General features: G+C 38.8%; 3 protein-coding genes, 5 long non-coding RNA genes and 1 pseudogene across 8 annotated transcripts in view; 4 read left to right on the forward strand and 5 right to left on the reverse strand.

Annotated features, from left to right (window-relative positions):
- The first annotated feature begins 14878 nt into the window (after positions 1-14878).
- Positions 14879-18736, forward strand: LOC112188521 (probable WRKY transcription factor 13). Its single transcript, XM_024327649.2, has 3 exons — positions 14879-15591; positions 15699-15941; positions 18310-18736. Exons 1-3 carry the CDS (start codon positions 15266-15268, stop codon positions 18479-18481), a joined length of 741 nt encoding a protein of 246 aa, XP_024183417.1. The 5' UTR covers positions 14879-15265; the 3' UTR covers positions 18482-18736.
- Positions 18737-19476: 740 nt separating this feature from the next.
- LOC112184090 (protein BOBBER 1) lies at positions 19477-20232 on the reverse strand. The gene has a single exon (XM_024322377.2). It carries the CDS (start codon positions 20188-20190, stop codon positions 19528-19530), a length of 663 nt encoding a protein of 220 aa, XP_024178145.1. The 5' UTR covers positions 20191-20232; the 3' UTR covers positions 19477-19527.
- A 4478-nt stretch (positions 20233-24710) lies between these two features.
- On the forward strand, positions 24711-26892 carry LOC112189751. Its single transcript, XR_002932082.2, has 3 exons — positions 24711-25131; positions 25207-26043; positions 26542-26892. It is a non-coding gene; the product is annotated as an uncharacterized LOC112189751 (long non-coding RNA).
- Positions 26893-30329: 3437 nt separating this feature from the next.
- Positions 30330-31354, reverse strand: LOC112188726. Its single transcript, XR_002931533.2, has 2 exons — positions 31191-31354; positions 30330-31081 (listed from the first exon to the last, which is right to left on the reverse strand). It is a non-coding gene; the product is annotated as an uncharacterized LOC112188726 (long non-coding RNA).
- A 2001-nt stretch (positions 31355-33355) lies between these two features.
- Positions 33356-33857, reverse strand: LOC121051660. The gene is made up of 3 exons (XR_005806408.1): positions 33786-33857; positions 33616-33660; positions 33356-33524 (listed from the first exon to the last, which is right to left on the reverse strand). It is a non-coding gene; the product is annotated as an uncharacterized LOC121051660 (long non-coding RNA).
- Positions 33858-33859: 2 nt separating this feature from the next.
- LOC112184091 lies at positions 33860-35201 on the reverse strand (annotated as a pseudogene).
- Positions 35202-41530: 6329 nt separating this feature from the next.
- LOC112190441 lies at positions 41531-43607 on the reverse strand. Its single transcript, XR_002932407.2, has 3 exons — positions 43450-43607; positions 42650-42835; positions 41531-41886 (listed from the first exon to the last, which is right to left on the reverse strand). It is a non-coding gene; the product is annotated as an uncharacterized LOC112190441 (long non-coding RNA).
- Positions 43608-60891: 17284 nt separating this feature from the next.
- On the forward strand, positions 60892-62379 carry LOC112184092 (putative F-box/FBD/LRR-repeat protein At4g03220). Its single transcript, XM_024322378.1, has one exon. The coding sequence runs from the start codon at positions 60892-60894 to the stop codon at positions 62377-62379; it is 1488 nt and encodes a 495-aa protein (XP_024178146.1).
- A 132-nt stretch (positions 62380-62511) lies between these two features.
- The window catches only part of LOC121051240, a 10122-nt gene continuing 544 nt past the window's right edge, over positions 62512-72089 (forward strand). The window contains exons 1-3 of the long non-coding RNA XR_005805387.1: positions 62512-62692; positions 63002-63049; positions 64438-64441. This is a non-coding gene — a long non-coding RNA (uncharacterized LOC121051240). The remainder of the gene's footprint in view (positions 62693-63001; positions 63050-64437; positions 64442-72089) is intronic.

Below are 72089 nucleotides of genomic sequence, written 5' to 3' on the forward strand. Positions count from 1 at the left end.
TTGATTAGTTGTTTGAGAATAATTTTTATATTATTGAATGATCTTGTCATAACATTTTTTTTATTGTACCCATTTAAAAAAAAAAAATCATTATGCAACGAACATATGGCCTCTGTCAAATTTTCGCACTAGGTCTCTGAATTCTCAGGACCGGCCCTGAAAGGGACCCCTATTATCAATGAAAGTACGAGTCAATTCTCTCCCAATTTTAGTTTTCCTTAAACACGTTATCAGCACGAAGCCCTAACCCTGAACTAAATAGCCAAACTCTGATTCAAGAAGCTAAATCCCTAAATTTGAATACAATACCTTGAAGCCTTTTCTGCCTCCACCTCACACCTTAAAGAGCTTGATCTCAAGAGTCCAGAACCGGCCGAAAACCTATCGAATTGGCCACCTAAAGCTCCAAATCACCCACAGCAAATACTCCACCGGTTCACCACCTTTCGGACCTCTTATTGATACCAAAATTTTCCAGCAGAAGCTTCTCTATCCAGCGATTCACAAACAGGAAGAAGAAACCCAAAAACCAGTCTAGAAGTTATTGAACTGGCAGCCAAAACCTCATGCAGAAAAACGGGCAGAAGAAGGAAACAAAAAAAAAAGGGAGGAGGTGCCCCAAGCCACAGACGTCACTGGCCCTCTGCCCGTCGACACATCGGCCCCCCACGTCAGCTCCTGCGACCGACCAGTTTCTGGCCACTTTCCTGCCAAATTCTGACGACTTTCCGATCACTATTTGAGGTATTTTTTACTAAAAGTTCCCCTTTTTGAAGTTTTTTTTAAAAAAAATTATTATTCTCTTCTTTTCCTCGAGGACTTGCAAACTCTTTTCTTCTACCTCCCTTTCTTCTTCATAGGGGAGACCAAAAGTCGAACTGTGGGGGTTCGTGCTCACTCCAAGCTTGGAGCTTGTTGAGATCTCCAAATTCTCGACCACTTACATCATTGTTTCAATCTAATCTAATACCTCTTGGAATCAGATTTCTTGGAAGCGACTACGCTCAGAAATCCCTAATTTCTTGGAAGCGATTACGCTCAAAAATTCATAATTTCGTGGGAGCGACTATGCTAAGAAATTTTATATGTTTTTCGTGGTAGCCTTTTAAGCTCCAAAACTAACCCTAATTTCTTGTTCTATTTCAGGATGAGTAACCTGAACAAACTGGACTTCGCTGCATTGGGAACAACTAGCTCTGGATATCACAAGTGGGTTCGTGATGTCCGCCAGCATCTCAAAGCCGATGGAATCCTGGATACGATTCTCAAGCCTAGCCAAAACATGCTAACTGTTGAGAAAGCTCAAGCTTTGGAAGCAATTAGAGTAGTCTTAGAGGCAAATAAGGCGAAAGACATCATCCTAATGACTCGTCATATGGATGATTCTCTCCAGTACGAGTATATGAATGAAGAAGACCCCAGAAGGCTATGGGTCTCACTCGAAGAAAGATTTGGCAATTTCCGTGACTCCCTGCTTCCTGAACTAGAAGTGAGATGGCATAACCTCCGCTTCTGTGATTTCAAGTCAGTTATTGACTACAACTCGGAAGTACTTCTCATTAAATCCTTTATGAAATTTTGTGGAACAGATATCACAGATGCGATGTTGATTGAGAGGACTCTCTCTACCTTCCTCGTCTCTACTTTGATGGTTGCAAAGAACTATCGAATCGATGTTACTGCAGGACAGATCACAAGGTTTCATGAGCTCATTGGAGCTATGAATGTAGCTGAAAAGCATGACAACATCCTTGTGAAGAACTATAATTCGAGACCCGTGGGAACATAGCATATTCCGGAGTCCAATTATAGTCGTGCCCCTGAGTAAGGGGGCCAATAGTGAAACCCTAAATCTAGGGGCAATTCTGGACGTTCTGGTCTATATTTTCACTCTAATGTGGAAGGTAACTGCCAAAATAGGAGAACACGGAACCGAAGAGATCAACGTGGAAAGAGAGAGCGAGGCAATACCTCTGGCCATGTTGGTGGCTCCACCAACACTAAAAGCCATCCAAATGATGATTTCAAAGTGTCTCAATCAATGCAGTCTAAGCACAGAGATGTATGTTCTCGATGTGGATTGTCCGGTCATTAGGCACACATTTGTAGAGTTCGTGAAGAAATTGTCACCGCCTACAAAGCATATTATCAAGCAAGAGAAGCTCACTATGTGGAACAAAAAGATTAAGAAGATGATCTAGAGTGAAGGGTTGAAGACTACAAATCTGGCTGGGATCAATAGATTGTCAATTCTGTTTAAGTCTTTATTTTTCCAAGAGATGTTATAGGCAATTGCCATATACTTTGTAGTAAATGCCATTGGTTTAGTTTTTCTTCACATAGGCTCATCCAAAATGAGTATGATGTCTAGGAATGTTTTGAGATAAGTGGTACTTAAGCGATTTTTGCTCTACCGACATCTCTCTACTCACTTAGTCATATTTATTTTGGAGTTACCGAAAGAAGTTAAATGACTACCATTGTTTTGCATTAGCTAGTAATTGGCTTATATTCTGTTAATGGTTAAGAGACAATGATGTACTCCATTGGTTTATGAATAAAATTTTGAGTCCCTGTCATTATGACTTCATTTTGATTATGAGCATATTACTTTGTGACAACGATGGCTGGGCCATCAGTATTAATTCAAGGATATGGAATAGCCCAAGTTCCCCTTGCCAAATGGCACCTTGATTACTATCACAGAAACTCTCTACGCTCCTAGGGCAAATCGCACCTATGAATAGCCAACAGATTCCATACAGAAATGCATGTAGAGAACGAAAATGAGTTCCTTTGCAATACCTCTAATGCTTGCGAACAAAGGCACATCTTAGAGAAGTTTATGTGTCTCTCTAGTGGACTCTATGTCACTATTCGAGCTATTAAATCTAATAAAGTTATGAGAGAAGATCTCTTAGATTTAGACACATATTGACTTTGTCACGACAAGATTACGTCATCCTGGTCATGATATGATGATCCGTCTACTAAATACTTCACACGGATATCCATTCACCCAAGCGAAACAAAGGATGAATCAAAAGTTGATTTCTGGCTAAGTGTGACCGTCGTCGTCCACCACCAGCCTAGGGCTGGCACAGTCCCTATCCATGACACTATGGATAGCATCCATCATGGCGATGGCACCCTAGGTGATGCTGCAATCACCGACTTTGCTTCAAATAGCATTTCAGATGCTCAGGCCTAACCAAAATCCTCAGTGGTTGCTTCTAAAGCCTCTTGCTCATTTTACAAAGTCTGTTCCTTAGGGAAATTAGGACTGAGACCGTCCTGTGCAAAGGATATGAAAATACTCATTCTGTTCTTATATAGAGTCCGTGGGGATTCTTTGGACTAGTTCAACCAACTTGCGGACGTTTATATATCTCATGATGTTGGCTGAAAAGCAAACATGTTGGTCACGTGTTGTGCCATTGTCCACTTGTAATGCTACTTATGCTACACTCCTAGCACATATCATATGACAATGGGCTCACTCCGCGGATTATTCCATTCAGTCAATTGGACTTAACAATGCTAGAGAGTTTACATCGAAAACTTTCGATGGTTATTGCAATGAGACTGATGTTGGACATCATATTCCCATTAACACACCCAAATGGTCTCGCAGAAATGACTACAATAGTAGTCCGAAAATTGGTAATGCGCACCAATCTCCTTATATCTGCTTGGGGTGATGCAATATCTCATGCAGCTATGCTAATTTGTCTACGACCCACTGCCACTCAATCTGCCTCTGCGTTACAGCTAGTGACTGGGTACCATATGTACTTATACAAATTTAAGTGTGCCAGTTATGTGTCAATTGCGCCGCCACAGCGCACTATGATGGATCCTTACAGATTAATAGGAAACTACGTTAGATTTGAGATTCCAACAATCGTCTGCCACTTAATGCCCTTGCTAGGCGATCTATTTACCTTATGTCTTGCGGATTGTCACTTTGATGAGACAGTCTTCCCATCGTTAGGGGAGATAAGAACACAAATGTTCAGTAAGAATGACAGGAATTGTCGTGGTCTGTCCCCACTATGTCTCATCTCGATCCCTTCGATCCATGTTAAAGTGAGAAGATAACACATCTGCTGCAAATATGCCTGCAAGGAAGGAAGTCCCTACGAGAGGACGTAGCGCCACCCTACACGGAGGAAGGCATGGCGCCAACGCTGTAAAGAGTGGCACTCTGGCGTTATAGGCATGGTCCCAGCTAGGATGCATGGGAGGCCCGTGGGTTCGAAGGATACTTTGGCACATGCCAATCCTTGGATCATCGACACTCAAAATCCATCTCATGAGTATCTTCCGGATTATGGTTATAGTTAGGGGATGCCTTAACGTCAGAACCTATTCATGAGAATATAGAGCTCTTTGAAAATTACGCTAGTGCACATGGGATGTGGGATAGAAACTCCATCATAATTGATGATGTAGTTGCGCATTTTGTTGCGCATGAATTTGTTAAGTCCGATGATCTCGAACCACGCTCCATTGATGAATGAATCCCAACGTAGAGAAATTTGGCCTAAATGGAAAGATGCGATCCATGTTAAGTTGGATTCTCTAACGAAGAGGAAGGTTTTCGAGCCAGTGATGCCAACACCTCCTAACATAAAATTTGTTGACTAATTAGTCTTCGTTAGAAATCATGATGAGAAAATTATATGGCAATCTCGCCTCGTCTTATGGTGCAAGGCTTCTCACAAAAACGCCCTGGAATCAACTACGATGAGACATATTCTCTCATAATGGATGTCATTGCACTCCACTACCTTGTCAGTTTGGTAGTTTCCGAATAACCGAACATGCAGCTTACAAATGTGGTCACTACGTATCTCTATGGGGATCTAGATACGAAATATATATGAAGGTTCATGGTGAACTTCATTTACCCAAGTTAAGTGGCTCTAGACCACGGAGCGCGTTTTACAATGTAGTTGAAACGCTCAGTAAAGTGAGTACTTGATTGGAAAGGGATATGCCCATGCGGTTCATGTTGGACATGATCATCATTAGAAGTCCTTAAAGAGTTAAGGGAAACCACTGAACACTTGAAATCTGAGTTTGGGATGAAGGATCTTGGGAGAACATGATTATGACTCGGTTTGGAACTTGAGCATCGTGTTGATAGATGCTTAGGAATTTTTGACAAGGTCAAGCCTTCAAGCACCCTATGATCGTCCGTAGTCTTGATCCTGAAAAGGATTCTCTTCATCCAAAGGATGATGATGACGAAGACGTGCTAAAGGCAAAAGTGTCATGCTTAAGTACAATAGGCGCATTATTGTACTTAGCTCAATGTACAAGACCAGACATCTCATTTCCAGTGAACTTGTTAGCGAAGGTATAGCTCTGCGCCAACGTGACGCCATTGGATTGATGTAAAAGATATCTTTTGGTACTTGAGATGTACGATTGATATAAGCTTGTTATATCCCTATAGAGAGACGATGGATTCAGACCCATCACACACCAGGAACGCCGTAAACACCGGCCTGCATCCTCTATCCCCATCCCAAAACTACATGTCGTTTGGAAGGTTTTGCTGATATTGGGTATCTCTCTGACCCAACAAAAGTCATTCCCAAACTAGTTAAGTGTTCACCGTAGGGTAAAGACCGTGATATCTTGAAGGTCTACAGAACAGACCCTAGCTAGTCGCTATATCTTCGAACAATGTAGAGATTATTGCTCTTCACAATGTGGTCGTGAATGTATATGGATTGGATCCATAATTATGCATGTTTGAACAATTGTGGTTTGAAGTCTACCACAGATAAGCCTACGAGCATTTAGGATAATGCTGCTTGTTTTGAACAAATGAAGCAAGGCTACATCAAAAGCGACAACACCAAGCGTAATCAGCAACAACAGACTCTCCTTAAGATAAAAATGAACTAGGTTCGATCTGAGGACCGTGTGACAGACTTGCTCACTAAGTCATTGCCTAAATTCCACTTTTGAGAAACATGTTGGTATCATCGTTTGCGGAAATTATCCGAACTCCCATGACCGTTGTCATAAGGGGGAGATGTCTACATGTATGGTCTCAAAACGTGAAGAGTGTGTTGTGTTCTTTTTCCCCTTCGACCGAGGTTATTTTTGTCCCACTGGGTTTTTGTTACTCGACAAGGTTTTTAATGAGGCAACGAGAGAGTACCACTTTTCAGTGACACAATGGGGAGTGTTTAAGTAAATCCATAATATTTGTCTGGCCCAAACTCTAGGTTACTTGACCTAGTTGTAATAGGGTTTTGAATTAGAGATATTCTCGGAGGTATTCATAGATATCCAATTAATTGTACGATTATCTTCCTTGTACAACTCTGATTTTATGTCTTGTAATCCTCTATATAAAGAGACCCCTATTATTAATGAAAGTACGACTTAATTCTCTCCCAATTTCAGTTTGCCTTAAACAAAATCATAGTTTAGTTTTTTTGCAATATGAATAGTTTTTTTAAAAAAGAGCTTCTATTCATACCTCTTGATTTGGTATTTAGACCTCTTTTTTTAGAATTTTGAAAACCCAAATTTATCCCTAACCAAAAAAAAAAAAAAGAACTTATCCCAACCAAGTTCTTGTTTTTGGCAAAGAAAATAAAAATAAAAACCAGTTCTGGTCGCTACCCAGATTAGAATAACATCCATAAGCTCCTCAAATTGTTCATGGCTTCACCTAGATGGCTAAATTTTGTAGTCAGAAAATTAAGTTTATGATATTTACATGTATATTAGATCAATTAGTTAATTGAAAACTAGCCAATTAATCAATTGTTTGATAAGCTTGTATAAATTCATGATGCTATTGATTTGTGTTTGGTTTATGATAATTGCTATTCGAGTGTGCTCAGTTTCTTTGGTTATAACAACTTCATTGTATTGAGCTCTTCAAGTGTGCTCAGTTATATGATTATGATTATTAATAATTTGTGTTTAGATTATGGCCTCCTGATCCCAAACCCTGATATTATAGCACTCCATGAATTTAATTAGAGAGAGAGAGAGAGAGAGAGAGAGAGAGAGAGAGAGAGAGAGAGAGAGAGAGAGAGAGAGAGAGAGTTGTGGAGAAGATGGAAGACCAGGAGGTGTAGATAGAAAAAGTAAAAATTATTGGGCAAAATTGGAAATCTAGTGTGCCAAAATATGAAAAGAGCTTCAATTAACAATTTAGGAGGTATGAATAGAATCACTCAAAAAAAAAAATTTTGATTCTCAAATAAATAGTATATATTGATTAAATCTAATTAAAAAGAGTTGACGTTAGATCTTAACTAGTATTAAATACACCAATATTTTTAATGAATCCAGTTTAAGGAAATTTCAAATAAGATTTTTTTGAATTTACTTTTATATCAAATGAGGGGGCTATGTATAGAAATAAATTATTTTTATTGAATTATTTTAGGTAACTTATATTAATGCAGGAGGTAAGAAGAGTATTTTTTTTTTCTCGCTTTGTTCATATTTGTCTTTTCATATGAGTTGACAAAACTTAATAACAATTGAAAAAAAATGGAGGTCCAAATATTAAATTTGAAAGTTCAACTAGAACCACTCTATTCTAATCTATTCAAGGTAAACAAATACATATATGATTGTTTCTCGGTTGAAGATAAGTTGAGAAGGGAATGTAAAAAAAGGGGAAAAAAAAGAAAAAAAAGAAGAAGAGAAGAATCGTAGTCGTATATGGCCGACAACAAAATAGCTTGACCATAGAGAGCTCAAGGAGAACCACGTTTATGAAAAACTTGACATTACATACAAGAGCCATAACCATAGAAGCTTTGGTGTTGAAGAAGAAAAATATTATGAAGAAATTGCTTTAGAAAGATTCCTAACTTATAAAAAATATCTTTTAAATTAGAATAATATTAGGAATGCTTTATATTAAATATTGATTTCAATGTCAGATCAATTTCATAATTATATATCGAATCAACAAGACTATTTAAGAAATACATATATATCAAATATGATCTTAAGTTACTAATCATATTTGCTAATTTTACGTCCTATTCATTTTTTGCCTTTTACGTGCAAAGACATACAATATGGGCATATTAGTCAGATAACAAACAAAAATTATTGAGGTTGAGTTAGCAAGATAAAAAAGAAAATAATTCTAAGGTGGCATTTAGGTTATTGGATCGCAATTAACAAGAGAAATCGATGCAGATTGTAACTAATATAGGGTCTAGTTTTTTTTTTTACTAAGATCAAATTATTGCACCGAGTCCCCCATTGGAACATTCAAGATATGGAACCCCCACATCATGCGTTTAAATGCTAGATTATTTTAGTGTTATTTACTGAATTATAAACGTTGCTAGGGGAGGGGCTGCAATGCCCTGTTGGTTGTCCTGGCCCCCAGCAGATTAATCTCTAGTTCTAGAAAGCCTTTAAAATATTCGGGAAAATGATAACTAAGGCTATTTTAACATGTGTTATGTTAGATTAGGTCAAACAAAATGATTTATGTTAATTCAGTTCATCTCTTAGAAACCTGACATTAAAAATAACAGAAATTATAATTTATGCCATTGTTTCTCTCCAATCTGACACCAAAATCTCTCTCTCTCTCTCTCTCTCTCTCTCTCTCTCTCTCTCTCTCTCTAAGAACACCTCGCCAGACAACATGTCCTTCATCACTGATACCGAGAAGGAGAAGGAGGAGTGGATCAGCTTAATCAGATGTAGAAGCATCACTGGAACCAAAGGTGGCTTGCTGTACCTTTCCCCATTCGTAGCAATCGGGTCGCCGGATCCGCTTGACTCGTTTTCCTTTTGACATCGTCGTCTTGGAGCGAGCACATTAAAGATGTGGGTGTTCTACCTGATCTCGCTGCCCTTGACCTTATGGGTGCTATCCAGTGTACTATACTCTTGCAAACATATTCTTTCTCTGCTAGTAGCACAACTCTCTCTTCTTCCAAATTCATTTTATCTTCTCTTAATTCTCTAAGGGCTTTATCTTTTCTCTCTATTTCAGTATGTAATCTCCTTTTCTCTTCTTCTGAACTGAATTTGTCTTCCCTTAGTTTACTAAGTCAGTGACTTAAACTGTGACACGTACTACGACATGCACTGTGACATTTAATGTGACATAAACTATCTCTAGACATGCATTGTAACATGTACTATGACATGCACTGTGCCATGAATTGTCTCCAGACATGTACTATGACATGAACTATCACTTCAAATTACACAATATGAATTCACTGTTCATGTCACAGTTTGTTGTTTCATGTCACAGTACATCGCTAATCATGTCACTTTTCGAAGCCCCAGGTGTCAACTTCATTAAAGAAAGAATTGCTTTCATTCTGTAATTGAATGAAACAAGGCAAGTGCTTGGGCATGGATTTTATGATCGAACCCAAAGAGAAAGATGTGGTCATGGATTCGTTTTCCTAATTGGAGGTAAGGAATAGATTTGAAGAACTGATGGAGGACAGGGAATGGGCGGTTATAGAGCTTGAGGGGAGGAGAGTGATAGTGGTGGTGGTGGGGAGGGCGGAGGGCCTAAACGAGGTCTTTACCAATGGAAGAAACATATACGGTTGGCTAACCACAAACTCCACAACATCTTATGATGACACTTTTCCCTTATTGAGTAAGTTCACAATCTTCTTCACCTCATTGATTGTTCCATTGCATTTTCAGTTGCTGTCGATGAAGAACGTCCTGCCCATTTCTCGTTACTCATGAAATTGAATAATGAATGAACCAGACGATGGTAAACAATGATGACGGTGGGACCTGACGGAGTTTGGGGTAGCCCGTGATGATGGTGGACATGATTGGGCTGTGGCAGAAGTGAAGGAGAGTAGAGGACTAGAGGTGGTTTTGGCTGTGGGAGAAAAAGCGACGGAGAAGAAGAGAGGGATTGATATGAAAAGGGTAAAACTGGAATGAAAATTTTGACAAAAATATTAAAATGGCTTGATTTAACATTATAAATATATTAAAATGGCTTGATTTAACATTATTTTAATGTGTTGTGGAGTATTTTAACATGGAGAAGTTTGGGTGATTAATTTAACATTAGGTGCTCCAAGATAGAGTTTATTTTTTATTCAAAAAAAAGATATAGTTTATTTTTTATTCAAAAAAAATATAGAGTTTTTTTTTTAAATTTTTATTTTTTTTATTTATCCTATAACTTATTTATGCAAAAAATGTAAAGAGTTTTTATATTGGAACCTCCAAATTTACGATCACTTGACCTCTTTGCTTTTTACACCTCCTATTAAATTTTTAAATACTAAAATTACTCACTAAACCTCACTAAGTTCCTCAAATAACCTCACTCATAAACAAATGATTATCTTTAAAATAAAAAACTTAGTCATTTCTATGATTTAATTACTCTATAAATCTTAACTACATATACATACCTTAATCAAACAACATGCATAAATTGTTTTTCCAATAAAATATAAAAAAATCAAACACAAGATTAAGGTATTGAATTTCAAAAATTAATTTCTAATCAATAAGAAAATAACATGAACTATTCTGTGTTTTTTTTTTTTTGTATTTTATTTTTTTTGAAAAAGGATTTGATTTTATTAGATATCAAAGCCATGAAATGAACAGGCCAGAGTCTAACAGAACTTACATAAGAAGAGCCGGAACAAACCGGATGTCCTATCTAAGTCACACCTAAACTCATTAAAGTCTAAATGGTCGCTCGCTGAAACAGCAAGCCAAATTAAGCAAGGATAATCTCACTTCCTAAGGCAAAATCATTCATCTAGTCTAATCTGCCTGCACTCAATTGTGGTACACATATCAACTAGAAACATCTTAAAAAGTCTATAGAAATCATTCCCACTCAAGAAGGCTTGAAGTTCAGAATGTCTTGAGATTTTGATACCTTAAGCAAGCACCTGCTCTTTCCCCTTAGGGTTAGAGCTAGTACTTGCCTCAGCCTCATCAGCAGCCAATAACCTCGGCATCAGGTTGGTCTTCTTGCTCTTTAGCTTGGCAGATTCTCCATCTTTCTTTGCATTCTTCCCTTTTCCTGCTGTCCCATATGGTAGTTTATTTACACTACCAATTGGGCGTCCCCTCTTTCTTGGTGGGTCATTGGCTGAAGGTCCCTCTAGCAAGCCCATAGTCACTGCATCCAAATTCTTCTTTCCAATAGCTAGACTCAAACGGAGTTTTTTGGGAGAGATTGTTACCTCATCATCTTCTCTAATCCTACGCATACCGGTAATTGGATGTTCATCGCCTTTTGGTTCGAGCAGTTCCCGAATTTGTACCTGTCTCTTCTGACGTCGCATGTTCATCACCGATGGAGTGAGAAGAGCTGCTGGTATACTCCGGGGCACCTGAGCCTTGAAGATTAGGGTTTGGTTATTTATCACCACCCTGTTAACATTAGGGTTTGGTACTGTGTGTTCTCGCATGACAGTCAAGGCTGTGGGTGGTGCTACTGCCCCTACCGGTGTATCATTATCTTCAACTAGCGCCGGTCCGGAACAGGGGAGGCCAACATGAGTAACTAGTCCACATGTGCCGCAGCGACCGAAGATCTTGTCATACCTGAATTGCACTACGAACTGGACTTCGTCTTCGACCCAGAAACGACGGCGGAACAACAGAGGTTTCACGTAATCGATCTCAACTCGGATGCGCATAGTCCGATTCCTGAACGCCGGACGATCGATTTCCTTAAAGTCGCCGAGCGTGCTTCCAATGAGGCGCATGATGCGCTCCGATCGGAATGCAGGTGGTATTCCTTGCAGCGTTAGCCAGTACGATGACTTCTTGAGGGGCACCTCCACTGCCGGGCTGACACCGTCGTACGGTGCAAGGGCTATCGGAGCTCGGTTATAGCCCCATGGTCCTCCTTTCCAAACACGGTCAACATCGTTTGGGTCTGTGAATGAGAACAAAACTCTGTCATCTTCTCCAACTTCCTCCACCCTGAGATTGCCATCAATCCTCCATGCAGCCCGGAACATTCCCAGGAATGATCTGCGCGAGTATTCCCTCGCTGTCAGTAATTTGCCAATCATGAAAGCCTCGGGTTGTCTCAAACCCTTGGACGGGCGCAGATCCACCGGGTTCTTCCCATCAGCAAGGGCTAGGGAGGAGGCCAGGCGGGCTGCCATTGCGTCGATCGTTGCCATTGACTTGACAAAGAGAGACAAAAACTACGCAGTCGGCAAAGAAACCCTAACCCTAGGTTAGAGAGCGGCTGCGGCTTGAGAGTTCTTTCGAGAAGCAATTCATTTGTTCCAAGTTTACCTAAAAATGAAATCAAATTGGTATTTTAGCTGTTAAAGAAAATGAAGAAATCATTTTTTCTTAATGTTTATTTATTTTCTCTACTTTTTGTGCCTCATGATTAATTATTAAAATATATATTTTTTTAACTGCTACTTTTTTTTTTTTTTTTTTTTTTTGCAAATATAATGGATAGACTTAGGTTCAGGTAATAGATTATAATAAGATTTATTTTGTTTTTCCTCACCAATATGCGTTCAACATATATATATATATATATATATATCAATATATCATACATTTTTATGTCACATTATCTTAATAATATTTTTAATTCTTATTAAATATATATGAATGCTTTAATGAGTATGTAGTGAAATTGAAAAATGAAAATAGATAAGGACAATAGTAAAGAATACAAAAGATAAGAGGCTTTGTTAGCCAAAATTGAACAATTGTACCAAAATAACCCTGAAATATTAATAAACTTTCATACTCATAAAACATATAGGGATAATAGTCAATTACAAGAGAAACAGAAAAATAAGAAAAGAAAAAAAAAAGGGAAATAAATAAATACGTGGGAGAACTACCAACCCCATGAATAACTATGAACTGAATCCATTTTCTCTGTAGATAACTACCCACTATCTGCAGATAACTTTCTATATATATATATTATTTTTTTTTACAACGAAATTTTTTCTTACACACGTAGAGCATGTGATTGCAGACTAGTATTATTGAATTGGAAAGTCTACATAAAATAAATATAATATTTTTTTGGTATAATTATTGTCCTTAATAGTCATTTTATAGTAGGTTATATATGTCATTTAATAATTTATTATAGAGTGAGGTCAAGTGAGTAGATTTGGAGCTCCCAATAGAAACACTCAAATATAAAAGAAAAGATTATGAAATTTAATTATGAAGATCTAAGTTGAAGTAATGAAATCCTAAGTTATATAAAATGGGTAATTATGTAACCATAATAATATCTTGCATGCTACATAATACATCATTGCCTATTCCTAAAATGTAAGCATTAGTTGTTTGAAACAAATGATATTTGTGGTTATCATATCGGGTATGACGGTGAGCCTATAAACTCGCAATCAATAATATATCTTTACGATTTCATTTCATTATGATGATCATTCTCATACCAAGATACCGACCATGCATGAAATAAGAATGATGAATTTGTATTCACCAAATGAAGTTATAAGTTAATCATCTTATCCGAGTTTAACTGACGCATGAAGTACAAAAACCACATTATTCTTAAATTATAGCAAGGAAATAATAGTGGTAAGACCATTGCTCATAATGTTAATGAACATATAAATTAAAAAGGCCCACAAGAATTTCTCACTTAGGGAAAAAACTGATCGATCGAAAGGTTAATTATCAAACAAAAGATTACCATACCTAATTGAAGAGATGATAGCAACATAATGGGGTGGTTTGGAATTTGGGAAAGAGTGGGGTTGGGTGAAGCAAAGCAAAATGAAAGTTAATATTAGCAAAAAGAAGATTAGAAAGGTCAGAAGCTTTTTCTCTGCCAAAAGTCAAACAGAGAGAGCCTAGCTATTTCACAGACCATAATCATATCTTCACCGTCGATGCACAGAGCGTTAGATTTGCACCCAAGATTCATCATCATTGCCCTAGCTCTAATAATATTTCTTTTTGGTGCCCCAAAAGAAACCCTAGAAATTGATAGATAGATGAATTATTACCCTCTTATTCCTTTCGAAAAGCTTTTGCGGTGAATCATAATTCAGTTATTTATATGCACACTCGATCTTTTTTGACAGTTTTTACTTCTATTATTGTGCCCTCATATAACTGTGTTCACTTTCATAGTCATGTTCTCATGTATACTTGATCAACAAACTGTTGCACAAACTATTCATGCAACTCAGGTCAGTTTTATGACTTTTATCTAAGGGCGAATTTGAGTCGAGGCTCATGTCAGTTATAACAGACCTCATATTTAATTAATAAAATTACGTTGTCAAAAGAGAAAACAACTCTTGGCAGGACAAAAACTCCTATGAGATCAGTTGGGGTCAAATCCACAATGTCTTCAGATCGATTACTCTGACGATACCAAAACATTAGTATCAAATGGGATTTGAGGAAGCATGACAAATCATCATTTAATAGATTATTTGGTCGAGTGATGCAGAAGATAATAGAGGTACTACATTGTTATAATTTTGTAAAATTAAAATGTAATACGTTAAAAATTAAAATGATAAAGAACCGGAGCAATTCCGAAACACAGGATATAAAGATGAAATTTTTGTCAGACAATCTTTTCTAATCGATAGAGAGGGCAATAACCCAGCTATGTTTACCTCACATTTACATTTGTCATTTATTGTTGACCTCTACCAAAAACAGTAAAGACCACTAACACACTTGTGAGACATGGATATTTCATGCTTTTGAGGTCAAATGGCAACATATGTTGCACTCTATATATTACTCCAAAATCCAAACCACACCAGCTTCATCAGTTTGAAGGTCTCTGTCTTAGTACTATATATAAATCACACTTTTCTTCATTTCTACACTTTTATTCGATGAATATGTGTTATATATATATTTTTTCTTTTCATTCAGTGGATCCTGAATTTCATCTTTAAATTTGAAGCGACTTTTACACACACAGACAAAAGGGTGTGAACTGTGAAAGCAGGGAAAAGCAACAAGGGAAAGTGGTAAGGTATTTGGTTATTTTCAAATCTTAAAAATTCCCTTTTTCTATCTATATATCCTAGAAGTTTGAGAGAGACACCCGTAGTCTCATGTGCTTTTAATCTAGACTGCTGCTTAATCGCCTCCCTAGATAGATATGCTTGGATAGTTAAAGACTTCAAGCTACTGTTTTTTTCGTGATCTACACCCTTGAGAGAGAGAGAGAGAGAGAGAGAGAGAGAGGAGGAGGAGGAGGAGGAGGAGATCGAAGAAGAGATCGTCATAGATGACATCCACTACCTCACAGGCCATGCTGAACCAGCAGGGCTTGTTTGATCAGAATCAAGATCAGGCTCCTATACAGATGGGTTTCTTTTCCTACCCACCAAATAACTTGACCTTCTCTTCGTTGGGATGTCAACAATCCCTCAAAGCCTTGAGTTCCTTACCTTCTTCACTTGGTTCTGATGATCACCATGCACCGTCGACCAATCTCTCTGAAACCCTAATCCCATCTCTCAATACTCCTCTAAAGCATAGAGAAGCTCATATCACTTCTGATTTTGGAGGATCCCAACTCCTTTCTTTGCAAAGATCAAGTGCAAATCTCTGGTAAAATCTTACATGCAGTACAATCAATACTAATCATGATCATGTTAGAATAAAAGTATAATATTAACTAATTATTGATCATGGTGACGATGATGATCTTCATCTAGGTCATGGGGGGATCAGGTGAGTGAATGCCTGAGCAGCAAGAGATCATCAGGCGATATTCATGATCATCATCATGTAGGATTAGGTGTTTCAGCAATGAAGATGAAGAAGATAAAGGCGATTAGGAGGAAAGTGAGGGAGCCCAGGTTTTGCTTCAAGACAATGAGCGAAGTTGATGTGCTTGATGATGGTTACAAGTGGAGGAAGTACGGACAGAAAGTGGTAAAGAACACACAGCATCCCAGGTACATAAATTCATATTCCAATTTATAAAATTTCTGTACTACTACATTTTTGTTTTCTGTCTTTCTTTTGCTTTATGAATCGGTTGTATTTTCAAAGAAAAAGTTCAATTGTCACATTGGATTTTAGCTCCGGTTGTACCCCATACACATGATGTGTTTGTTCCTCTCTCTCTCTCTCATTATTGACATTGTTATGATTATGATCGTTAGGCTTTTACAGGCTTTGATGCCGGAGATTTGATGGGTAGATGTGTCTGAATAATTCACAATATTATTGATAAAAGTAATAAACTCCGACCAAAAGAAAAAAGATAACAGATACACTTATAATTACATATTAGAGTCTTTGTCATTGCCAAAAAGAACTAATTATTAGTACTCTTGAATGTTAAAGTTCACAATATTTATAAAGATCATCGCCAATATATATGTTGCAAAGATTGATCAATGATAATGCTGAACTATATGGAATAGAACTTTAATCCACTGCTTTTAAGACAAAAAGAAGATTGAATAATGCACGTTTCTGAGATTATATAGCTTCTGAGTAGGTTCATCACACTAAACTGTGACCATGTATAATCATGAGCACAACACTAAGATTAATATAAGAAAATGATAATGAACATCCAGAATATCTTTTAACAGAAGAAGTGGTGGAAACCATGTATATATCTATATACAGAACTTGCATGGCTCGATTTTCTTCTCTGAATGGCTTTGAAGGTGATCTTCGCTAGTTCTTGCTAAAAGTAATTTCCATTAGAATTTGTTCATTGCAGGTTTATATACGTATATTCATTAGAAGCGTGTGTGTCAATCTATATATATATATATATATACACCCATGTATATCATATATATCAATATATGTACAATTATTATGTATACAGGCAATGGGTAATGAAAGTTATGTCTCAATGAGTGATTACTATATAACAATACTCTAATATTTGTGCATCCTGAGGAAAGTAACATATCTACACTATTAGGTAGTGAACTCAGTTGCCCCCCAATTATGTCTTTTCCTTTGCAGTTCCTCCTTTCCCTTATTGATTTGTGCCAGCTATTAAATCTTTTTTTTTTTTTTGGCAGAGTGCCAGCTATTAAATCTTAGATACTGATTTTTTTTTTGTCTTGTTTTTTGGGTGGGGAAAAATGTGTCAAATGTTTTTAATACATGCAGGCTTCCTCATAACATCTATTTCTGGCTGATATCGTCCTCAAACCTTTTAACAGGTTCTTAATTGAAAATTTAGAGGAAGGTTAAAACTGTGCACGTATGTCTAACATGAAGATAGTGCCATTTGCATTTTTAATAATGATTACTGAACTTGAAATTCTTGTCATAATTTTCCACCAAATGAGTAAGTCCAACAGCAAAATTCTACAGGAATCATTTGAACTTTGAATGTCCGTAAGTCTATATTATATGTCCAGCATAATCATGCATGCCTCATTTGTTGAATTCTACGGGCGCATGTCTTCTCCAACATTTTATGCTGTAAAAAGATAACTCTATACAACAAACTACAAAGTCATAATTACCTCTTCTTAGAAATATTTCTTGCCTGACATTGAAACTTTCCTCCTTTGTCTTCTAGACTAGGATTTTATCTAACCATCAATGATGAATTGACCTTTCAATTCTAGACTAGGATCATGAGTATTGAAGTTCGTATGGCATTCATATAAGACTAGTAGTTAACCCAAGATTAATGGGGACTGAATGAAGACAATGGAGAGACCAAGGTTAATTGAAATGCATGTGGCATTGTATATGCATACATGCATTCCAAATAGTTATATTAGTATTAGAAAAGGGATGTTTATGTTTTTAGCTAGATTGTTAGAGATTTTGCAATAATAACAGTCAAGGATATGAGTCTTCATATGCTAGTCAACAATCTGCATCATTAGAAAACATGTGCAACTTCAGGTGAGTGCTTCTTGTTTCTAACTATATATAGGAAGAAATATATATTTATATATAATATATTGTGCGCAAAAGTAAAGCAGAAAATCTATTTTGAGTTGGAGATTAGAGGATAAGTAAGTCCCATAACTAATCTTCTACATACTGGGATAAATTGATACGACTTCATTTCCTATTTATGATAATTTTGCTAATTTTGCAAGGAAAGCTCTAAACTTTTTTTAGCAGACCTACCATTCTTAAGTCCATAGAAGAGCTATTGACATTTTCCAGGGTGATCTTTTATATAACTCAGTTTGATCCATGAAAGGAACCCTGAAGATATTCCACAAAAAGCATCATGTTCCCTGCTCCCTGCACCATTGTTTCACATGTTCTGTGTGATTTATCATATGCAGAAGGTTACTAAAACTCTTATATTCATGTATGCAGGAGCTATTATCGTTGCACCATGGACAACTGCCGCGTAAAGAAACGTGTAGAGAGATTAGCTGAGGACCCGAGAATGGTGATTACAACATACGAAGGGAGACACGTACATTCTCCATCTCATGATCTCGAAGATTCCCAATCTCCATCTCACCTAAATAACTTCTTTTGGTAGACTCATGTTAATGTATATGTAAAATATTATATGTCAATTAAGCTATTGAATTTGTGAAGACCATGTGATCAACGTTGAACATTAGTTATGGCCTGTGCTTTGGTTTTGTGTTAATTGACAGTGTTGGAGACGAGGATAATAAGGATCGATCTATGTGGTGCTTCAATGCCCCTTTTTGTTGGGGCTCCAGTCTCCTACTGTATGCCTAATGAATAAAACATATTGTAATTTACTCAACTACAGGTACTTCCACATTTTGCGGAGTTCAGCTTTCACACCTGAAAAATGCTTTACTTATATCGACAAGACCTAAATCGTGATGAAGTGTATTGGGTCAAGTGTTTAATCAAATCACTCGAGAAGAAACAACCTGGGGCTACCGTGCTATTAGCTAGTTTAACTATGAATACGAACATCATATACATGTTAACATCTCATAGCACAATGTAATTATGTAAGTACAGTATAGACTTTTTGTATACGTACCTCCTAAAGGATTATTTGGTGTGTTTATGACAATAAGTCCGTAATCTTTCTTTTAAAGTGCAGCAAATAAGTGGAAAAAACACCTTGACTTAGAAGTCTAAAACATGTGATATACTAAATTTAGTGATTGACTTGACCTAAAAAAAATTAAATAAAAAACTAAATTTAGTGAAGAGAAGCAACGAAAAAAAAGCCAATATATAACAAATAGTCAACATAGTCTTCTTGAACATCGACTATGTTAGCTATTTAGAAGTAAAGACTAAATATGATATGATTAAAGTGGTTTAACATGATTGAAAGTTTGAACTACCAAATTTATTAATCATTCGTATTCATGCAGTGTTTGGTTTAGGCTCCAGGGTCTTTCTTGGCCAAGAAAATAACTATATATATTCTTAAGAATTCAAATCATTTATTATTCATTATTGAGCAAGCATGAACAAAGCCAACTCCGTAAAATACTCTACAGCAGTTCAAAAATAACAATAAAAATTTATTAAGCTAGGAAAAGAAAGTCGGATCAAGTAACATCGATCTAAAAGAGCGGGAATTACTGTTTATTGCATCATCTTAACCTTTGAAAAGTCCATGTTCGGATTCTGTTCCATGAACTTCTTCAACAACTCCTGCTGCTGCATCTCATCACTAGTAGGACGCCCCATCTGCTTCTGCCTCTGATCAAACATCATCTTCTCAACCGTCCGGCGCGTCTCGGAATCCAGGTCGGACAGTTTGCTGGGCTCAGGTTCAACCTTTTGAGTGTCAATCTCCGGATCACCTTTCAACAAAGACTTCCACCAGTCCGTTTGGTTTTGCTTTGTCAAGAGAATAGAGACAGCACTCTGATCCTCTATGCTCCACAAACACTCATCGGGCTTGATAGACTGAAACAGATCACCGTCGATAATAGGAGCTGGCTGACCCTTGAGTCCAAACTTGAGATGCTTCGCCTTTGCCTCGTACACAATATCCCTTGATTTAGTTCCGGCAGGCACTGGGATCACTATATTAACCTCTTGCAGGCTCTGTGTCCATGAGTACTTTTCCAGATCAAGCCCATTCCCTTTGTTCGGAACTAATTTCGAGCCTTTCCCTTTGTCCTCCTCCACCTTGACCTTTTTCTCTTCTGCCTTGAGCGATGATGATGACTCAGAGGGTGGTGTGGTGACTTTGGTTTCAGTTTGGTTTTGTTCTTCTTGGAAGTCTGAAATTATAGCCATGGATCAATGAAAATTGAGAAAGAGTTTTTAAGAATCAAGAACGGATGAAGTCTGAAGTATGAGAGAACAACTAATGATCTCAGTTGTCTTTGCTTTTTGTGTGGGCTTATTCTCTACATGCGAAGGTATTTATAGAGAACATTGTTAACCAAACTTGGCTAGGTTCAGGAGAATAACGAAAAGAAACCTAATCACACTAGGACTAGAAAAACATAATCAAACTGGGAAAGGAAACCTGACTACAGTAGGAATAGGAATTATTCTGATTAGCTTAACCCTGATTAACGCTCCAGGAAAAAAAAAAACTGTAATTGGTTAGTTTTTAAACTTTGAATAGAGAAATAAAGTTGAAATATATATCTCCTTCCTCTCATGATGTGGGGGTGGTCAATTGATTTGACCAAGTAATGACTACAGTAAATGCGATTATTATTATAGCTGTAAATGCAACGATTAATGTGACATTCAGTGTGGCAATCATGGCGGCCAATAAGTAACGGTTATTGTAGGAGTAAGTACGGCCTTAATGATGACTTGCCGCCCAAGTTATTAGTAACTTGCCATGCAAGTTTACTTGCAACCCAGGCCGTAAGTCACCTATAAAATAGGGACAAAGTGATCAGGTATGGCATCGAACTCCAATTGAGACTTCTATACTTGACTCAGAAAAATACTGACTTAGGCATCAGAGGGTCTTTTGCAGGTACCCCCTCTCCTCTCTCACACCGACGGCGAAGAGGAGTCTCCGCTTCTTCGTCAAAGCCAAGAAGAGGAGAAAGATTACGGAGAAGAGTTACAAAGGGAGGTTACGTAGGAAGATTACGGAGGGAGGTTACGTAGGGAGATTACATAGAGAGGTGACGAAGCGGAGAGAAATTACGGAGAGAAGCTATGAAGGAAGGTTACAGAGGGAGCTCGCATAAGGAGGCTATGGAGGGAGCTTACGTAGGGAGAATAGGCATCGGAGGGTCTTTTGCAGGTAACCCCCTCCCCCTCCTCTCTCACACCGACGGCGAAGAGGAGTCTCCGCTTCCTCGTTAAATCCAAGAAACGAAGGGAGGTTACGGAGAGTGGCTACGAAGGGAGGTTACGTAGGGAGATTATATAGAGAGGTGACAGAGCGGAGAGAGATTACGAAGAAAAGCTACGAAGGGAGTTTACGGAGGGAGCTCGCATAGGGAGGTTGCGAAGGGAGCTTATGTAGGGAGACTGCAGAGGGAGGCGACGGAGAAAGATTACGGAGTTGAGAGAAATCACAGAGAGGTGACGAGTTACGAAGCCAAGAGGAGTCTTCGCTTCGTCAACATCAAGTCAACGATGAATAAGAAACCTCTCAATTGTCCCCGGTTCAGCTTCCGCTCTAGTCCGCATTAATTGTTGGGTCAAATTCCTAATCAGAATTTTTCACCTCCAACAAATGGCACCGTCTGTGGGAAATACTTTTCCCTAAAACGTGATGGCGGGAGCTGCCCTTGATGAGATTCCATTTCTGTCACTGAGGACTGGTAGTGACTAAATTCCTCCCTACCAGTCGCCAAATGGGTCCATCCCTAGCCCCATCGACGACCTAAACTTGCCTCTAGTTGACGAGACGCAAAGGTTGAGGCAGGAACATGAGCAATCGGAAGGAAAAGCGGGACGGTGAGGCTCGTCGTCAACGAAAACTTGAAAGCATCCTACAACTTGATAGCGATTCGTCAGATGACGACGCCATCGGTGATCCCCATCAAACTAACAACGTAATGCGGGCGCTAGAGGCGTCATCGGGGGAATCTCCGGTAGACCCCTCATCGAGAGGGTGGGAGGCACATTGAATGGGGGCCAGAACGGTGGAACCGGATTAGGCCAATTCAAAAGGGTGCGCAACGAATTGTGGCTCGAGAAGATGGAAAAAATGATTGATGCATGCAAGCGTGTCGGCCCTCGAGAGCTGGCGGTGGAAATCAAGAGGGACGTCGGTATGTCTCCATTTATTGATGACATCCTGAATGGGGCGAAACCTCGTCGGTTTACCATGCCAATGTTCCAAAAATATGACGAAACGACCGACCCTATGAGAAATTAATGTCTATCGAGACGACCGATGAGAAATTAATGTGCAAGTTCTTCCCCTCAAGTCTCACAGGGCTGGCGTCAACGTGGTTCCAAGACCTCAAACAGCATTCCATACCAGATTTTGACACATTAAGTCGCGCTTTCATTTCACAATACTTCTGCAATAGCAAACAAAAGAAGGACTTGGCGACTCTGTTCAGTACTAAGCAAAAGCCAGGGTAAAAGGTAGGAAGTTTTTTTGAAAGGTTTAGAGCTGAAATGAGCCATGTTAATTGTGATCCCTAATTCGCCGCAATCGCGTTCCGAGAAGAATTGCTTTTGGGAACACCGTTATACCAAAGTTTGCTGCGCGATCCACCAAAGGACATGGACGACATCATTACAAGGGTTTAGGGGGAGATCAGAATTGAAAAAGCCAAAGAAGCACGCGAAGACCCGACACTAGAATGGCTGCAAGACAAAAGCTTATTTGAGTCCTGATTTGGGAACATCGGCGTCGTCTATGAGATGAGATGCCGACTCTAAACAAGGAACGATGATCTTCTTATACGGGCATCTACATTTTCAACACGAGGAAGGCCTAGATGAAATTCAAAGAGGGGTGCCCAAAGAGAAATATAAAGATGTGGAGCCCATAGAGAAATATGAGCTTTGGAAAATTTCTCTCGGGATGAATTCCTAAGGAGAAAATTTGGGGGCAATGTGGGGGTGGTCAATTAGTTTGACCACGAATCAAGACAATTAAAGGGAAGTAATGACTACAGTAAATATAATTATTATTATAGCCGTAAATGCGACGATTAATGTGACATTCAGTGTGGCAATCATAGCCGCCAGTAAGTAGCGGTTATTGCAGGAGTAAGTAAGTCCTTAATGATGACTTGCCGCCCAAATTTACTTGCAACCCAAGCCATAAGTCACCTATAAATAGGGACAAAGTGATCAGGTATGGCATCGAACTCTAATTGAGACTTCTATACTTGACTCATAAAAATACTGACTTAGGCATCAGAGGGTCTTTTGCAGGTACCCCCCCTCCTCTCTCACACCGACGGCGAAGAGGAGTCTCCGCTTCTTATTCAAAGCCAAGAAGAGGAGAAAGATTACGGAGAAGAGCTACAAAGGGAGGTTACGTAGGAAGATTACGGAGGGAGGTTACGTAGGGAGATTACATAGAGAGGTGACAGAGCGGAGAGAGATTACGGAGAGAAGCTACGAAGGAAGGTTATGGAGAGAGCTCGCATAGGGAGGCTACGAAGGGAGCTCGCATAGGGAGGCTACGAAGGGAGCTTACGTAGGGAGAATAGGCATCGAAGGGTCTTTTGCAGGTTACCCCCCCCTCCTCTCTCGCACTGACTGCGAAGAGGAGTCTCCGCTTCCTCGTTAAAGCCAAGAAACGAAGGGAGGTTACGGAGAGTGGCTACGAAGGGAGGTTATGTAGGGAGATTATATAGAGAGGTGACAGAGCGGAGAGAGATTACGAAGAGAAGCTATGTAGGGAGCTCGCATAGGGAGGCTGCGAAGGGAGCTTACGTAGGGAGACTACAGAGGGAGGCGACGGAGAAAGATTATGGAGTGGAGAGAAATCACGGAGCGGTGACGAGTTACAAAGCCAAGAGGAGTCTTCGTTTCGTCAACATCAAGTCAACGACGAATAAGAAACCTCTCGATTGTCCCCTGTTCAGCTTCCACTCTAGTCCGCATTAATTGTTGGGTCAAATTCCTAATTTGACTTTTTCACCTCCAACACATGACCTTGCTGGCTTGCTCTATGCGGCACCCAATTACTATGGCCGATTGGAAATTGACTAATCTAAAACAATATCCTTGTGTCTTTCTAAATGTACCCAGCAAATAACTAAACACCCAGTAAGTTTTTTACACCCAGCAAAATGATAGAATTTCTAATTGCACTTAGCAGCTTTTCCAATAATACCCTCACTTTTAATTAAACCTAGCAAAACTCACACCCAAAACCCACACCTGGTCCCAAACTCAAGAATTTTTCTCTTAGAGTTCATCGTCATCGCCACCTCCTTCGCTCTTCCTATTAGTTTGGTGGCTGACTACCGAAACCTTTAATAAGTCTTTGGGGTAGTGTTGACACAAGCATTCATATCGTTGCTTCCGCTTCACGAAAGGTTACCTACCCATATATACCATCATATGAATAAACACCATTAAATTAGCTACTAGTAGTCTAGTACAAATTAACCAAGATTAATATCATAATTAATTAAATATAATCATGTATATGTTCATCAAGATATGGCAGAAAACAATTAGGAAGGCATGTATGTAATATTTACAATAGGGCCAATGATAAAAGATGTCATTTTGAAGTGCCTTATTATAATTCAGGATACACAAATATCCCAATGATAATTAAGGTCACCTCCTAATAACCTGCCACTAAAATTGAGCGTAATTACAAAATATACCACTCGCACCTCTCCCTCCTTCCCGTTATCTGATCCCGTCTGAACCCTTCTCGACCCTTACCAATCTCTCTCTCTCTCTCTCTCTCTAAATTTCGCTCCCAATTTGATAATGCGATTGCAATCGCCGCGATCTGAGTCACTGTTTTTGAATTCGTCGGGGTTTGATCGGACTAGGAATTTATGACATCGCGGTGGCGATGGAGGAGGACCCTAGGTTAGGGTTTGAGTTTTTGGGAGCTATCTGCTCGAAATTGGTGACAGTGGCGTCGATGCTCAGCTCCGGTGACATTTCTGATAGCTACAGCTCCGGCCTTGGATCGATAACTGATCGCTTAGGGTTCCGGTCCTCCCATTCGCTCTCAAATTTCCTTCAATGTTGTGATTCGATCGCTTGAAGAGTACCGGTTTGCTAATTCGCTCACTTGAAGAGTACCGGTTTGCTAAGGTTATGATTCAATAGTAGGATAGGGTTAGGTTTTGTGGCTCGATCAGAGCTCTGACTGTGTCTCTGTGCTTGCAGCAAGAGGATGAAGAGATGCTAGTACTGCATAAGGATTTGGTCGAAGGTCTCCTCAGCCCATGGATGGTTTGTATTTTCAACACTAACACCATCATTTACTGTTTTGATTTCATAATTTTTGTGTTGCGTAGTTGATCTGGATAATTGAGCTTTCTGCGAAATTGGTGCAGTTGTGTGATTAGATTGTGAGTGAATGGATTTTTTGTAGGTTTTTGTTTGATACATGTTGATTACAGATAAAGCATATACATAATGTTTAGAATCTCATGTCCTGCTGCTTGCTGGGATCTCATTGAGTCTATGAAATCTGTAACATGTGCATCTCTACATGGTTCTTGATTTTGTTTTGGATTTTTATGGCATTTGATGTTTATAGTAGCTCAAGTAGAGCCGGCTAGTACAGTTGATAATCAGCCAGTGGAGGAGCCTCTATCTGTGAAATTCACTTGGACAATTGAGAACTTGTCTAGGTTGAACACCAAAAAGCACTACTCTGACATGTTCATTATTGGTGGTTATAAATGGTATTCTTCCCTTGACAATCATCGTATGGTCTAATTTAGCTCTTGATCTACATATGAGATTTTACTAGCACAGGGTTGTGTTATTTGTATAAACTTGTATTCTTATGCTTCTTTGGGATTTAGGTAGTTTTCATAGTATTTTATATTCTAGAAAATGTATTCAATCAAAGATGTCGGTTGCCATGATTCTTTGTGTTGATGGTGCCAATTTCGAGTTGGTTATTGGCTTTAAAAATGCAGATTGGCTATTGCCTTGTCCATTGGGTCAGCATGGCGTAGACAACAACTATTCATTCTCATTCACTGACAGGAGGTATCAGGCTTATAACTCACAATTACTGTATGTTTATAGTTGATAAGATTACTTTGAGACCTGAAACTTGAAAATCATAATTCAGAAAGACTATATTGCATTAGCCTTAGTGCTTATAAGCACCTCCCTTGTACTATGCATTGGATGTCTATGCAAATCTCTTTTTATTACTGGTGACTGTTTTGATCTTTGCTTTTGTAGTCAAAGTATATGGGAGCATTTGACCTGGTATGCATGATTTTGTCTACAGCGTCATTCTAAAGTTAGAATAGATGCTATACCTGACTCCCAATACATGTGTTGGCCATTTGAGCAGAGTTGATATGATGCTGAAACATGAAAGAATGATGAAATTTGTTTTGTTAATTTGTTGGCGTTTTGATCAGTTTAATTTGTAAATTTGAATTTGGGTGTGTATTGAGAAGTGAGTTTATATTGTTATTTATGAAGTTCGCTAAGTGTGCTCTGCCTTCTTTTTTTTTTTCCTCTGTTGATTAGATGGAAAGGCTTATAAGAAGGCAAGACGTCCTCATGAGAAGGAACATTTGGATGCTGAGCTGAAGCTTGTTGGAGAATATGGGATTTGGTGCAAGAGGGAGTTGTTGGCCAAGTCATTATTAACCTCAAATCACTGGTTATATCACTAGTCAAGTTACTGATCATGTCATAGTCATGAACATGTCACTGACTATGTCATGGTTAATTCCTGGTCAAATCACTGGCAAAGTCACTGTTAACCTCAAGTCAGTGGCTGTGATGCCCCAGAAATTTGTATTTATTTTCCGAGGATTTTCCGGAATCTAATTTGTGGTTATTAGACTGTTTCGTGGCTCGTGAATGAAGCGGAAGTGTTTCGGATGAATTTTTATTCGGAAAATACGACTTTAGGGGTGTCGCAAAGGTTGACTTTTGATACGTTAAGATTCTCTAAAAACTTCCTTCACGAAAGTTGTAGAGCACGTCGATACGAGTTCGTGGACATATGGAACGCGTCAATCGGAGTTCGTATGAGGAAGTTATGGCTATCAGAAGAAGTTTCTATTTTAGTATAAATATGGAATTTCAGAAATTATTTTCATAATTCCATTTCCATTTCCGGAAATCACTTTTCTCTCTCTTTTCTCTCTCGGTCGACACCTTCACTATTGAGATTTTTCGTTTGACCCGACCCAGAACCCGGCGACCCGACCCTGCTTTTCCGGCGGTCTCCGCTCGTGAAAACTTTCAGATCAGCCCGCCTCGGTCGTCTGCTCCTCCATCTGGTGTCCTCTAGCAGCGATCCTCCTCCACGGCGGCGCTGCAAGTAGACAAAGTTAGGTGATTTCGGACCCGACCAGAAATCCTAGCTCCGGTGACGGCACTGCTTCAAGTTTCATTCTTTGGGTTCGTGAAAGCTTTCTGGATCGATCTATGGTGTTTGTTTGGATCGATTTACGTGGAAATAAGTTCAACTCAAAAATTCAAAGCTTGTGAGGTAGTTTTCGATCCTTTATGATTGTTTTTTGACTTCGAGCTAGCTATGAAAATTCACAAGCAAGATTAGATGAACATTTTTGATGTTGGGAGTTTTGGGAAATAATGAGTTTTGGCCGGCGGCGGTGCATCACCGCCTATGGCGGCGTTCTAGCCATATTAGGAACTGTTTCTGGTATTATATATGTTTTACTCGTTGATACGAGCGTTTCGATATATAATTTGTAGGATTAAATTCAGTTTAGTCCCTCAAACTTTAGGCCAAACATCAGTTTGGTCCCTCTTCTTTTTTTTTAATCAAACTCATCCCTGATCTCTCAAATTGCATCAACTTCGTTCAAAATTTGAATTTGACTCCGAAGATGACATCATCCGCTGAGCTGGAGCCGACAAGGAGGTCCCACATATCTGATTCTGAACCCACAAGAAGGGTAAAATGGACATTTCAAATTTAATTTAATTTCTAATTTTTTTCTCTTATTTTCTCTATTTTCTTCTCTCTCTCTCTCTCTCTCTCTCTCTCTCCCCTTCCTCTCTAGATCGACGACCATGAAACCCCTTCTACCACCTCCACCTCCACCTCCACCTCCCTTCGATCTGAAGCTCCACACCACGCCGTCTCGCTCCTCGTCCTCCTCCTCCTCCCCGATCGGAATCTTCCTCTCTAGATCGACGACCACGAAATCCCTTCTACCACTTCCACCTCCACCTCCCTTCGATCTGAAGCTCTACACCACACCGTCTCGCTCCTCGTCCTCCTCGATCGGAATTGGTGGCGTAGGCACAACCTTCTCTCTATCTCCCCAAACCCGATTAAAGCTAGCCCTAATTTCTCACATTCACCCAGTTCCATCAAATATCACCCACGGTTGGTTTCTCCATGACCTCCGAGTCGAGCTCCGGCGAAGAAAACTTCGACCCGAAGCCCAACCAGATTGCAAAGTGAAGGAATCGAGCGAGGGTTTGGGGTGTGATGGAGGTGGTGGTATTCTGTGGGCGAGGACCGAATCGGAGCTGGAGGCTGACGGGCCAGCGAGCCCTAGCAGCAGCTGTTATGCCTGCAGGTGGGGTACCCCTGACCTCCGATCGCTTCCCTTCCGATCGCCGCCGCAGATCTCTGGTCCATCCTCAGGTAAACAATCACAGAGACGTGCTCTGTTGGTTTTGTTATCTGTTGGAAACTCTGTTGTTTTTGGAGGCCTGTGATTTGGATGTGCCCAGAAAGATGAGGTTTTGGGTGTAGAGAGAAGATTTGGGGGCCGGCCATTTCGGTTTGTTTGAATTTCTGGATTTTGCTTTTTCTGTGATTTGAAGTTGGGCTCATCTTACGATTTTATTTGGATTGGATTTAGTTTGCAATTTTGATTTTGGGAGAAGAAAATGGATATGATGTGCAGTTGGGGAGGGGGCGGTTTTGAGATTCATGGTGGGTAGTGGGAGCTTGTGAGCAGAGATTCATGGTGGCCGGCCGGTATTCATGGTGGCTGGTAATGAGAGAGAGAGAGAGAGAGAGAAAATAAGAGAAAAAAAATTAGAAATTAAATTAAATTTGAAATGTCCATTTTACCCTTCTTGTGGGTTCAAAATCAGATATGTGGGACCTCCTTGTCGGCTCCAGCTCAGCGGATGACGTCATCTTCGGAGTCAAATTCAAATTTTGGACGAAGTTGATGCAATTTGGGAGATCAGGGATGAGTTTGATTAAAAAAAAAGAAGAGGGACCAAATTGATGTTTGACCTAAAGTTTGAGGGACTAAACTGAGTTTAATCCTAATTTGTAAATTTTGGAGTTCGAATGGATTTGTTATGATTTTTATGGTTTCATACCGGTTGATTTATTCGATCCGTGAGGATCTGAGTGTCCGATCGACTTGTGGTTTGGATACATCGATCGTGGAAGTGTTCTGGAGACTTTGGGAGGTCTCGGAAGTGGTTTCGCCTAAATTTGGAGTTACCTTTAGATTTTGGTTCGATTTGGGGATTCGAACTTTATTAAATTGTGATTCGTTAACTGAATCAGAGCTGTAATTCCTTAGGTACGCTCCTCGGTATTCTTTGGACAGCTATTTTGGGTGGTTTGGCTGCTTTGTTTTGTATTGAAGACGCAACGGGAGTTTCGAGGTGATTAATCTCACAAGGTTCATTAATGAATGGAATTACCTTTGTCGTTTTGAGAGTTATTGATTTAACTGCAAACTATAGTTGATATTAGTAGACATTCCTGAGCGGATGACTATATATATATATATATTTACGTGAAATATATATGTTTAGTGGTTTGTGGATTTATGAAAACAATATGCATGAATGATGCTTTTTATTGTTTTGGGTTGTGGTTTTTTGGAAAACAAATGATTGTGGAATTGTTGATTCGATTTGTTTTGAAAAGCGTTGAGATTTGGGAAAATCTTTGAGATTTGTGTATGAAAACAATATGCATGGAATGATACTTTTTATTGTTTTGTGTTATGGTTTTTCGGAAAACAATGATTATGGAAATGTTGATTTCGATTGTTTTCAAAGGCATTGCGATTTGTGTAACATTTTGGGTCCAATGTGACTCCTTTAAGAGCATCTCCAATGGGTTTGTTATTTGGCTTTGGTCAAATTTGAATTTGACATATGACATGGCAAATTTGATGTAGCAACATTTTGACAATTTTTAGCTCCAATGGAGATGTCAAATTTGAATATTACTTTAAAATATAAAATTCTATTTATATATTAAAGTAAACTGGAAACTGGAAACATAAACTGCTTGAAAACAGAAATAGAAACAGAAACTGGAAACTGCTTGAAAACTAGCAGTTAAATAGCAGCAAACAGAATCAGCTTGATTTTGATAGCACTCAAATACAACATCACATGAAACCAACATCATGATACAAACTGAAATGGATTGAAAACAGAAACACAAACTGGAAAACGTGCAGTCAAATAGCAGGAAACAATGACAACTTGAAAGAGTTTGCAAGCAGTCAAATACATGATCACTGGAAGTTGCTCAAACTGATACAAACTAAAATGGAAACCAACAACCTCACACTTCATATATCACCTTGGAGAATTTTCATCTGAAGTTTGGAATAATATGCCCTCTGCTCAGGATTCATAGTTGATGTATCCATAGACATAATTTTCATCTCAGCCTCAAATTTCCTATTCTCAGCCTCAAGTTTCCTAACTCGCAGTTTCTCCTTGTCAACTTCAACTTTCTCCTTCATAATCTCCAGTTTTTTTTCATCTCTTTCTTTTTTTTCTTGATGTAATTTTTGTATTTGCACCAATTGATCAGTGGTTTCTTTCAGCTTTCTTTTCTCAGCCTTCTTATCCGGTGGTCTAGACATTGGAAAGCAAGTGTTCGTGCCTTCTTCTATATCTATGTGAGTGCTTGTAGTTGAAGATGATGAGATATTAGTTATAGAAGATTTAGATCTTGGCTTACTTTTCTTGATGTCCAGCTCTTGCATTAGTTGTATCCACTTTGGTTGGTGCCTTAACAAAATCCAAGCATGATCAAGATTGAACCGAATCTTTTCTTGTGCTTCAAACAACTTCTTTGCATCTGCAATTTGAAGAGAGTAAAAACTGATTAACAACCAAACAAAATTATACCATGGTGCTTAGAGGCATTACTTTGAAGACGTTATAGTAGATAATCAAACAGAGTTTACCTTGTCTTGTTCAGTCTTCCCACTTTCATGTCTTTCATTTATAGCTGCAAAACATCCTGAAAATTTGTTCACCACCTTTTGTATTTTTCCCCACCGTTGTGTCAACATCGGTTGTGAACGATCACTGTCAAAGGACTTGTATTGATGATAGTACTCTGTATTTTTCCCCCCAAAAAGTATGCAGCTTTTGATCATTGCCTTGTATTGAATCCATACTAGTATTCAACCAAGCACTTATAAGAAGTTTATCCTCCTCCACGTTGAAGCCGGGACCTCTTGGTGGCCTTTTGTTAGCCACTTGATAGACCTCATCAGCATTTTCATGCTCTGAGTCTTGTGTGAAAAAACTGGAAACCTGTGAAAACTGAGAATCCATAGAATAAGTCTTCAATACGTACTAAGAAAGCTGCCAGCAATTATATAGTGCTTCATGGCTGTTATATAATGCTTCTGTGTATCAGTTTAGGTATTGAAACTAATTAATGAAGTTGGATATAAGAAGTTATGAACGGAGTTAATGAAGTTGAGTTATTGTAGGAGTTTCAGGAGTTATTCAATGCACAACTATCCTATTTAATGCACAGCAACACAAATCAATCAATGTATGATAAGAACTTGTGGTAGGTGAGGTGCAGCCATTGTAGATAAATCAATGCTGATGAGAGAGTTATGAAACTGGGCAAAATGCACAAACCATTTACAGATATTGCAGATAATAAACTGATTGTCTACTTAACACGACCACTGTTGAGCAAAAACGTGCAAACTGAGCAAAATGTAAATACAGAGCTTGCACAACAGAGCACTGAAAAGAATCTATCTACACCTTTTGTACCTCATCAATTTAAGGCATCAGTCTGCACATTAACTCATCATTATTTCCAGTCACATGTTAGGTAATAGAAACAATTAAAGACCATGTAGTTGACAGCCTAATCTGCCAACCAAGCTCACCAAAGCTGAATGTCTCATAAAATGCAACATGTACAAAAAGTAACTAATTTAAATGAGGCATTTAACTCAAGAACATAGAAATCAATGTTGTAGTCCTAAAAGCTTGAGCTGTGCGAATGGACAGCAAGCAAAGGCTAGTTATGATAATGAGAAAAACCATTTACAAATATAATTGGAACTGGTACAGATATAATTGCAAATCCCTAGCCAGCATTTGTTACAAACCCTTTACCAATACAGATATAATTGCAACCGGTTTATAAAAACCATTTTTTAGCAATATTATACCAGCAGTAAGATTTACAGAGATCAGAGTACAGTAAGATGTACAAAGTGTGTTATATAAAACAACCATGTGTACTATGTAATACGACTAGAATTTGTCTAGAGGAACTGCTAGTCGGATTTATGTATAAAATAGCTAAACTTATTTTGACTTGGACAAAATAACATGCCAATTATGATGATAAATTTGGAGAGCAAAGCATGTGAATGTTGGTGAAAGTGAGAGAGTAGCTTATTAACAGCATCAACAACAGTTTTCCCATTGGAAAATCTTCCAGTTGGTCCGCCGAAGTCGATCCCATAAGGCAAGTAATCAGCTCTTGCCAAGGACTGAAGCTGGTTTATTTTGCCATTATCAACCAAAGGATCCCCAAAGTTCAAGACCAAAACCACCACACACACCACCCACATTTTCTTCACCATTCCGACCATAATGCCCAAATTATAAGACCTAAAGAAGGTACTTAAACCTAGCAAAGAAAAAGAAATCTGATCAAGATGCCAGCTGCTTGAAGAAACAACTAAAGATTCGGGAAAGGTATAAATGGTGGAAGCTGAAGGACAATGGTACTGGTTTTGGGTCTGTGAGTGTGTGTGAGGATTAAAGGTGACATTGATGAGTATATATACATCAAAGCAATGGCATTTGATGGCCTAGCTTTTACAGTTGAGGAAAATGAAGTTCACTAGCTGCCACTGGAAAATGATACATGCACTAAAGATTCTTGAAAAAAAAAACATGGCTGTTAAGCAATGAAAATAACCAATCAAATAAAAATAAGCAATGGCTGTTATAAAATGCATTCACAAAATGGCTTCGTAGTAACATAAAGTCGATCATTCTACCAGTAATTTACAAAAGCAAGATTTGAATCAAAAATATGGCACTGCTGATCGACAACCTAAATAAACCACAGTAACCTCCTACATGTTCTCTTATAATGTCAACTACAAGATGTATGCATTTGCATATACTATCGACGCCAAGATGTATGCATTATTCATACTATCAACTATGGTCTAAAGTTTTTACCTCCCTTGAGACAACCACAAGCCTGTTTCTATCTAACCAACCTCCAGCGGCAGCGTCCAATACTAACAAAGCAAGAAAACAGAAAAACTATCAAAATAAGATTTTTATGTTGAAATTGCAATACAATGCATAGTATCAAAATCAAAGATTTACCTGCAATAGCTCCTTCACCTCTCATTGCTGTACACCCTCAATTATCTGTGCCAAGATAAAAGTAAATGTCAAACCGAGAATCAAGACTTTATATACATCCAATAGTAAACATAAACAGTAACCACAATACACAAAGTGCCCCAAAACTACCAGAAACAATATCTACTTACTGATATTAGCCAAGTGACGTTGCCACAAGTGCTCAACTAGATCTGCTTGGAGCATAGTATGAGTTCCCTTGTCACTAATTCGCAAATGATTGCTGATAAAATCCTCAAACTCTATTATGTGATTATAGGAAACCATAACATCATCAATATCCATATCTGGTTCAGCATATTGCCTTGCAAGAGTTTCAAGATCATCTTGTGCAGCACGCTCAACTCTTTCATCTTCAATAATCATGTTGTGCATTATCACACATGCTGTCATGATCTTTTGAAGCATTTCACGATCCCAACAACGAGCCGGTCCACGAACAATTGCAAAACGTGCTTGGAGCACTCCAAATGCTCGTTCTACATCTTTCCGACATCCCTCTTGAGCTTTAGCAAAATTCTTTGCTTTCTCTCCTTGTGGACATGGAATGGTTTTGACAAAAGTGGCCCATGAAGGATATATGCCATCGGCTAGATAGTATCCCATTGTATATTCATGCTCATTGATCTTATAAGAGACTGGAGGGGCTCGACCTTCATGGAGGTCAGCAAATAAGGGTGAATGCTCTAAGACATTAATATCATTGTGAGAGCCTGGTAATCCAAAAAAAGAATGCCATATCCAAGATCATGTGACGCAACAGCTTCAAGAATCAATGAAGGTTCACGATGATCTCCACGAGAAAACATACCTTTCCATGCAACCGGACAATTCTTCCACTTCCAGTGCATACAATCAATACTACCAAGCATTCCAGGAAATCCACGACTCTCACCAATCAATAGCAATTTGGAAATATCATCAAAAGTTGGCCTTCTTAAGTATTCAGCGTGAAATACATCAATAACAGCTTGGACAAACCTTCTCATAGCTTCAATTGCAGTGCTTTCACCGATTCTAAGATAGTCATCCACAGCATCTGCCCCAATTCCATAGGCAAGCATCCTCATTGCAGCGGTAACTTTTTGAAGAGACGATAGCCCAAGACGTCCTGCTGAATCCCTTTTTTGAACAAAATAGGAGTCACGAGCTTCTACTGCATCTAGAATTCGAAGAAAAAGATGTCGATGCATCCGAAACCTTCTCCGAAATACAACTTCTTCATGAACAGGATTTGCAGCAAAATAATCATTGTAGAGTGTTTCGTGGCCTTGCAATCGTTGTCTATCTTTATATATGCGACCAGGAATTGAGCCCCGGCGTCTTCTTCTTCCCATCTCTTGTAGAGCAGTAATCTGCAGATTCATCAATTCTTCGTCTGATGATGAATTGGCAAGATCCCAAAATTCCTCATTTGCAGCATCTGAAGATGAATCTGAAACATTTTGATCCATGTTCCTAATATTGAAGAAGAAAAAAGAAACTTGAAGAGAGGAAGCTCGAAGTTTTGGGTTTTGGGTGAGACCAGAGGAAGAAAGAGGCGAAAGGGAAAGAGATCGAGAGAGAGTGAGAGGGAGAGAAAGAAACAATAAAAAAAATAAAAGACCGAGAGGGGAGAAGCTGTCAAATTTGACAGAGCATGGTCTTATGTCAAATACACGTGTAATAGACTGATGGGTTGGAACATAATTTGGTTGGTCAAAAGTATACGTTAGCTGTACAGATGGCAAAAGACCCATCTGTTGGAGATGGTCTAATGTTTTGCTCCAAGGGACTGTGCGGCCCGAGGAACGAAGGTCTATGACTTTGGGCAGAATATCAGGTAATCACGTCTTTGGACGGACGAGTGGTTACGTTTCAGTTAGAGCTCTAATATGTCTGCCATATAGGTGATTCATGGGATAACGGGAACTGGTTATTGATAACTCATGACATTACGTGTTTTTAGGGAACAAGGTGTGAGTTGCTTCCTTATTAACGGTTTTTTAAGGGGACAAGTTGCAAGTTGTTTTCCTTATTAACGATTTGATAGAAATCAAGGTGTGAGTTGCTTTGTATGGTACGATTTTGGTACAACTGATAGAAATCCAGGAGTGAGTTGCTTTCTCTATTTTATGTGATAGAAATCAAGGTGTGAGTTGCTTTCTTTGTTTTGTTTGATAGAAATCAAGGTGTGAGTTGCTTTCTATGGTATGATTTTAGTACAACTGATAGAAATCAAGGAGTGAGTTGCTTTCTATGTTTTATTTGATAGAAATCAAGGTGTGAGTTGCTTTCTATGGTACGATTTTGGTACAATTGATAGAAATCAAGGAGTGAGTTGCTTTCTATGTTTTATTGATAGAATTCAAGTGTGGGTTGTTTTCTATGGTACGATTTTGGTAAAATTGATAGGAACCAAGGAATGAGTTGTTTTCTATGTTTCGTTTTAAAAGGAAACAAGGTGTGAATTGCTTTCTTTTATTCCAATTTGAAAGGAAGTTAAGTGTGAGTTATTCTCCTTTATTTCGTGTTTTAAGGAATCAAAGCGTGAGTTGTTTTCCTTATTTCTGGTGTGAGTTGTGTTAACTGTTTTGAGTTACTCATACTGGCTTGCAAAAGCTTACCGGGTTTGTTGTGTGACAACCCGGTACACTATTCAAATGGTGTAGGGGTTAATCCTGCAGGTTAGGATAATCGGGGCTGAAGCTGAGGTAGTGCCTTTGCAGCTTTACGGTAGGAAGCCATTTTTGTGACTTTACCGTTGATAAGGACTTCCGTTGTATAGTTAACTCTGAGCAACATTTACGTTTTATTTTGTTGTTGACAATTTAATTCGTAAGCTTGTGTAATATATGACTCTATGGAGCGGGTAAATATTGTCACAGTGGGTTCAGGGCATCAATATGTACTTTGGTTAAAAGGGAAAAAGTTTCTAGGTATTTTGTATTGATGGCTGAACGTTCACGCATATATAATTATGGGATTGTATATCGATTTTTATTTGTGTTAAAAATCAGGGGCGTGACAGTGGCCAAGTTATTGGTCATGTCACTGTCAATCTCTGGCCAAGTTACTGTTAACTTTAACGCCAAATTACTAGCATTGTCACTGGCCATGTAACTGTTAATCTAGCCAAGTCATTGGCCAATTACTTGCATTGTCACTGGCCATGTAACTATTATTTTTATACACACTAATTCAGGTCATTGGACAAGTTACTAGTCAGTGAAGTCATTGGCAAAGCAATTATTATGTCAACTGCAACTGAAAATACATCATTACAACTACAATATTGGTCAACAACTTTATATATCATGGAGTAAACTTTAGGCCTTTTGGGCAGATTTATATATCATGGAAGCCAAATCACCTAACTATTACAAGTTTCGCATTGTTGATCTTTCACCTATCCACAACAAAATGAATAATAATCTCAAAGAGAAACTACTCATAACAGTGACTTGATTTGATTTGACATGGCCTTTTGGTCTTGCCATTTCTGATGTTTAAATTATGTTCAAAATTTTTAAAATAAGAAGGTTAGCATTGAGTTTGAAAGTTACATGACCAGTAACTTGGCCAGCTACTGATCTGGCCAGTGAAGTCACAGGCCATATCAATGACAATGTCAGTTACATGATCATTTACATACATTGTAAGTTACATGGTCAGTTACATGATCAGTTACATGGTCAGTTACATACATTGTAAGTTACATAATCTGTGACATGAGGTTAACACACGTTGCCAAGGAGTTGGCCTTTTCCAATGACTTCTCTGGCCAATGACTTGTCTAGCGACCTGGCCAATGACCTCACTGGCCAGTTTCATTATATTATCCTATAAAGTATGTATTTGAACTAGCAGCACTTAAATTTTAGTAAAGCATACAACCGAAACAGCATCATGCACATTCATTATCTCCATATAAATGGCTATGTTACTGTCCATGTCTCTGTATCAAAACGAAAATGAAAACACAACCACAACCATAACAAAATCAAATCACAGCGACACAGTAGGCTATGAGTTCAACATGGAAATCTTGAGGAGATGTGTGTAGTACATTTGTACATGTACTTATTTTTTTATCAACATTGGACATAACCAGTGACTTGGTTATTAACATGTGTGACAGGACCCGCCCCGAATTTCACCCTGAAATCAGAGGTGGTCCCTTGGAGCCCACCTTAGGAATAACTCTACCGAAAATTCAGCAGAGTCACCCCTAAAAATGGACTACCCAAACCTGTAGAATTACATTCACACTTCTAATAAACCATCCTTATTTTCTGGAGCCACCCTGCTCCCCGAAACACAACAACTCCACAATAAGTAACTGAAATCCGAAAAATAACATATTCTTATTTACACCAAAGTAACTTCCAAACTTTAAGATACTTAACCCACAGGTTATCAGAGCAGTCTAAAAAAAGAAAAAGAAAATAAAAATACAGGTAGGTTCAACAGTTAACCTACAATGAAAACAACATCAGCAGATGCTATGCCCCGAATCCTACCAGCTACTCTGCAGACTGGGCATTTGAAACCGAAGGGCCCAAGCGAAAGTACATAAAAACGTTAGCATGAGTGGACAAAAATAAGTAATTGTAAAGAAAAAGGAATTTATACTTTCCCACATTTATTTCATTAAAAACCCGATGCATGCAACAATTAAGAAACACAAACCAACTGATGTTCAGCTCAAGAAAACCAACTAGCCCCGCTAGTCACAACGACCAAGTAAAAAGATTGAAACTCCGTTACTCAAGAAAATAAGACCAGCCCCTCTGGTTAAACAAAATCAAACTAGTCCCGGTAATCAAGTAGCAATAGAGTATGGGGAAGAAGTCATCACCATACAAGTAAGGGAGCCTCCCAGGCTCGGGTCGGAGTGTCCCACACTCTTGAGTATCCCATGCTCTGCTCAACTCACTCACAAACACAGAGTAAGTGGGGAGGAGTACTACCAGGCTAGCTAGCAATAAATATGACGACCCAGGTATGGTGGGTTAAAATTATATGAAAATCGAAAATCAGTAAGGCTTCCCCAATATCTCATGAGAAAATACATATTCCAACGACGTGGCCCCGCACGCCAAAATATTTTCGAATTCACAAATAAATAGGTGAGGAATAATAGATGGGTAAAATTCTCTCGAAAGTCCCATTTTTGAAAACTTTTCAAAAATCTCAGAATCGACGAATGAAAATATAAATAACTCCGGAAATCGCCTTGGAAAGTACTTCGTCGAAATTCAATATAAATCACAAATTCAAAATCGATCAAAATAAACTTCAATTCGAAATTTCAATCGATATGGTAATGAATACTTAAATCCAAATAATATGCTTGATAATTTAAAACAATACTTTAAATCACTAATCCATTTCCCAAATCAAAATCAAGATAGATCAATATCAATTTTCCGAAAGTAAATTATAACAATATGATAATTATTTAAATAAATACTTATTTCGGGAAAAACAATTGCATGCATCATTATTTAAATAAAAGTCCACTCACAATATACGGCTAACGTGGTATCCAAGCGTAAGGATCCTCGTCGAGTGATGAGTTGGTACCTCGTCCTGTACACAATCATTCGTACATAAATAATTACCGAACGGAATATAGTTTTACGATAATTAAAATTCAATCCCAAATCCCATAATCTCAACTCCTTCAATCCTCTTTGATATCCATCCAAACTTCACCAAACTTCAAATATAAGTTCTACGACATTTCTAGGATTTAACTAGCCAGAAATCGCAATTAAAAAGCTGTCCTAGCCGCGCCGCCGCCACCACTGCCACCAGCTCCAATGGCCATCAAAATTTGGCAATAGCTTCATCCCAACCATACGAACAACTTTCTCAACTACAACAATTTCAAAAAAAGGCTAGAAGTACCTCAACAATTAAGGAGAAATTTGAACCCGATTTGTGAATAGTGACCCCAAACTTAAAACCGTTAATTCTTCCTCCACGCTTCAATTCTCGGCAAAATCTTTGGGGAGGATGCTCTTCGTCTCAATGCGCTCCTAATGGACCTGATTTCACCGCCGAAAGTGGCCGAAAAATAGAGAATTTCACCGGAGACCAAACTGCTACAGTAACGGTTTTGGCCAAAATTGATGGTTTTCCGGCCAAATTGTCGTGACCCACGGCCACAACCGTGTAGAGGAGGAGGAGGCGGTCCTAGCCCATCCGGTTTTGTGTCGATTGGTCGCCAAATGGCGAAGAAATCCAAGAAAGAAGAATGGAGGCCGACGCGGAGGAGAGGAAGAAAGAGAGAGAAAGCACGGGGGAGAGGAGAGAGAAGGAGAAAGAAAAGTTATCCAGCCCAACAGTAAAAATTCAAATATATACTACTTATCATGAATAGTAACTTTCGTTTTTCGCTTATAACTTTCTCATACGAACTCCGATTTTTACGACCACATATGCACGCGCTCGGTTTAACATCCTCTACAACTTTCATGAAGGAAATTTTCTCAAATTTTGACCCGAACAAAAAGTTAACTTTTAGGGGCACTAAAAGTATCGAAACAAAGTAAAAAGTGAAAGTAATTGTCATTTACCATCCAAATGACTAGTAAACAGGTAAATTGAGATACGGGACGTTACTATGTGTATAACATTAACATGGCCAGTGACATGCGATTGACAGTTACATGATCAGTGACATGACAAGTAACTTGGTCAGTGACATGTTCATGACTGTGACATAGCGAGTGACTTGAGGTTAACAGTGACCTAGTCGTGTCACTGACTTGAGCTGACTAGGTTAACAGTGATTTTTCTAGTGACTAAAGGTTAACAATGACTTGACTAATGACTTTGCTGGTGATTTGAGGTTAACAGTGACTTGGCCATAGATTGACAGTGACATGGTCCGTGACTTTGCTGGTGACTAGATGTTAACAATGATTTCGTCAGGGATTGATAGTGACATGTTCATGATTGTGGCATGGCCAGTGACATAGTTAGTGACTTAAAGTTAATAATGACTTGGCTAGTGACTTGAGGTTAACAGTGACTTGGTTAGGGATTGACAATGACATGGTTAGTGACATGTTCATGATTGTGACTTGGCTAGTGACTTGAGGTTAACAGTGACTTGGTTAGGAATTGACAATGACATTAGTGACATGTTTATGATTGTGACATGGCCAGTGACTTGAGGTTAACAGTAACTTGACCAGGGATTGATAGTGACATGATCCGTGACTTTACTGATGACTTGAGGTTAACAGTAACTTAGTCAGGGATTGACAGTAACATGGTCAATGACATATTCATGATTGTGACATGGCCAGTGACTTAAGGTTAATAATGACTTGGCCAGTGACTTGAGGTTAACAGTGACTTAATCAGGGATTAACAATGACATGATTCATGACTTTACTGGTGACTTGAAATTAACAGTGACTTGGTCAGAAATTAACAATGACATGGTCAATGACGTGTTCATGATTATGACATGGCTAGTAGTTTAACCAGTAACTTGAGCTTCATAAATTGGCCCATTCTCTTTTAGCTGTTTCAACGAGAAGTTCGAGTTGTACAGTGACAGAGAAAAACAACCAAAACCTATAGCCTATAAAAATCCAAAGCCAAGTGACAAGGCTATTTGACTGATTTGAGAAAAAGAACCAAATTGAGAAGAGAAAAATAAAAAGAAATCACCATTTATCATTAGACTTATCGATCACTATTCTACATTAACAAAAAAAAGAATATAAAAGAAAGACAATTGATTTCATTCCAACACCACAGTAGCATCCAACTTCTTAAACACCTAACTCCTTAAGTAGCACCCAAAAGAAAAGACAGGTTTGCAATACCCGAAAACTGGAAGCAACTCCTAATATATACAGCTAAACTGGTATAAGAATTAAATAGTTTGCTTTCCCTAAATTAATGACGGAGTTATGAAAACTAAAGCATTGTAATTCAAAATAGATGATGCCTATTTATTGATAAGAACCTTGGTGGAACTTTTTAAATATATAACTAATTCTAAGAAGATGACAAAAGAAAATCAGTAGCATTCGCAAATTGCAAGATCCCCCTCACGAGCTTCTTACTCCATTACATTCATCCCTTAAGGTCACAATTTCTGGCTGAGAGCTAGACCTGAATGGAATAACTTGAACTGCCTGCAGATGTTTACATTCCCACTCTCTAGTTTGTATATTGTCATTTGAAACCTCTCTCCTTTCAGAATTTTTCTAGCATTAGCAGCTGCATCAAACATACAAAAACCAAAACAAAGTATAAATAACTTGGCAACCCAACAACACAAAATTATTAATATGTTGCAGCAGTTGAAATGTAAGCAAGTTCCACAGAAAAAATCTAAACAGTGTCATTGTCAATGATCAAAATTTAAAATGAAAATTTCTCGAAGAGGATAATATGACATCGTTAATGAAAATACAATATGGCAGAATACAAAATTTTGTCCAATAAACAATTGCAACAAGTCAAACTGATACACTTTGATTTAGTTTCGCATTCACAAATCTCCAAGGGGAGTTTGTATGACTTAAATAACACATGAGAACATTAAGGCTGAGGTTGGAGGGACTGCTATAAGTCTAATGACACACAATAAATCATATAGTAATGTAACATGAGTAATGATTATGAAAATTTGAGGGTTTAAGGGTTCATACCAGCAAATGGGTGAAATTTTGTTCATTGGCAGAGCAACCAAACAGAACCTTGGAAACTCTATCAGTATCCAAGCTATCACCGTGACTTATCCTAGTATTGTACGGTAAACTTAAGTAAACTTAGGTTGACATTAATTGCATTAAGTCAGAATCAACAAAGCAATTCTATGAGAAAACAAATGCAAAAATGATACAAATATAATCTGCATCAAACATGATAGCCTAATAGTTGTACTAAAACAAATTTGGGGCTACAAACGTAGAATGGATCCGTGCTTTGGAATTGAAATCAGTGACGAATTAAAAAAAGGGTTTTTAGGGATGTTTACCTTGTCGGAGAAGAAGAAGGCTGGGGCGATGAGCCAAGGAATTGGATCGCCGAACGCGGAGAAGGCCGCGGTGAAGGTCAATGTCTTCGCTCACCGACCACGGCACCAGCTCATCATCAAGACCATACCCGTTGTCGTCCTCGTCCTCGTCCTCGTCATCGCCACCGCCTTATCGACTGCGACTACCTAATCAAAAATTATGGATAAGTAACTATACATTTAAGATCACCCAAAATTGACTAGAAATCTACATAAGCACTAAAGCTCTAAACCTAACCTTTAACCATCTATTCAACTAGCAAACTAATGATCAGAAAATAAGAGCAATATGGTGTCACAGTGTAAGGAAAACACTGTTTTTATATAATATCAACCAAGCAAGGAATGATGACATCAGTAAGACTCGGCACCATTGGGAATCAACTCATTATATTTGTATTCCAACCAATTCTAGCCAGTGCAAGAAAACAATATCAACTGCAAAACTAAACAATTAATCGGTTTAACTGGACACTACTTTGACAGTAAAGAATCCTTATACAACTAGAGAAATAACGCAACAAGTATAGAAAACAAAATTTCACAACTCCTAGTCTACAAAATTCTGTTCCCAGTCGTCAATTTCATCAAAAGAGAGAACAAATCCGAAGCATTGTGCGCGCATTTGTATGATAATTGAACGAAAACGACTCCGATTTACACAGATGAACTGGAATTTTCAAAACAAATACAGAAAATAGATTCAATATACAATCACAGTCACTACAAAAAACTAGGGAGAATTGAGAAAATAATCAAACCCGTTGGTAAGGATATCATCGTAAAGCCTCATGTGCGCGTTTGGCTCCGATCTCTGGAGACGTCCATCGTCGAAGGCTTGCCGGATTGCTGGCACCACTTCAAGAAATCGCCCACTGATCCCAAGGACGCGTTTTTCTTTGCCATTGACACTCGAGAGAGGAGGTCTGTGTCTGTGTGGAGGAGGAGAAGAATATAGGGAGAGAATTGGCTTGAAGGGCAGAATCGGAATCAAAATTTTTTTACTTTGTCAATCCAGTCAAAGTTAACGTTCAAATTGGATGGAACAGTAAAATTTGGGCACGGCTGATTGAAATTGAAAGCACAGGGGTGATGCTGATCAAATTGAAAGAGTAAGGACTGACATGATGTTACCCCCAAACCACAAGGTACTAAACTGAAATTTATACTATATCAAAACTAAAAGTGCAGGGGTGTTTTTGATGAAATTAGAAGTCCAGGGACTCTGGTCACTCAACTATTACATTGTCAATCATTTAAGTCACTTTGTTAATTTTTTTCATTAAAAAAATTATAAAAAATACTCTTTGGGTGACTTAAGTAATTGACAATATAATAGTTGAGTGACCAAAGTGATATATTTGAAACTTCAGTGACCAAAGTGTCAAATGAGTCATAGTTGAGTGACCATTTGTGGAATTCTCCCATATATATACAGATCCTATCCAGAGCGGAGCTCCGCTTTGAAATTAACGTGTAAAGTTCGAGTTTTGGGTCACTTTTCGGTCGCATATTTACATCTCGACTGTTCAGTTTTTAGGTGCTAGTGTATAGATCATCTCTGCAAATTTTCAGCCAAATTGATGATCGTTAAGGTATCTAACTCGCTTAAACCAATGGACGGACTGAATTTGTTAACCTGAACCATACTAGCTTTAAGGCAATTATCAATGCCTTAACGATCATCATTTTTGCTGAAAATTTGCAGAGACGATCTATACACTAGTACCTAAAAACTGAACGGTCGAGATGTAGATATGCGACTTAAAAGTGACCAAAAACTCAAACTTCACACTTTAATTTTCAAAGCGGAGCTCCGCTCTTGATAAGATCTGTATGTATGTGTGTGTGTGTGTGTGTATATATATATATATATATATATATATATATATATATATGCATGTGATAACATATCAAAACAAAAGAATTGAAGAAGAGATGGATGAACGGAAGAGAAGGATAGGCTGTATATACGCATAAATATGCCCTTGGATCTGTCGGTGGCCTTGTTAGTGATGACAACAGCCTCCAAGATGTCACCAAACTGCTCAAGATTCATAGTCTCCTTCTGGGTCTCCCAAGCCAGTCCTCCAACAAATTGCTTTCACAACTTTGCTACAGAGATGAGACAATTATAATGAAAAGTGAAATTTGGGTTTGAAGTTTTGTCGGAAGAAACAATGTAACAACTTGAACACAGTGAACCACTCAGCATAAATAGAATAAAGAGTTTGTTAAAGGAAAAACATATTATATATCTTCGTCAAAGCGACTGACGGAGAGGGAATCAATGAATCATCGATTACCATCAATCAGCACAATTACGGATCAATCAATATTTAATGTCATCTTTGTAATTGATATTTTGGTTTTTCCATATATAAAGGGACTATGAAATGAAATGAGTAGACCAATTTCAATCTCAATTTACTTTTACATGTTATCAACACGCTCAGAGCAAATAGCCAAGAAAAAAACTCTAATTTTCTAGTTTCTTTCCGTTGACAAAAAAGAAAAAAAGAAAAAAAAAACCCTAGATTCGAAAGAAGAATTATTTTTTTCTTTTTCTGCCGCCACCTTAAAAAAAAAAATTCCGTCCCGGCCTCAGCCTTGCCGCCTGCAACGCACAAGCCTCACCCTGCCAGGTCGCAACAGATCACCAACAGATCTGCAGCCCAGCGCCAGCCCACACGTGCCTAGTCGCCCCTACCTCTGCCCCACCACTCGCCTCTGCTTGCATCAGATTGGCCCCTGCAACCAAGCCACCTGCAACACGCCTTGCAGCAGCCCTCCCCGTATGGCCTAGCACTTGCCACCCTCCCAGCCTGCAGCCTGCCCATTCCCGCGTAGTACCGATCCCAGCCTACCTCTGCCCGGCGCAACACCCGCCCATCCTCCCTCGCGCCTGCAGATCCAGCCCGCGGGCATGTCCTTCCTCCCTGCCCACAAACAGCAGGTCAGCAGCCCGCCTCAGCCTAGTTTTGTGAGCATCCTCAGCAACTCAGCCTCGCCTAGCCTACGCAACACAGCCTCGCCCATCTGCAGACCAGAAGACTCAGGGAGAGAGAGAAAACAAAGAAAAAGATTATAAAAAAAAATGGTGTGACCGTGCCCAAAGAAAAGGACCCGGCCCAACAACAAAAACAAAAACAAAAAAATAGAAAAAAAGAAACAGGCCTTGTGGCCCAGCTAAGAAAAAAAGAACAAAGCAGGCCTCTGTGGCCCAGAACAGAAAAAAAAAACAAAAAAAAAGCAGGCATGCGACCCAAAGAAAAAAAAACAAAGAGAAAAAAATACAACAACAAGGTTTTGTGACCCCTGCAAGAGGAAGCAGCCCAGTTTTTCTGAAGCTCAAAAACATTGTTATGCACGCCTGCATCAACATGCGCGTGAGCTAGGATTGTTTTATTTTCTCAAAATCAAGTATGTTTTCTTTATTTTATTTTATGATTTTAGCCAAGCATGTGAATTTTATTTATATTTTCTATTTTTAAGCATGCTTTATACCTTATTGTTTATGCCTTTATTATATTTTGTTATTGAGCATATTTAGTTAGATAATTTTGATCATTTTAAGCATGCCATGTTATTTATGTTTTATATGATTATCTTTAAGCATGATTTATAATGATGTTTAAGCATGCTTTATATTTTATTACTTATGTTTTTATTATGAAATTTTAAGCATGTTTCATGATTTTTATTTTATGCATGATATATTATTGCTATCATTATGTGTAGCATATATTTTGTAGTACATTTGTGAATTTTGAGCATGCCATGTAATTTATTTTTATATATGCTATGTTTTATTCTTTATTACGTGCTATGATTATTCCTTATTTAGAATGCTATACAAAAATTGCGTTTTGCCATGATAATGAAAATTCATGCGCATTATAAATACATACATACAGTGATAAAGCATTTTCACATAGCATCGAAAAAAATGTGACCATTACGAATCTTGGTTTTGAAATCTAATTCATATTTTTGGAAAATAATTTACGTGGATGTATTTATGACTGCATAATTTATATCTTCCCTCTTGTTTATGTAGATGGTTGATCAAACTCGACCTGAATTTGACATTTTGGACTCAGAAGGACTTGAATACCACCGTTGGGTTTCCGATATAGAAACTGCCTTTGCTGCAAAAGACTACACTACCACCATTGCCAACCCCAAAGACGATGTACCGTCTAATAAGGTGAAAGTAAATGCCTTAATGTTTCTGAGGCGACATATTGATCTTGGCCTACGCTAGGAGTATTACCTTTAGTTGAAAACACCCAAAGAACTGTGGGATGCCCTTGAGGAATGTTTTGGGAACATTCACGATACTTTGCTCCCAGAACTGACCGTTCAGTGGAATGAAATCCGCTTGCTAGACTACAAAAGGGTCAATGACTTTAACAAGGACATGTTGCGCCTAAAAGCACGTCTAAATTTATGTGGAAAGGAACTCACAGAAGATGATATGATCCAGAAGACTCTTTCCACTTTTCCCACTTCAGCACTTATACTAGCGAACCAGTATAGGCTAGAATATGACAACATAAGAATCACAACCTTCAATAAGCTGATCAACCTACTGCAAGTGGTTGAGAGGCATAATGAGGTTCTCTTGAACAACAATGCTAGGCCCACTGGGACAAAGGAAATTCCCTAGGCTAATTATGGAAAAATGAAAGGTGGAAAGACCCTAATACATAGGGGTTTGGACTTGCTGATCCCTACCCACATGGCAACAATGCACCACATGGCAAGGGACGTGGGGGCCGTGGAGGCCCTTCCAATGTATGGCGCAGAGATGGTGGTGCTGACCCTAGTGGTCATGGAAACAAGGTGCAAAGGGCGCCGATGAACCCTTCAGTCAAAAAGGAAAGAGTTGATAAATTAGATTTCTGAACAAAACCTTGATTTGATTACCGTTGGCTTGAAATAGCACTATAAAGATGTAAAGCAATACATCTAGCAAAAGAAAAAAATTATTTAAATGAAAAGATTATCATTCTACCTAAAATATAAATACTCTAAAGAATATGAGATATATTTAATGTCACAGACGCTCTATATGCACCAAGAGCTAATCGAACCTTGTTAAGTTTCAAAGATATTCGTGCCAACGGTTATCAGGTAGAAACACACTGTGAGAATGGAACTGAATACCTTTATATTACCTCTAATGAATCTGGAAGGAAACGCATTTTAGAGAAACTTATGAGTCAATCTAGTGGATTGTACCTCAATACAATTCGGATCATTGAATCCTATGCTATCACCAACAATGAAATGTGGGACACAGACTCATACATGCTTTGGCATGACTGCGTAGGGCACCTCGGTCGTGACATGATGATCCAAATTTTAAAGAACTCACATGGATATCCCTTCTTTTGAGTGAAAAATAAAATGAGAGAAAAATCTGTCACACTGTAAGGTGTCGGTTCTAGTACTACTCAAATGCAGCCATTGCCTTCTGAAGTACCAGAAGCACTACCTCCCTCCCATTATGCCTCATTGACTATTTCAAAGGCACATCACTCATTTTGCAAAGTCTGCTCTTTAGCAAAAACAGGATCGAGACCTTCCTATGCTAAAGACATAAAACAAAACATTCCATTCTTACAAAGGATACAAGGAGATATCTGTGGACCTATCCATCTAGAATGTAGACCATTCAAGTACTTTATGGTTTTGGTGGATGTTTCGACACACTGGTCACATGTCGTTTTATTTTGCACAAGAAATGTTGCATTTGTAAAAACTCCTAGCACAAATTATACGTTTAAGGGCTCACCACCCTGATCACCTTTATCAAGTCTATAAGGCTTGATAACGCTGGAGAGTTTACATCAAAAGCATTTGATGAATATTGCATGTCTATTGGGATCGATGTAGAGCATCCTGTACCCCATGTGCATACACAAAATGGTCTCGCAGAAGCCACCATCAAAAGGCTACAGATGGTGGCTAGGGCATTGGTTATGTGCACCAACCTGCTTATATCTGCATGGGGTTATGCAATATTGCAAGTAGCTTTACTTATTCGTTTTAGACCCACTACTAGCCAACCATTTTCTACGTACTAGTTGGTAATTGGATATGAGCCTGACATTTCACACTTACGCATATTTGATTGCGCAATATATGTGCCTATTACGCCCTTACAGTGCATCAAAATGGGTCATTAGAGATGATTAAGTATTTATGTTTGATACGAATCTCCAACAATTATCCGCTACTTGGAACCCTTGACAGGCAATCTCTTTACCGCTAAATTTGCAGATTGTCACTTTGATGAGACAATATTCCCGTCATTAGGGGGAGATAGGAAAAAGGATATTTTCCAAGGGAACGACAAGAATTGTCTTGGTTTGTCCCCACTTTGTCTCATTTTGATCCCCGCACTTCACAAAGTGAAAGTGAAGTGAAAAGAATAATTGATCTTCAGAATATACCAAATTCGATGCCTGATGTGTTTATTGATATCGCAAAAGTGACGAGATCACATATACCAACTGCAAATGTACATGCAAGGTTAGAAGTCCCCAACAAGGAGCACGGTGCCCCAGATAGAGGCACTGCAACCACACTTAGTGGAGGTGTGGTTGAGCCCATGGCTCCCCAAACGAAGAGGGGGAGGCCACTTGGTTTGATTGACACTCACCCAAGGAAGAAGAGGGGGAGTAACGCACAAACTGATCCATTAATCATCAATGTAGAGAATCCCTCTCATGAGATTGTCTCTGATTATAGTTATGTTCATGAATCAATACTGGAGGATGTTCCGATGTTTGAAATGATTCCAGAGAACAAAGAAATCTCAAAGGATTATGAGAGTGCGTATGAGTTGATAGAAAGATCTTCCATACACATTAATGATATATTTGCATACACTGTTGCTCAAGAAATCATAAAGCACGATGATATCGAACCACGCTCTGTTGCAGAATGTCAACAAAGAGCAGATTGGCCTAAATGGAAAGAAGCAATCCAGGTAGAACTAGATTCTCTGGCAAAGAGATAGGTATTTGGTCCGGTAGTGCTAACCCTACCAAGTGTAAAGCCTGTAAGACATAAATGGGTCTTTGTCAGAAAGCGTAATGAGAAGAATGAAGTCCTGAGTTACAAGTCTCGCCTTGTGGAGCAAGGTGTCTCACAACGCCCTGAAATTGACTACGAGGAGACATACTCTCCCGTAATGGACGTTATTGGTAGTTTCTTAAGGACTGGAAATGCAGCTCATGGATGTGGTTACTGCATATCTCTATGGGGATCTTGATTCAGAGAGAGAGAGAGAGAGAGAGAGAGAGAGAGAGATATATATATATATATATATATATATGAAAGTGCCTGATGGCCTAACATTACCCAAGTCAAGTGACTCTAAACCACGGAGTGCATTTGCAATTAGGTTGAAACGCTCACTTTATGGATTGAAACAATCCGAGCGGAGGTGGTATACCCGTCTAAGTGACTGCTTGATTGGGAAGGGATATAAGAACGATGAATTGTGCCCTTGCGTATTCATAAAGAAAACAAGTTCCGGATTTGCAATTGTAGCTGTATATGTTGATGATATGAACATAATAGATACTCTTGATGAAATAAGAGAAACCGCGAGCTACTTGAAATCCGAATTTGAGATGAAGGATCTTGGGAAAACTCGATTCTGTTTTGGCCTTGAACTAGAACACCAAGTTTGTGGAATACTAATCCACCAGTCTGCGTATGTCCAAAAATCAGGCGATTTAACATAGACAAAGCGCATCTTGCTAGCACTCCCATGATCGGTCGAAGTTTGGATGCAAGGAAAGATCCATTTTGTCCAAAGGAAGATGACGAAGAGGTGTTGGGAGCTGAAATTCCCTATCTAAGTGCAATAGGCGCATTATTGTACTTAGCCCAATGTACTCGACCAGACATTGCATTCTCAATGAACTTGTTAGCTAGATTTAGCTCAGCGCTAATGCAACGTCACTGGAATGGTATCAAGAACATTTTCTGATACCTAAAAGGAACCATTGACTTGGGACTGTTCTTTTCCTACAGAGAGACAAGAGGGACAGCAGATGGAACTGCAATCCCGAAAGGAAATGTTGATGGTGAAAGCGCCACTCACTACACCGAAACACCAAATGACGTTTTGGTTAGTTTTGCTGATGCTGAGTACCTCTCTGACCCACATAAAGGTCATTATCAAACTGGTTATGTATTTACCATTGGGAACACGGCGATATCTTTGAGATCAACCAAGCAAACCCTTGTGGCTACCTCCTCAAACCACTCAGAGATCATTGCTCTACATGAGGCGGTTCGTGAATGTATATGGTTAAGAGCTATCATTACACATATTCGAGGGACTAGTGGTTTGAGTTCTATCACTGAAGAGCCTACTTGCATTTATGAAGATAATGCAGCTTGCATCGAACAGATGAAGCTAGGTTATATCAAGGATGATAACACAAAACACATATCGCCAAAGTTTTTCTACAATCAGCAACAACAGGCCCTCCTCAAGATTCAAGTGAATCAAGTAAGGTCTGAGGAGAATGTGACAAATTTGTTCACCAAATCATTGCCTAAGGCCACATTTGAAAAACATGTGAAAAGCATAGGAATGCAAAGACTTTCCAAGCTCCCTTGATTGATGTAAGGATCAGGGGGAGGTGTAGACGTTAAGGGAGAGTCTAACACACACATGTCATCCTCAAATGTAAAAGGTGCGTTGTGCTCTTTTTCTTTGACCAAGGTGTACTTTTTGTCCCACATGGTTTTTATTGTTACTTGGCAAGGTTTTTAGTGAGGCAACAACTCATGCACCATTTCGTTTTTGACTTGGCACAAGGGGAAGTGTTAAAGGAAAAACATATTATGTGCCTTCGTCAAAGTGACTGACGGAGAGGGAATCAATGAATCAACGATTATCATCAATCAACACAATTACTAATCAATCAGCATTTAATGTCATCATTGTAATTGATATTTCCGTTGTAATTCTCTCCTTATATAAAGGGACTATGAAATGAAATGAGTAGACCAATTACAATCTCAATTTACTTTTACAAAGTTACAAATTTTATGATTTCTTTTGTTATTATCTTAATTTACGATGACTTTTAATGTCATTTCGTATAAGGATACAACTGTCTTTTCATATTAAATTGATTTTCTGGGTCTAGATAGATATTTTTCGGTTACATTTAAAAAGACCCATAACCTTGTGTGATTTATCTTATTTCTCTAACTGTGGCCGAGGAAAGATTAAAATTCATGGTATTCATTGCCAGATCGTTAAGAGATAACTTTAATATGTTTATAAACATTAATTAATTTCTATCTTTGGTCGAGAAGGGTGCCATTCAATTTTAAGACTCCGTCCAACTTCGTAGACAAGGGAGATATCAATGTGTTTACAATAGTGACTAGTGAGTGGCAACATTCCCTTTAAAAGGTTCATACTTGGCAAAGAAAATCTTACAAATATTAAGTAAACATGGACAACGACTAAATATTACTAAGAGCGCTTTGTAGCTCTTTATGGACATCGTACAAATTCAAGTACAATTTTCACGTTTGCGTCGGCGGATTTTCTATGAGAAACCCTAGCACTCTATTCCCCCTAGCGGCGCTCACACTCGCGCTCATCTTAGCATCGCCACAGTCCTACGGTGACAAAAATGGCAGAACTCGCCATCCAAATTCCGAACAACTTTGTCTGGCACCATCCTCCGATCGTCCTAGGCATATATGGTCCCCTGCATCTTATAGGGACTACAGACATCGGCATTGGCCATGGCGGCGTCTCTTGCCCTTCAATGCCGGCAGCTTGCTTGGTTGCTCCTAAACCCAAACGATGGCTTGCATTTCTTGTCAAAATCATCTGCTATAGACAACGATGTCAAATCCAAGGGTGGTACTGTTCATTCCACCGGAGACGTCATTGCCGCTTGTACCCTCCCCACGAAGGCCATCAACCTCGACGCTATAGTGGCCTATGTGCGGCCTTGCAGGTCAGTTCTTTTCGGCAACGATCGGGTCTCCTCTGTGACGTTCACGAGGGGCGGCACTATGGGTCATCATGCTGCGCTCGAGGATTGGTCATGGCCAGTGTTGTAGATGTTGCTGAAACTTCAAATGAAGTGCAGACGAGTTTGGGTGTCCATGTCAAAGTGGAGGAGCATGTGGTTGGGCTGTCTTTGGGCTCCAATTCAAGCCCAGATCTCGGGGAGTCTGACAAAGGAGGTGGACGTGGAGCTACCTTCGAATTGGTCGGCATGGATGCTTGGCCGGCCGGCACCAATATTGTTGTCTGCGGCAGGAACAACTTGGAGATAGCTAGGTTTTGTTCTTGATGGGCTTGGCTGGTTGATGGTTGGACCTGGGGCTCTAAAATGGATTTTGGGCCTGCTCTCTCTTGGGTCTAGAATAACTAATGGGTTTCTATACCCATTTTTTACTTAGTAATTTTACAAATTTACTTGTCTATTACTATGCATTACTGTCCATAGTTAAATAGGCTTTCTTGAATAAGTGAGCATGAGTACCGTCAAATAATCGGACCTAATCTATGTATCGCTGTGGTTTACCACAAACTCTTTATCTACCCATAGACGGTAGAGGGAGGATATGTAATAGTCCTTTCTGACCTGTGTATTAATATTAAGGGATTTTGTCCATTTACCCCATTTCTAGGGATTTTTTTCCCACTTACCCCATTAAGTTTTTTTAATTCTCTCTTACCCAATACACTCTAAGGGAGTCTTCCCTAATACCTTTTTTTTTGTTTTTAATTTTTTTTTAATACCATTTTACCCTCACCCCCTTGTTACTTAGAGAGAGAGAAAGAAAAAATAGAAGAGAGAGAAACCATGGGAGACTTCGCCGGAGCCCGTCACCGGCCGCCGGAATCCGGTCACCGGCCGCCGGAATCCGGTCACCGGCCGCCGGATTCCGGCCAACTTTCGTCGGAATCCGGTCACCGGTCGCCGGATTTTTGCCACCTACTGCCGCCCACCGGAATTTGCTGAAAATCTCACCGGAAAGTTTTTTTGCCCCCAATAGACATCTATTGCCCCCTAGTAGATGGGCAATAAACCTCTATTGCCCCCTAATAGACGTCTATTGCCCCCTAATAGACGTCTATTACCCTCCAATAGACGACTATCAGCCATGTATTGCCCCCCAATAGACGACTATCAGCCATGTATTGCCCCCCAATAGACGACTATCAACCATGTATTGCCCCCAATAGAAGCCTATTGCCCCCCAATAGGACTTTCAGTTGCCAGAATGGGAACTAATCTCCCTAAATTTAGACAAATAAAACTTTGATTACAGAAAAAAACAAGGAGATTACATCAATTCAAAACGTCTATTGCCCCCCAATAGCCGTCTATTGCCCCCCAATAGAACTTTCGATAGCCAAAATGAGAACTAATCTAAGCAGAGAAATACACCCAGGAGGAGCATATTCTCAACATCATTAGCCACTTTCTCCCACAAAAAAAAAAAAAAAAAAACTAATTTGGGCACCCAGAAAATGATCTGGGCACCCAAGTCCTCTTCTCCCTTCTCCGATTGCAGACCCGACTACTTCTGGCGAGGCTGGGGTCGTAGATGATGTCTGTGCCGTTAATTCTACAGCCTAGTGCTCGGTGAACAACTTGTCATCGGAAAACCACACTTGAATGCCTTCGACCATGGCGGTGACAGAGAGAGAGGAGAGAGATCGAGGTGTGTTGATACTCCGCCGGATCGGGTTCTGCAAAACGATGGCGGCTGGTGGTTCTGCGTCGTCGACGAGGCCGATCGGAGCCTGGTTGTTCTGCAAAAAGATCGGAGCAGCTGGTGGTTCTGCAAAACGATCGGAGCAGAGGCCAAGAGCGTAGTTGACGAGGCCGGGAGCGACTCGAGAATTGCCTCCAGGTTATGCAGTAATTTTCCGGCCATTTTGGTACCCTCCGACATCGGAGACGCCGTCGTGGAGCAACCCGGGCTCGGAGGTATCGGTTTGAGTTGTCGCTGGCGTCTATGGAGAGAGAGAGAGAGAGAGAGAGAGAGAGAGAGAGAGAGTGTGTGTGTGGCAGTTGAAGTAATTGTTTAATTGGATTGAGGGCAAAATGGTTATTTGGTGTGAAATTGTGTATGTGGGAACAAAAATCTGTTGCTAGGGTAAGTGAGAAAAGTTTGGCTCATTTTGGTGCTTTTGGGCAAGGACCCTAATATTAATATATTGACATGATATTCTTCAAAAAAAAAAGTACAAAGATCTAGTCAACAAATTGGAGATTATTTCAGACATTATTACCTTTTTTAGCCTCAATTTTCTTACGGAGAAAAAAAATGATGAGGAATCTAATGATTTATCAAACTTTAAAGTTCAAAGAGAAATGACTATGTACAATGGTTTCACAACTCATTTTCCAATAGGGAGCTTCTATTCATACCTCCAATATTGGTATTTGGACCTCTCCGTTTTTTCAAATAATAGTTGACTTTATCAACTCATGTCAAATTACTAATAAAGACATAAATAAGGAAAAAAAAATATCTTCTTATCTCTACGAACAATAATACTCTTCAACTTAGAAAAAACTTTCTCCTCTAATGTAAACGCTAAAATATATATCGTCAAACGTTATTTAACGTTGTAGTAAAAAAATTTAGAATTTGACTTTGTCCTTGTAAAGTGATAGACTTCCTTGCTCACACAACTGACAACTTACAAGATCTATCACTGCGCTATAAAAAAATAAAAAATAAAATGAGAGAAAATGGGAAATACAAAGACACCTCAGTTGATGAAGCCCTATTCATTTTGAATGCAAACAAACATGTGAACGAGTGGCGACAAAAAGCAGTATTCCAGCACGTTTATATGATAAATGCAGCAATGGGTAGTTGTCCACAAGATCGATCTTCCCGCACATCATCAGACAGAGCAATTTTATGTGGAACTATTCTATAGATATGATGAAAAATTCAACTTTATGATATAAATCTATAGAGAATGCACTAGACTCATGGTTGATTATTGTAATTTTCTCCATTATCCCATACATATCTAAAACAAAAGAACCATGTTCATTTCAAGTTGCTATTGAATCAGTTTAGGGATAATGACACCTAAATGCAATGAAAATAATACTTGAAAAACATATTTGTACGAGATGATGAGCAAACATGGTATTGTTGCCTACGCTAACCAAGAATCGACAATTCATTGAAAAAGTGCTAGCACCTCTGTAACTCGTATATGGAGGATGAACTTCCAAAAATGAAAAAAGAAAAATTGTTGCAATTCCAAATCTTCAAAAACTAAAGCAGGTCCAACTAATGATTTTTGAAAGTATGAATAGAATCTTAAAAAAAAAAAAAGGTTTTATTGATTTTATTGGACGATGGGCATTTTAGGAAGATTAGAGAGATGTAGATAGCAAAATGGTTATTTGTAAAAGTAAGTTGGAGGTCTATTAAGTGGGGAGGTCCAAATGCCAAATTTGGAGGTATGAATAGAAGCTTCCTTTTCAATAACGATACAAAAGTATACAAAGTGATAATAATAGAATGTCATTGTACACCCGTTAGCTATGTCATGGCAATCAAACTCTTAGGCTACCTAAGCCCGATATACTAATAATAGGTTGTCATCGCACACCCATTAAATGTGCATATATATAATTATTTCACTGTGATTACGACGTGCGTGAAGCGCATCTGGCGGTAATCTGTACGATGACTGATCATGTTTTCTCATATTAAAACGGTAGAAAGATATACGCTTATATATAAACTATAATTATAATCAAATTTAATATTATTTTTCAGTCTGAATTTGATGATTGCTTTGATCACATTCAGATTAGAATTAGGAATAGATATTCCCCGCTCATGAGTACGTAACTCAGATGATGATAATACGTTCTGAAATGAACAAATTTCCGGGTGTACGAATGAATTGCATATGGTCTTAGATTTCTCTGCGAGCCAAGAATGTTATGTCAGTGGGATCAAGCTTCTTGAGCCCACGTACATATGCATGCAGATCATCAAAATTTCATAATGAGCTATAGATACAGAGCATATATATGTCATGCCCACAAAGAAGAGTTGATACTCATGCAGGTTAATTACTTGATTAGGGGATCATCTGTTATCAGGCCATATGTATTTGTTTGTGGAGCTAATTTTCATAATGTCATTGCCCGGAGGCTGCGGCCATGTGATTTGGTGTTGAGTGTTGACCTCATACAAATACTGTTCACACACAAATTAACTGATCTATTAATCTGTATAGGTGTAGTGGTATCATAGTACCCTCCCACGGGTTTTCAAAATTAAAAGACCAAATCCACAGAAATCGAGCAAGACAATTATTTTGTAGGGTTCATTTCTCTCTGCTGGTAAGCATAGCATCATCTATCTCTATTGCTGTCCTTTTCTTTGGTAATTTAAGCAACCCATCATGCATGCTTTGAAATTATTTCGGTCTTCATGAAGTCTTAGAATTTGATTAGTTTCAGAAATTGAGCAGATTCTCTGTCGTATTGGTGTCATTTCTTTGGTAATGACAAGAGGGGAATGGTTAAAGTCCTAACTAGCCGCAACTTTACCAGAGCTAGAAGAGCGAGAACCATCCACATTAGGCTTGAAATGATTAAGATTACGAGGCTCTCAGGTCAAATATATATTTTAGCAGTAAAAGATAATGAAGCATCTGCCACGCTAACATATTCCTTAGGGTCGGGCATATATACCGAAATTACGAAGAGACGGATTCCGTTCTGCACTGGTATGCGTACGGGTCGGGTTCATTATTATTTGGGGTTTTGTCCATTTACACCATTTTTAGAGATTTTTTTTCCACTTACCCCATTAAGTTTTTTTAATTCTCTCTTACCCAAAACACTCTAAGGAGGTCTTCCCTAATACCCCATTAAGATTTTTTTTTTGTTTTTTAATTTTTTTTAATACCATTTTACCCTTACCCCTTTGTTACTTAGAGAGAGAGAGAAAATGGAAGAGAGAGAAACCATGGGAGACTTCGCCGGAGCCCGGTCGCCGGACTCCGGTCACCGGCCGCCGGATTCCAGTCACAGGCTGCCGCCCACCGGAATTTGCTGAAAATCTCATTGGAAAGTTTTTTTGCCCCCAATAGACATCTATTGCCCCCCAATAGACGACTATCAGTCATGTATTGCCCCCCAATAGATGACTATCAGCCATGTATTGCCTCCCAATAGACGACTATCAGCCATGTATTGCCCCCCAATAGACGACCATCAACCATGTATTGCCCCCAATAGACGTCTATTACCCCCCAATAGGACTTTCAGTTGCCAAAATGAGAACTAATCTGCCTAAATTTAGACAAATAAAACTTTGATTACAGAAAAAAAGAAGGAGATTACATAAATTCAAAACGTCTATTGCCCTCTAATAGAGAGGTAATAGACGTCAATTAGAGAGCAATAGACATTCAAAACTTTTTTTTTTCCCTTTTTCCTTTCCTTCTGTGCTGTTACTTAAAAAAAAAAACAAAAAAAACAAAAAACCCAGAAATTGATTTGGGCACCCAGAGAAAAGCTTTGGGCATCCAATCACCTTTCTCCTCTGCCACAGCCTGGGTCGAGCACCAGCGGCGTCCAGGAGGCCATCGAAGACGTCATGTGGTCGTCGTTGTCAGCGCCGGCCGAGCTTGGGCGAGCTGCAGCAGAATCCGAGCAAAAGTCGACCAGCACCGGAGATTGAGGAGATTGAGGAGAGAAGGAAAACGACGTCATCGGAGATTTTACAGGAGCGGGAAATGGCGTTCGATGAGGAGGCGGAGATCCGGTGGGGAGACCACTTCGCCAAAACCGACTTTGCAGTCTTTGCCATCGAACACCAGGGCCACGACTTCTCCGACGGCCTGGTTGCTTGCATCGCCGACATCAACCTCGTCGTCGACGACTGGGCTCTATTTCTGAAGCTCGAAGGGCCCCGGCCGGTCTCTTCCGCGGCATTGACGCCGGCGTGGACAAGGATGGGAGAGAGAGGGGGGGGGGGAGAGAGAGAGAGAGAGAGAGAGAGAGAGAGAGAGAGAGAGAGAGAGAGAGAGAGAGAGAGAGAGGGGAGACAGAGTGGCATTGGTTGTAAATCTTTAATTGGATTGAGGGCAAAATTATAATTTTATGTGAAATTGTGTATGTGGGAATAAAAAACTGTTGGTGGGGTAAGTGAGAAAAGTTTGGCTCATTTTGGTGCTTTTGGTCAAGGCCCCTTATTATTTTTTTGGTGATCAGGATAGTCCCGTCTCCTCCCGAATATAATGGGATTAAATGGTATTGTAATTTCAATCCCAAGATAATTCCGTATTGTCCCGAAATAATTATTTGTAATATAAATTAAATTTTTAATGTGTATTGTGATAGATTGTTTGGGCAAGTTTATATTTTTATTGTAGACTTGACCACAACAATATTAAGAGATGAGCAGCTGGTTATGTTGAACTTTGAATGACCAATTATGCAAGGTTTATGCTAGTATATATGAAATTTGTTGAGATATTGGAGGTCTGAAATTGTAGGGATATTGGACCATACATAGATTAGTCATTAGAAAAAAAGATTTTTGCAGGAGAGGTTTTATTCATACCTTTAAAATTGTCATTTGGACATCTCTCTTTTTCCAAGTTACAGTTGACTTTGTCAACTCATATTAAATTACCAATAAGAACACAAAAGAGGAAAAAAAAAGTTTTTTTTGTTTTGTTTTTTAACCCCACCCCTCTCATGATGTTAGTGAGATTTGAACCATGTGACCCCCACGATGTCAGTTATTCTAGATAATTAACAGGGCACAGCTTACCGGCAAAAAAAAAAAAAAGTCTCTTCTTACCTCTATGAACAATACGTTTCGATGAGGCAATTCGCAAAATTCTAAGCTGTACATTGCCTATTATGTTGCTCCTTACGTTTTTTTTTTTCTTACTCGAAGCAATTAGTATATATGTGTCTCTCTCCAAGCTAAGAATTATTATGTTGGACCGGCTTTGAAACACCATGAGTCCATGACCACTTTATATACGGGTACCTGTACGTAAACCATAATTAAGTCATGAAAACTTTGTATCCAAAAACTCAGTTTAATTAAATATTTGAGAATTGGGGGTAATATCTAATCCATGACCACTTTATATACAGGCACCTATACATAAACCATAATTAAGTCATGAACACTTTGTATCCAAAAACTCAGTTTAATTAAAGATTTAGAATTGGGGGTAATATCTAAACATCTCAAATAGTAGTATACCAACCTGCCTCTATATTCAATTGATTTAATGAAAAACACTGTGATGACTACGAACTAGAGACCTTTTTTTTTCTGTTTCTTTTTTTGGTGTGTAGCTTAATTATATCAATGGTAAAATAGGATTGGGAAATCTTCAACAATTGAATGAGGTTCAACTACCAATTTTGGAGGTATGAATAGAACGTAAAAAAAGAAGAAGTTTTTATTAATTTTATTGGACGATGGGTGTTGTGGGAAAATTAGGGAGGTCTTGATAGCAAATTGGTTACTATAAAAGTAAGTTAGAAGTATTAAGTTTGGAGGTCCAAATGTCAACTTTGGATGTATGAACAGAAACTCTCTTTTTGCAGGTTTCGAATTGTATGAACTTTTATAGGATTAGATTGTATGGAGTTTCAGTCTTATTCAGAAAGGAGCCAAACTCGGCCGAATGATTCCAAATGAACCCGAAACTGAAAGAATTGGGTTGGGATGAGATCAATTTTCAAAAAAGCAATCTCATACCATCCCATTCCGTTATTAGAGACGAGTTTGGGTTTGGGTTTGGGTTTGGTTTCATGTGTATCCTGGATTCCCGGCCCATCCCAGCCTGTGCCCACCCCTATCCACATATATTAATTCGACTTGGTAGTCCTTAAGCCCATTTAGATTTTGTATTTTTGGTCATAGATTTGTAAACCCTAGCCTAATGGATTCCTACTCCTAGTATTCCTGGTCTTGGGGTCAGAAAACCCTTATGCTGTAGTTATTCATAACCAAGTGCACTGAGTGCTTATTTGATGAAGCTCTCAGAGTTTGTCAAGGATTTGAATCGTACATATTAAGAACACATCTTTTAGGTCTAAGTGAATGCTCTATCAGTTGCTAGATTTTGAGACGTATTAAATTTAAACCTTGCCATGGGAAACATCTTTGCCAACTGTTTTACTTGTAAACAAAAGAGTGGTTCTTCAGCTGACAGAATCAGTGATCTCCCAGATGATATATTGCATGTCATACTCTCATTCTTACCTTTCAAATCCGTTGGGCAAACAGCTATCTTATCTCGAAGATGGAATGATGTATGGTCTTCCTATCCCATCATCGACTTCTACGAGATTTTTACTGGTAGTGAAGCTGATCATCACCAGACAAAAACAAGGATCATCAACACAATATTAGCTCGCCATGAAGAAAACTATAATATACTGTACCCATGCCGCAAAATTTCCTTGCCAAGAGTTGGGGGGGTTCCGAACAAATCTTGTTTGTCTAGGGTTGAGGAACTTGTACTCGACATCAGGTTGAGTTCTGGAAACACATCTGATTTGCCTCAATGTCAACTCATGTGCCACTCATTAAGGAGTAGTAGCTGTGGGAATTCAAAGGCATGGCTAGGGTTTCCCTCGTCTTATGTTGTCGGGTCTTATCTCCGTTCACTTCATACTTTGTCTCTAACTCGTGTGGATTTCTTGGATAGTAGTGCTTTGGGTGTGGATTTATTTGCTGGTTCTTCATTCCCTTATCTCGAAAAGTTGAACTTAGAGCGCTGTAGAGGGAGGAGTGATCTCAAAATTTGCTGTCCAAACGTAAAACATGTAGAGGTATTTGATATGGAATTAAATAGTCTGGACATCTCCGGAATGAGACTGGAGGAGTTGCGAGTCTGGTTTTGTTTTCAAGAGTATATCAATGGAAGTTGGGTCAACATTTTTGAACCGAATCTACAATCATTCTTTTGGGGTTATTCAGGCATTACTGAAAGGTGTTCGATCCAGAGCTTTCCTATGCTCAAAAGATCTTTCATAAAGTCCCCCCTTACAACGAAGAAGATTAATAATAACAGTGTTGTCGATCTTCTTTCTGCTTCATCCCAAGTTGAAGACTTTATAATATCCGATCACTACCTCCAGATTCTATCAGAAATATATTCTGAATTAGGCGGTCTACCATTCTCATTTATGAAACTGAAAACCTTGAGTATTGGGAGTCCAATGAAGCAAAGATATATCCCTGGTATGGCATGCCTGTTCAAGAGCTCTCCCGTGGTCCACAACCTCGAGATTTGTTTTTACTCTTACGAAGAAGATGGCAAGTGGAACAACCAATCCTTGGATGATGCCAATTGCACCCAAGAACAATACTGGGAGACTCAGGGTCAATATTTGAGCCCCTCTCTCAGTCACCTAAAGGTGGTCAGAATTCGCCTTGGTCAAATGATCCCCGAGAGTGCAATCAAATTTGCAAAGTTTGTGCTCAAATGTGGAAGAAACCTGCAAAAAATGAGTGTTAGCTTTGATATGAACAAAAGTTGTCTACCTCCCAATTCGCTGAGTGATACCATTGCTTTAATAAAGAGTTTCCGCCGGGCATCTCCATATATCAAATTCTCAACTCATTGCTATTGAAGCTTTTAAATAGTTTGGTTTAAAGGTAGCATTGTAGAATTGCGCCTTGATCTAGAGTTAAAATGCTAGATGGAAAGTATTCTTTTTTATTAGATAGTATGGATTCCATTATTCTTGAATTGTGAAGAAAGTTTATGATTCAAATCAGTTAGAACTTAATGGATTTTATTACAATTTTTGCCTATCTAGTATGTTTTCAAAGATATGCTCAGTATAGTTGACACTGTCCTAGAATATTGTCAAAGATGCATCTTTAGGTTTCTCGAATTAGCAGTTCTGCTGGGTTCCTTGGCTCTCTTGCTCCCAGGTTATGGTTAGTTCCAATTTTCCTCTCCTTCTATTTCTATAATGAGTGCTGCTTCAGTTATTGTGAATGCGTTTCTCTAATCAGATGGCTGCGGGTATTGTGAATTTGTGATGTCAGGGATACTCATGTTCTGATTCAATCTGTTTTCTGTCCTGTCCTTTACTACTTTTAGCAACCAATCATACATGCATGGAAATTGGTTTGGTTCGGTACTAATTAAAGTCGAGTATTATTTTCTTTGTAGATGTGTAAACGCGGGGAATTCGAAATTCATCATCTTGATTAACCTTCATTTCTTCTGCAATTGTGAATTAGGATATAGTAGAATCCATCTCAATGGATATAGCAGTTACATTCAAGACAGTATGAAAACACCAGATGGAACAATAACTCAATGACTTGAATAAATAACAAGACTAGATAATCAAACAACTCAAGTAAAAAGAACACAAGATTTTGCTGACGCAGTGTAAACCTCTCCACTGAGGAAACTTCACTGTGTGGCTTTTAACATAGCCGACACGAGAAATCAATCCAATATGAATCAAATGAGTTTACAGTATACAAGTAGTGTTGTTCATAACAAACACATTCACTTAGCAACAAATGCTAACTTGATTTATAACTGATCTAACTTTTTACTTAATCATCACTCTATCAACAAGAGCCAATCAACCAATCTTCCTCGATCTCAACGTCTCACTGATCTTGAGAGTGAATTATGAACATGAGAGATTATGCAATAGAATACATGAAACAAGTAGAGAGTTTTCTGAAACTGATTTAAACAAAACACTAATAGTTCAAGAGAGGACGATTTTATGCATGAAAAACCCCATCTCTAATTTCAGTTTCGAAACCTTTTATAAGGGAGAAAAACTCCCCCTCAATCAAATCTTTTCTTAATTAGCAAATAAGATAAATATGGAAAGATGTTAAAACTGAAATCTACACTTCCTATTTATCAGTCATGCATGTCAAAAATCTTTAATGCAAATGTATATACCAAATCAATTTAATCGACATGCATATTAATTTAAATCATTTAGCATGATATGAAATGAATACCACTTATACTCAAGATCAGTGAGAGTTATCCTCCTTGATTTTCTCTTGATGATCCGATCTTGCAAACTTCTTTGATTTTCTTTAAGCCTCCGAACAAGTAGAAGAGATACTCTCCTAGGCTTTGCATTTTCTGATTTCCTTGTGGCTTTGGGAAAGTCATGTGTTGAATAGGGATAGTCCAATGTACTTACAATCTCCCCCTTTGGGCATTCCCATTCAACACATGACTTTTTAACATTCGAACCCCTGCATGTTAGATTGTATAGATCACAACATATAGCAAAAAGGTGCTTCTTGGATCAGGAATCAGTTTCCATCCTTTTCCAGATCCAAGTTGCCAAAAATAAATTTCACATAATATAGTAATAATAAGCATCCCAAATAGTTTGTGCTTATGCACTTACAACCCCAAAAGCAAAAATAAATATTGTCCAACAGAAATTAAAATGCAGAAACATAAATTTCAAAATAAAATAAAAAATTGTCTTGCTTTACTTCTCCCCCTTTGAATGGGAAGGCCCGACGAACTCCTCCATAAGTTTGGTGACAGTGTCTTGAAACTCCTCGCTGTCTATTGAATCCGAGCTCTCCTCCGGTGCAACGGCCTCCTGTACTGCAGTGGATGGACCGGGAGCGTCAAACCCGGGAGGGTGCCGCTGCATGTTCCAGATCTGCATGGTGAGGTTGGTCAGAGCATGATGAGTACGAACCAGAAGAGAATGCATGTCGTCCATGTCGGTAGTGAGGCATGCAACCTGCCAGTCAGCTACCAGAATGGCATCACAAAGAAAGGAGTAGCGAGAGGGATCAGGAGATGGAGATCGATGAGGAATAGGAGGAGGACTGCGGCTCTGTGCACTGTGCATGCCAGGATGAAGAACACCTGCTCTGGCACGGCCTGACGACCCTCCTTGGGAGGAGGAATGCGCCGGTGGCCACCAAGATGAGTAGTTTGCTTTGTGCGAACCATGGTGAGAGAAATAGGAATTGAAAAACTCTAGACACTGAGACAAACCAAAGTGAAATCCGAAAAAGAGATCATAGGTTATATATAAAGTAAATCAGTAGGGTTAGAGAAAATCAAGAGACATATCGGTTGGAGAGATCGTTTCCAAGAAGAGCAATGATGACAAGATATGTTACCGAGATACACGCATGCAAGTAACGTCTACCCCTCAACTTAGGCTTAATCAGTAAGGAAATTAAGTGCAGCCAGATGGCAATAAAGGAAGGAAACGAAGAGACAAACAAATGTCCATAATCAACAATAATATCTCACTATCATTTCCTTTGTCAAGAATCAAGGTAAGGAATGCAGTTGTCATATCGAAAATAGAAAATATAGCATAGTTGAAACCCAAAGAGCATTAATCAATTAATGAAAGGAACATATGTCAAGGTATCAACCACGATGTATTCCATCAACAAATAGAATTGGTGTTCATATTTAGACAAGAAAGAGTAAACCGGTGAAGAAAGTGAGTATGAGCAGTATATGGGGCTTAGAAACATGTTCAGTGAAAGAGAGAAGAAGTGAAGTGGAAGAACTTCACACAGAGACTGAGCTCATGAGATCTTCTAGGAGAAGTAGGAAACATTGTTCCAGATACTTAGTTTAGTTGAGTTGAGTCAAAGACTTCTTTATATTGTAAACACTAACTCATGTAACAAGACCCGTCTTAGTAACTCTCAGACTAGACGATCTTAGGGTACTAAGCATAACAAGGATGCTCCAAGAAGAGAGTCTCGAGTTGTTGTTTGAATTTTCACAATTCACGTACAAAAATCACCTACCAACTCGCTTCTTGCAAACCTTGGAAAGTTCACCACAACCAAGGCCTGATTACTTTGAGTGAAGGGATACATATATCCATTCTCGTTTCTTACAAATCCTTGAAAGTTCACCACAACAAGGACCTGATTACTTTGAGAAGAGGGAATGAACCATCTGAGCATATTAGGCATTCCGCCTACTTCACCTATTCTCCCTTGACAAGGAACACGAAACATGCCACCACATAATACAATAAGTGAAGTGCATAGCAAAGGTACGTGATTCAGTGACTAAACATGAGTACAAAATTATTTGTCCAGAATAAGGCATGGAAATAAAGGATACATGGTTGAAGATATGTGCAATTCACTAATCATAGTGGTCAGAGGATACTAGGATCATAATTTTCTCAATCAATAGTGGACAGACATTCTTGTGCCTCAATGCTTAGAACATATCCCTAGAGCATTTCTCAACATCTCAAACCTAGCAGCGTCAAGTGGGTTAGTGAACAGATTAGCAAGTTGACTTTCAGTGGGCACAAAGCTTAACTCAAGTATATTTTGCTCAACCAAATCCCTAATAAAGTGATATCGAAGGTCAATGTGCTTTGTTCGAGAATGTTGAACGGGATTTTTTATGATGTTGATGGCACTAGTATTGTCACAGAAGATAGACAACTTACCTTGAGAGATGCCATAATCATGAAGCATTTGCTTCATCCAAAGCATTTGTGTGCAGCAACTTCCAGCTGCAACATATTCAGCTTCTGCAGTAGATAGAGAGATGTAGTTTTGTTTCTTACTGTGCCAAGCAACCAGATTGTTGCCAATGAAGAAGCATCCCCTCAGAGGTACTCTTTCTGTCCTTTAAGTTTCCGCCCCAGTCAGCATCAGAATATCCTGCAATTTCCACATTAGTGTCAAAGGTATAGAAAATACCACAGTGAACTGTACCTGAGATATATCGGATGATTCTTTTGACAGCTTCCAAGTGTGATTCTTTGGGATTTGATTGAAATCGAGCACACACTCCCACACTGTAGGAAGTGTCAGGTCTGCTAGCCGTGAGATAGAGCAAGCTGCCGATCATACTGCGAAAGAATGTGGGATCAACTGATTTCCCATCCTGGTCTTCGCTCAGCTTAGTAGTGGTACCCATGGGATTGTTCACTAGCTTCTTGGATTCAAGACCAAATTTCTTGATCAGATTCTCAGCGTATTTGGTTTAAGAGAGAAACAAACCAGTATCCATCTGCCTTACTTGCAAGCCAAGAAAAAAAGGTTAGTTCACCACACATGCTCATTTCAAATTCACTTTCCATGACGGATTGAAACTCTTTGACAAGGTATCTGGACGTGAACCAAAAAAAATATCGTCAACATACACTTGTGCAATGATAATTTCATTTTTTGTTCGTTTGACAAATAATGTTTTATCAATGGACCCTCTAGTATACCTTTTTCCCACAAGATGAGTAGAAAGCCTCTCATATCAAGCTCGAGGAGCCTGCTTTAGTCCATACAGGGCTTTCTTGAGCCGGTAGACATGATCTAAGTTATGTGGATCTTTGAAACCTGGAGGTTGTTCCACATAAACTTCTTCCTGAAGAATCTCATTCAGAAAAGCAGTTTTGACGTCCATTTGAAATAATTTGGACTTGAGATGACATGCTACAGAAATGAGTAACCTAACTGATTCTAATCTAGCTACAGGAGCAAATGTCTCGTCAAAGTCAAGACCTTCAACCTGAGAGTATCCCTGAGCAACTAGTCTGGCTTTATTTCTAATCACATTCCCTTTTTCATCACTTTTGTTTATGAAAATCCACTTGATTCCTATAACATTGCACTTACTAGGTAGAGGTACCAAGTACCACATGTCATTCCTAGTAAACTGATTCAGCTCATCCTGCATAGCACTAATCCAGTTATCATCCAACAAGGATTCCTTAATATTTTTTGGTTCAACGATGGACACAAAACCAAAATGGGATATAACATTCATGCTTAGCAGATTTTTGGTAACAAAACACAGTAACACATTCTCTTGACTTACCTCAGAGGGACTTACCTATGCTGCAGCTTTTCTCCTTGTTGTCGGTCTATCTGTTAGATTTCCGATGATATCTTGACTGGAGTGGTCTTTTTGAACTTGCTTGAACCCCCTCCTCTGAGTGAGAGCCGGTTCAAAAATGCTGTCAGGGATTTCCTCTTCCTCTTCCTCAGTTGGAGCTTCTGTGTTCAGTGGTTGTGTGACAGAGGAGGGAGATGGATCTGCAAATGATTCTTCCTGTTTCACACATTGATCATCAATAGAGACATTAATTGATTCCATAACAATTTGAGTTCTTTTATTGTAAACCCTATAAGCTCTACTGTTCAGAGAATATCCCAAGAACACACCATCATCACTTCTAGCATCAAATTTACCAAGGTGCTCTCTATCTCGTAAAATGTAGCAAGGACTTCCAAAAACATGAAAGTATCCCACATTTGGCTTCTTACCTTTCCACAGCTCATAAGCTGTTTGATTAGTACCTGGTCTGAAAAAGACTCTATTTATTGTATAGCACGCAGTGCTGATAGCTTCAGCCCAAAAGTTTGCGCTTAGACCTGCAGCATGTAACATCACTCGAGCCATGTCTAGCAATACCCTATTTTTCTCCTTTCTGCAATGCCATTTTGCTGTGGAATGATTGGAGCTGAGAATTCATGTGACACACCAAGCTCATGAAAATAGTTAGAAAAAGCGGCATTTTTAAATTCAGTACCATTATCCGACCTTACTCTCACTATGCTGGTATTAGATGACTGCTTCTCAATGATCAATTTTTGACTCAAGTTTTTAAAAGACTCAAACGTTTCAGTTTTGTCTTTCAAGAAATTTACCCAAGTGTATCTTGAGAAATCATCTACAACTAATAGCATATAGCTCTTACCTCTAATACTTTCAGATTGAGCTAGTCCCATGAGATCCATGTGTAGTAGCTCCAATACCTTTGTGGTTGTTGCAGAATTCATCACCCTGTGAGGTGCCTTTGTTTGCTTTCCAATTTTGCAATCCCACATATCTTGTCAGTTTTGCCCTTTAAATTGGGCAAGCCTCTGACACATTTCTTGGAAGATAATTTCAGCAAGTCCTAATAGTTTACATGTCCCATCTTCCTGTGCCAAAGTGCAAAGGTCTTCTCTGTGGATTTTACAGATAAACAAGACTGCAAGCTGGAAGATCCATTAGCTTGAATATGATAACAGTTATCAACAGATCTCTTACCTCCCATGATACCTTCTCCTTTCTGATTTAAGACCAAACATCTCTGTTTGTTAAACCACATGTCTTCATAGTCATCAGCCAAATGACTAACGCTAATCAGATTTGCAGTTAAGCCTTCAACTAATAAAACATTTTTAAGGTTAGGTATACCTGGAGTGTTTACTGTGCCTCGAGCCAGAATATTTTCTTTCCTTCCATCTCCAAACGTGATTGATCCAGTTGTGTTTTCATCCTCAAAGGATGTAAACCAGGTTTTGTCTCCAGTCATGTGTCTAGAGCAACCACTGTCAACATACCAGAAATCTCGTCGCTTGTCAGCTAATGCAGTCAAGGCTACCAAACAAGTTGCCTCAATGTGAGAGCTTTGTTGAGCTTGGCTTGCACACGCGAAAAGACATGTATCATTAGTTTCATAAGACCGAAGACATTTACTTTCATTTTTCCTGGTCCAGACCTCCTTTCTTCTTTTAGTTTGAAGGTTCTCCTTAGATACAATTTCAGCTAGTCTGTTAATGAGTTCTTTTTGTTCTTTAAGCTCAAACTGTAGGGATTCAACCGTACATTTTTCTTGAGAAAACTGTGAGTTTGAAAACCTTTCATTACACCTAGGTCTGATATGGCCTATCTTACCACAGTGATGACAAGTAGGAATAAAAGTTCTAGAGTTTGCGTACGTGTGTTGACCAGTGGGGAACTCTTGGTCAATTTTTACCTGAAAGTTTGGGTTTGGTTTCCCTTCCTTCACAATCTTGACATGATCATCAGTGGAAACTTCTTCCTTTTCTACAGATGGTCTTGATGCTCTTACGAATTTAGTACTTTTGGAATTCTCTCCAGTGTATCCTAATCCACAAGTGTCATGAGGAGCTTTTCCTGATCCGAACAATTTTGACATGGAACTAGAGCTGACATCAAACTTGGTGAATCTTTCTTGAGTCAATCTTAACTCATCTTGCAGAGACTCATTTTTAGCCAACAATTCCAAGTTCAATGCTTGTTGTCCTTTAACATTCAGTTCCAGCAATTTGATCATGTTGAGATACTCATCTTTTTCAGTCTTCCATGTCAATAACTCTTGGTCATCTTGTAGATCACTCACATGTTTTCTTTTCTCTGGTTTCCATGCAGATTGTGAGGATTCCAATAGATGCTCCACTTTTTCTTTTTCAATTCTCAGAAATTCTACTTCTTTTTCCAAATTCAAGTTTCTAAGCAAAGTTGCATTTGAAGCTTTGTAGAGTTGTCTGCAGCGGACATTTGTTTCATCATCAGAGAAGGCCTCGTCACTGTCTGAATCAGGTAGAAGTGATGATACAAGAGCCAGATTTTCAACTTCTTGAGACTCATCATCACTCCAAGTTGAAAGAAGAGACTTGTTGTTGCTGTTTCCATGCTTCCTATTTCCACAGTCAGTAGAGATATGACCATAGCCACCACACTCATAACATTTAGGTTTTCCTGAGTAGGTTCCCTTGAAGCTTCCTTTTCCACTTTTGTTGTAGTCATTGCTGCTACTGCTTCCGTTATAAATGTTTTTCCTAGGAGCATTGTGATTTCTAGAGGAGTTCTTGCTTTTGAGAAATCTTTTGAATTCCTTTGGCAATAGAGCAAGATCTAGTGTTTCTTCTTCTTCTTCTACTCATTTTACAGCCTTGAAGGCTACACACTTATTTTTCTTCTCAGGATTTAACCTCATCTCATTAGTTTTGAGATTGCCGATGAGCTCATCGAGTGGATACTCATCAATGTCAAATGAGTCCTCTATAATAGTGACTTTTGAATTAAACTTTTCTGGGAAGGCCCTGAGAATCTTTTTGACAATCTTATCTTCATCAAAAGGTGCTCGCAGACTACGACACTGACCGGAAATTTTAAGAATTCTACCATGGAAGTCATCAACGGTTTCATTATCTACCATAGTCATAGTTTCGAACTCAAAGATCAGTGCTTGTAATTTCTGTGCACATACCTTTTTATTTCCTTCATATGTAGTCTGTAGAAGGTCCCATGCCTGCTTGGCAGTATCATAGTGACTGATCCTCAGTTTTTCCCGTTTAGATAGGGCTATGAAAATGCTGTTCTTAGCCTTGAAATCTGCTTGCAGATCACGAACTTCGTCCTCAGTCCAGTCCTTCCTTGGTTTGGGATTGGCAGTGGAAGAGCTTTCTCCTTTTGCTTTTACCATAGGTACAGTCCAGCCATTTTCTACAATATTCCACACATGTTCATCTTGAGCATAGAGATATGATTTCATGTATATCTTCCACTGAGTATATTTTTCACATCCACCATCGAACCATGGAGGACTATTTATAGATCCACCAGCAGCCCTATCACGTGAATGCTCCATCTTTCCTGGGATCACTAGAAAGTTCTAGAACCCGCTCTGATGCCAATTGAAAACACCAAATGGAACAATAACTCAATGACTTGAATAAATAACAAGACTAGATAATCAAACAACTCAAGTAAAAAGAACACAAGATTTTGCTGACGTAGTGTAAACCTCTCCACTGAGGAAACTTCACTGTGTGGCTTTTAACATAGCCAACACGAGAAATCAATCCAATATGAATCAAATGAGTTTACAGTATACAAGTAGTGTTGTTCATAACAAACACATTCACGTAGCAACAAATGCTAACTTGATTTATAACTGATCTAACTTTTTACTTAATCATCACTCTATCAACAAGAGCCAATCAACCAATCTTCCTCGATCTCAACGTCTCACTGATCTTGAGAGTGAATTATGAACATGAGAGATTATGCAATAGAATACATGAAACAAGTAGAGAGTTTTCTGAAACTGATTTGAACAAAACACTAATAGTTCAAGAGAGCACGATTTTATGCATGAAAAACCCCATCTCTAATTTCAGTTTCGAAACCTTTTATAAGGGAGAAAAACTCCCCCTCAATCAAATCTTTTCTTAATTAGCAAATAAGATAAATATGGAACGATGTTAAAACTGAAATCTACACTTCCTATTTATCAGTCATGCATGTCAAAAATCTTTAATGCAAATGTGTATACCAAATCAATTTAATCGACATGCATATCAATTTAAATCATTTAGCATGACATGAAATAAATACCACTTATACTCAAGATCAATGAGAGTGATCCTCCTTGATTTTCTCTTGATGATCCGATCTTGCAGACTTCTTTGATTTTCTTTAAGCCTCCGAACAAGTAGAAGAGATACTCTCCTAAGCTTTGCATTTTCTGATTTCCTTGTGGCTTTGGGAAAGTCATGTGTTGAATAGGGATAGTCCAATGTA

Source organism: Rosa chinensis, chromosome 2 (genome assembly GCF_002994745.2).
Source record: "Rosa chinensis cultivar Old Blush chromosome 2, RchiOBHm-V2, whole genome shotgun sequence".
NCBI lineage: Eukaryota > Viridiplantae > Streptophyta > Magnoliopsida > Rosales > Rosaceae > Rosa > Rosa chinensis.

Coding starts and splice junctions, on each gene's coding strand:
- LOC112188521 (XM_024327649.2), top strand. CDS start 15,266: ATGACATCCACTACCTCACAGGCCATGCTGAACCAGCAGGGCTTGTTT. Junction 15,592..15,698: donor AGATCAAGTGCAAATCTCTG/GTAAAATCTTAC, acceptor ATCTTCATCTAG/GTCATGGGGGGATCAGGTGA. Junction 15,942..18,309: donor AAGAACACACAGCATCCCAG/GTACATAAATTC, acceptor TCATGTATGCAG/GAGCTATTATCGTTGCACCA.
- LOC112184090 (XM_024322377.2), bottom strand. CDS start 20,190: ATGGCTATAATTTCAGACTTCCAAGAAGAACAAAACCAAACTGAAACC.
- LOC112184092 (XM_024322378.1), top strand. CDS start 60,892: ATGGGAAACATCTTTGCCAACTGTTTTACTTGTAAACAAAAGAGTGGT.